Raw genomic sequence first — 54,842 nt, forward strand, 5'->3', positions numbered from 1 at the left:
CCAGTCCAGGCAATAGTAGGCATCCATTCATTGTCTCCAGTCTACAGATTCCTAGATGCATGGCATTCATTACCATCTAATGCAGAATTTTCATCAAAAACTATATATATATCATTCCAATCTGAATCAAGAAAATCGGAAATATCTCCAAATCCAAAGAGTGGATCCCCATTGTGATGCTACCAGTGGAAAATTCCACAGCTGACCTCATGGGATGGTTCACAGTCAAAACACAGCTGCATGAAAAATATTACATGACATGACCTTCCTGCTATGTGAAAAGTGGCATGTGAAGTACACATGCATGTCTTCCTCAGACATGGGTTCATTTGCAAGATACCTTGTGCAATTGAAAATACCCCAAAATGGGAGAAATCAGAACCACGTCTCCAAAGTATTTCAGCAGGGACCAACTCCATCTGTCTATCTATCTCTCAGTGAGTGTGTGCGCTCTTGTGTGTGTTTGTGTGTCTTTGTTTGTGTTTGTACCATGATACTTGATACTTCATTGCCCCCATTGGAAAACTAACTCAGATAATGCCATCTGCCAAACTCCTAAATACCGAAGTTCTTGCTGATAGAATGAAACATTCCTTCCTGTTGGTTTGGATGTGTCCGTTAGGAAACACTGCTACATTTAGTATACTCAAATCATCAGAGTAGATCAGGTAACAAAAACATATATATTTTAAAATAATAATATATTAATGGAAACAAAAAATATAGGATAGAGTAACAACTGTGTTACTAACAAGGTCAAAGACAATGGCAAACTATAGATTCAAACTTTGAAGCAAATAGTAATCAATGTAAATATTCCTGGGCTGCCTCAGCCCCGCCCAGGCACACAGCAGCAGATTTTTGCAAGCATCCTCAGGAGGGCTGGAACCTTCTTTGCAGGACGAGAGGGAGGTTGAGGCTGGATCCACTCATCATTCTTTTGGGAGAGGCTCCTTTTCCTTAGCACGAAGTTGGATTTTTTGTGAGGGTTCTTTGCGTAAAATACGTTGGCCTGCGCTGGAATCCTCAGCTCTGGGGAGAGAGGGGTGTACAAAAAGAAGGTGCCACTCAGGAGGTGCTCCCTAGGACACCCCAACATCTGAGAGCCTGTGCCAGAAAAGGCCAGAGCCACACACCTGAGAGCTCTCCAATTCAGCACCAATACCAACAAGACAGCCTCCACAGTCCTCCCTGAGGAAGAACTAAGCAGAGCACTTCAACACACCTAATGTCTGTCCTACCAAAGGCTTTGGAATCCAGAACATCTCAGGTCCTCTTGCATCTGCCAAAGCACACCACTAGATTTACATCTGAAATCTCCCACAAAAGGCTCCTGTGCCGAAGATTCAGTCCCCACATGAGCCATCTTCATAGGTGGGTTTGGAGGGAAGCATTGGATGGTGAGTGCTCTGATGTCAACATGAAATTCTCATTCAAGATGAATACACTACTGGGAGGTGGGAGGGACTGGAAGAAAGGTTGAGCATGGTTGGAGGAAGACCTAAACAGGGTTGCGCCCTGGGCAACAGTACCTTGTTCCTGTTGGCTCCACTGAATCCTCATTCTCCAAGTAGAGATCCTCCTCCTCCTCTCCATCTTACTCTCTCTCCCTCTCTGCCACCCTCGTTCTCTCTCTCCCAGTCTATGCCTGTGTGGCAAGGGCTGAGGAGCTCTCCACTGCCACACACTAGAGCTTTATGGACAGCCTCAGTGCACAACCAAAGAGAAAGCTATGAAACCCAGAGAAAAGACCTAGGATTCCTCCTCTGAGTTATTTTCCTCAAGTATGGCCACAGTGAGGACAGGCTGACCAGCACGGATACCACATTAGAGCCATGCTTCTGTGTTGGTGGAGCCTGCCTCCATGTGAACCAGGCTTCTGAGAATGGAGGCCACATTCCAAATGCTGCCCTACTGAGAACAATGGTTCCAACGACCAGCAAAGGGACTGCTTCCCTCCAACATGGTGTATGGCCCAGTGGTGCCATGACCCCGAGTGGGGGAATACAACAGCCCGCTTCTCCTTCCTCTTAACACCTGTTTCCTGTCACCCTCCTCTAACCTAGAGCCTGTTCTCCATCCCTTATGGGTTGGATGTGGGGATCTCTGCCATGAATTTCTTAGGCTACCAAGGCCCCACACAGACTTCCTCTTCCATAGACTCTACTAACCTAACAGAAGGTTAAGATAGGAGACAAGTGATCCTAGAACTCATTGGGATGGTGGTCTTCAGTGTACATAGGCTGGGATAATGGATGCTGTGGTGTTTGGCTCACAAAAACCAACCAACCAACCAACAAAAAAGCACTGGCATTATTATCAGATGAGCTCTGTGGCTACGTGCTCAGGAAGCCCTCATCTGACTTTAGTTAGGGATCACAACCCGGCTATTGTGATCACTCCTTGGCAAGTGGACTCAGGTGCGGAAGACCATGGAATTTATGCAAAAACAAATGATTCAGGCTGTCTCCCAGGCTGTGTTTTCTTCCCAATTTCATCCTGTTACTGCTTGTTAGAATCTTGGCAATGCTCTGCCCAGGCAGTGGATTTCTGGTCACACAAAAGGCTTTCAATAGTACTGCTTCAGTCCACAAAATGCCAGTTCCATCGTTAGCCCATGCATTCCCACGTTTCTTTGAAACCACTCCTATCCCAGACCATGAAAGCATACTGCTCCTGGAAAGAGGCTTTCCTCCTCACTCCTCAATGATGTCAGCTTTGTATGCCTGTTCATGTCCTGGGCAGGTCACCTGGTGGGGAGCCACAATATCCACTGGGGTACACTATTAGACCTCAAGAACTTCCACCAGCAGAAGTGCAGTTGTCTTTGTGCAAGAACCCAACACACCCTGTTGGAGTGTTCTTGGGGGTCAGAGACTACTCTTTGGTGCTAAGAGTTGACCTGAGTCCACATCCTGACCCTTGCTCTCTGCCATCTGATTGTCTCACTTACTCTGACGGTGAGAGATGATTTGGCCCAGCTCATAATCCTCCGGTTTCTCCTGAGTAAGCAAGTGTAGGTCGAGGGCGCTGCGGATGACGACAGGAGCCCTATCCTGGCAGGTCACCTGGAGCAGCATGGGAGACAGGCCTTCAGGAAATGGGCCTTGAAGTGACTACTCAAGGGCAGTGGGCAGGGGCATTCTGGAGGCACCTCCACTCTAAATACAAGGGCAACATCCATGACCCTACTACCTGAGGGTGACCTCCTGCGCATCGTGTAGGCTCTTCCCATAGGCTACTAGCCCAATCCTTGTACATAGGACTTCTTGGGCTTGCCATTGCTCTTTGTGGAGCTGCACTCCTCTCGAAGTGAAAGGACTCAACTACTTGCATACAGATGCAATCTCATCCCACAAGTTGGGAGGAATTGGACAATAGCCTCCAAGATCCCAGGTCTGCCCGAGGATGCAGGCGGCATTGGGAATGGCCTAGGCACAAAACCTAGAGGCTTTGGTCTGGATTGCCAGGGCCAAAAACAGACCCAGGAACATGACCACACACAGGAGTGCTGAAACATAGCCACAAGAGCTCCTGGCCTCCAGAGGCTCAGTGCTGGCTGGGATGTAGGAGGGCACCTCATCCGGCAAGCGTGGTCATTGGGTTACCTGGACATTTAGTGTGCTTGCTCCAAATCCATATCGACTCTGCAGAGAGACTCTCTCAGCTCCTTGTTCAAGGAACATGCAGAACCTCACACTGCTGTCCTCCTCCATAGACGTCAGCATCCCATACAAGGGAACTGCAACGTAGGTCCTATCCTATTCTCATCTGTCACCCATACCTGCCCCTGCCCTTCTGGACTGCATGCTGCCACCTGACACACAGACTCCCTCAGATATGGCAGTGGACAAGCTGCTGCTCTCCCTCATCTCAGCTCCAGCCCTTCACACTGACCTCTCCCTTCTTGATTCCCCTCTATCCTCCTGATCATCCAGAAGCTCCAAATTCAAGAGGGCATGAGTAGTCCATGGTATTGGACCAGTGTCTGTTCCCCACCCAGGTGTAAGCACCAGGGGACACCCCTGCTCCCAGGCTTACCAAAACAGTCTTGGCCATCTTTGGACTTTGTGTTTCTAAGTGGACACGAATTAAGCAGGTGTCTCCCACCTGCTTGTGGGAAAGCGGCCTGGAGGACTTGCAGGTTGATTCTGAGAACTGTGGGGGATGGAACATCAGCAAACCCAGAAACAGAAAGCCACCCCAGCCTGTCAGTTGGCTCTATGGGCTTCTAGCACATATGTCCAGGTGCTCAGGCTTCTTATTTCCCCAGGTGGGAGTGGAATGGCAGCACAAGTACAGCTTGAATAAGGTAGGTGTTTACCTCCTTTCCCTTGACCTGGGGGCGTTTCCTCACGATAAAATATTTTATTCCCGGATTCATGGACAGACACACCAGTGAGTGGTCAGAGACCTTGATTTCTGCAGAGCGAAGTGGAGAGAATTGTTAGGTGGCACTCAAGGATTATACCACAAAACACCCACAACCCCTGAGAGTCTCTGCCAGGCCCACCACACTTTGGTATTTTGGGGACAAGGCCCACTTTCTCTTAGCTGTGAGTTATCCTGAGCCCACTGTGCATCATGTCTCCCCACTGTCTGATTGTCCTACTTACTCTCATCCTCAGACATCATACTCAGCAGCTCAAAGTTGTCCACATCCTCATGCTGCAACAAATTTTGGTCCAAGGCCCTGCGGATGAGGCTTGTCACCGTCTCCTTACAGGTCACCTGGATCAGGGTGGGACAAATGTCATCAGAGAATGGCTTTTAGAGGAGCTACCCAGAAGACTGTGGTCAAACATTCAGGAGAAAAAGAGGCAGATGCACTGAAAATTTTGGTCCTGACTGCCACTACACAAAACAGACTCAGATACAAGAGTGTGCACTTGTGTGCTTCATGACAGCTTTGAGAGGCCCTGGCCTCTGGAAGCTCGGTGCAGGTCTGGTTGTAATGATGTACTGGACTCAGCACTGGCAGTCACTGAACATGTCTCCTCTGCAGCTGGACACCTGCAGCATTAGTGTGTCTACTGCACATCCATAGAAATTCTGCCCAGAACCCCTTTAGCTCCATATTTACATACATGCAAAGGCTAACATTCCGAAGCTTTGGCATGACCCCCCAGGTGATCCCGACCCCAAATTCCTACACCTAGTCATGCTAAGGAGGTTCTCTTCCCTGCCACCAGGAACACATCCCCTCCTACACATTTGACAAATCACTGCCACCTCCTCTGCTCCAACCTCACTCATTGAGAATACCAAGTTCTAGGCACTGCAGCCTGCACCCTAGACATATCTGTGCCTTCATCTGTCCACAGCACTTCCGTCTGCACTTCTGGCCTGCAAATGCAAAACCCACAATACACAGGCCCACTCACCACTGGAGCTGGGCATGCTGAGGCTCTACCTCCTCAGGTCAAGCCCTTAAGACAGACCTCTCTCTTCTTTATTTCCCACCATAGCCCCAGGGTTGGCTGTGTCTCCTGCCTTCCGTTGTGTGGACACCCAGAGGCAGCCCTGCTGTCGGGCTTACCAGGATGCACTTTGTCTCCCTCAGGCTCTGTCCCTCTAGGAGGACGTGAACAAAGTGGCTGTCTTCCACCTGCTCGCTGGAGTGAAGCAGTGAGGAGCTGCTACTGGTGACTTTTCTCATGCAGCACTCATTGCTTTGGGTGGCCTGGGGCAATGGTCCTGCAGCCACCGCAGAGCTGCTGCTCACAGCTGCTGGGGTCCTGGATGCCACTGCCACAGAAGGCTCCAAGAACTGTGGGGGATGACAACATCAACAAAGCCCAGCAACTGCACCCCACCCAGCCTGGCAGTTGGTTCTGTGGGCATTCTACAACATCCATCCAGAACCTGAGGTTCTTGTCCCCTTGAAGGATGTGGAGTGGCACCAGGAATAAAGACTGAAGAAGGTGGCTGTTTACCTCATTTGGCTTGACCGTCAACGACTTGCTGGCAGCTGTTTCCCGAAGAATAAAATTATAATCCACTCCTCCATCCAGGTCGTAATATACTCTCCCATCAGCAGGGATCCTCAGCTCTGGAGAGGCAGGGGCAGAGGCGTGGTAGGTGACAATCAAGGAATATACTACCCAACATCCCCCACAACTGAGAACCTCTGCCAGCTCAGGTCTCACACACAGACCTGAGAGCCCCCGAATCCAGCTACTGTTCCACCAAAGACTCCCCACTGATTCCTCCCTGAGGACCCTCTATGCACAGGAGGTCCACTACAGGAACACCTTTCAAAGAAATAGCCCCTTGTACCCCAGACCCTCTTAGTTCATGTTGGACCCACCAAAGACAAACAGCTAGACTTTGTATCTGGATTGGTCGCCAAAGACTCATGTGTTCAAGGTTTTCTCCCCACTGCAGCAATGATCACAGGTGGGTTTGGGGAAAAGCACTTGATGGTGGGTGCCTCCACCTTGCCAGTGGATTCATCCACTCATACAAAGCTACACTAATTTGAGGGTGTGGTTTGCAGGTGTGTTGAGCGTGGGTGGAGGATGTCCACAGCAGGGCTGTGCCATCCAGAGCAATATATTTCTCTTGAGTTCCCCACATCTGCATTTCCTCCTCATGAGTATAATTCTCATTCACATTTTTAATCAATTTATTGTTATACTTCTTGTTTGGCTTGTGTTACTCCTTCTTATTCTTGTTCTTCTTCATCTTCTCCTCATGCTTCTTCTTATAGTCATCTTGACCTTCTTATTCATGGTCTCTTCCTTCAACTTATTTTCATTTTTCTATTCCTCCTTCTCCTCCTCCTCGTCCTCCTCCTCTTCCTCCTCCTCGTCCTCCTCTTCCTCCCCCTCCTCATCCTCCTCCTCCTCCTTCTTCTTTCCTCCCTCCCTCCCCCCCCCTCTCCAAGAAGGGTTTACAAGCTGTGAAGGGTTCTATTATACCACACACTTCTCTCTAGAAATGGCCTCTGGTCCTAAGTGCACTCAGTTTGCAAGGAATAGAAAGATTGGAAGCCAGAAATGATTGTTCATTGAACTGCTTTTCTCATGTACTCGTCTAGGTCAGGAAAGGCTGCCAAAGTAGGCATCCTGTGGTTGTCTGTCTTCTTTAACACAAGACAAAGAAGCCTGTGTTCTTGGCCCCTTGTGGATAATAGCTTTGCAATGCCTCCTCAGGCCAAGGAAAGAACACATGATAGGCAGGTCCACAGCCCCTGGAGAACATGAAGAACCTGCAGATTTATGCCCCATCATTACACTTTGTTTTGTGCACAAGTCCCACCATACTCTTCCTGGGCACTGGGTTAATGCACACTGTGTTTTGGCTCCCAGTTATCGTGAGCCCACTGTGACTCACTGCTCCCTACCCTCTGATGGTTCCACTTACTCTGATGGTTCGAGACAATTTGCAGAAGTTCATAGTTTTCTGGATCCTCCTGCTGGAGCAAGTGTGCATCTAAGGCCCTGCGGATGATGACTTGAGTGCTGTCCTGGCAGGTCACCTGAGCAGGGTTGGAGAAGGCTCATCAGAGAGGGAATTTGGGAGTAGCTACCCAGAGGACAGTGCTCAAGGACAATCAGAGACAAGAGAGCTCTCAACACAAGGGCACCATCTTGTTACCCTGCTACCTGAGGCCTTCATGTGATCATGTGGGGTCTTCCTATGAGCCTCTAGTCCAATCTTGGTACAAGAGTTTGCTTCAACTTGCTATGCCCTACAGGGACAAGGGAATAAGGACCAAAAGGCTTTGTACAGACACACTCTACTCCCATCAAGATGGGAGGAATGGTCCAGTGGACTTCCATATCCCTGCTCTGGTCTGGGATGCAGCTGCATTTTTGTGTGGACCAGGCACAAACCCTAGGTGTTTTGGTCCTGACAGCCAGGGCACAACACACACTAGGACTCTTTAATGATAGGCATGGAAGCTGCTGGGCTCGAGAGTGTCAGTGCTTGCTGGGGTGTCAGAAGGTTTGGACTCAGCAGGTGCCGTGGTTCAACATGGCTCCCCTGGAGGTGGACACCAGAGTCTCATGATGGATACTCCACACCCAGGAAAATTCTGCAGAGAGAGCCGCTAAATCTCTATTCACATACATGCAAACTAGGACACTAATGGGCCCCTCCAAGGCCCCCAGTTGTCTGTGACCCACACCTATCCACCCTAATCATTCTACAATGGCTCCCTTCCCTTCCACCAGCAACATATCCCCTCCCACACACAAGAAAATGACTGCCAACTCCTGTGCTTCAACCTCCACGGTTCAATATACTCCTCCTCAATACCGAGGTCAGTAGAGGATGGCCTGTACCCTCGATATTTCTCTGACCTCCTCTGAACCCAGCACTCACTCCTGCACTTCTGACCTGCACACCCCAAAACACGCAGGCCCACTCGCACCCAGACCTGGCATGCTGCTGCTCTCCCGCCTCCCTCTTCCTCATTTTATGCTCTCCTTCCTGACCTTCCAGAAGCTCTAGTTCAAGAAGACAGGCCTAGTCCAAGGTGTTTGCTGTGGACTCGGTCTTCCCCACTGTGGGCTCCCAGGAGACTCCCCTGCTCGAAGACTCACCAGGATGCTCCTATACTGTGTTGTCATTTCATTTTCCAGGTAGACGTGAATGAGGCACCTGCCTCTCACCCGCCTGTTGTACTGGGGCCGTGGGGAGTACCGAGTGGAGACCCCTGATGTCCTGGACTCTGGCTCTGCCCCTTCCCAGGGAGAAGGCTCTGGCTCTGGGGTTGGCTGAGGAGCTGATAAAGGAACTGAGCTTGTAGCTAGAGGAGAAAAGATGCCAACATGACTGCCTTGCCCTGACCTTCCCACAGACAGACAATACCCCTGCTGCCAGGAAGAACTCAGGCCCTTAGCCCACACAGGACCTCTTTGCAGACTGGGGTCACTTCCTGAATGGACAAAGGCTTATCCTAATTTCCAGCCCAACACCATGCATACAGACTCCCTGCAGTGGGACAAGAGTCAGACCTCTCCTCATATACCCTTAGGTACTCACCCCGGTCCGCCCTCTCAGGCGCTGCCTGGCTTGATATGCCATCTTCAGTTGTGGCCAGGAGGTGGTATGTTTGATGCTCCAGGTACAAACCAACCAGCAAGAGCCCCATATATGGCAGCAGCTGCTGCAGACTCAGAGAGCCTGGAGGCTGATGGGAAGCCTCGGTGTAGAAGTTAATCCAGGTCCCCAGGAAGGAAGGTGAGGCACTGTGGGGAGGCAGGTGTGGAGTCAGCAAAACCCTGGCCTTGCCTTTGCCATGGCCTCCAGAGAAAACCTCTGACCCTACACTTCTGAACTGTCCCTGGTTCTGAACACACCAGTCCACCTCAGACCAGACACAGTGGCTGTACAGGCAGGGACAGGACAGGTTGCCACAGGCAAAGAACCTTCAAGGAAGGAGCGTTAGATCCATGATATGACCAGCTCTCCCCTCCTCTGGGCAGGCCTGACACTCTTCTTCCTCTTGGCTACGTGCTCTCCAACCTGGAATGCACCTTCCAGGAGTGTCTGTCCTCCTGCCCACTCTTCTCAGGGCTCAAGAGACACCTCCTCCCCTGGCGTGGGCTGCAATGCTACCTCATTCTCTGTGAGCTCTCACTGAGTCCCCCTGAGTAGCGGTGGACCTCTCTTTTCCCATGAGTGCAGACCACATCTCTGTGGCCCTGGGGGAGAACAGGGAGGTGTGGTGTGGGGGGATCCATTGTCCCAGGGGCTTCCCCAGTGGACCATGACTACCTACAACTCCCCGCCTTACCCCTCCTACTATTGAAGCCCCACACCTTACACTGCAGGCAGAACACAGAATTGGGGAGAGCAGTCTTTCCTCAGCCTTCCCAAGTCAAATCACCTTGCAGGTCCCTATTCTGGAAACAGGAGCCCACCCTCTTGACCCCAAGCCCATTCTATGTTGAAGTTGTTCCAGGGGTCTACCATAGTCACTGAAGAGGACAACGTGCAGTTATGCCCCATGGAGTCAGGGATGCAGTCACATGTAGGATATGTACTCATGGCACCTGCGGTTTGAGGCTGACCCCCATGGAAAGGGACACAATGGCGGTCATTTGCACTCCATTTTTCACTGAATTATGAAATGTGACTGGAAACGTGTTTTCACACAGTGGGTGCTTTCTCCATGTTCATCAGTAAATGAGCCCAAACTGCTGATTCCCACATCTCTCTGGGTGTGGGAGCTGCCATGTCCAAAGCCCCTGTCCAGCTATGTCCCAGCTAGGACGCTCTGTCCCACTATGTATACTAACATGTCTTTATTAACCCAAAAGTGCTTTTCCCAAGGCCCGAGTTTTGAGACGCCTCTGGCACAGATCTACGTTCTTCAAGAAGCCAATATCACACCAGAAAGACCACCTGGCCTCGCTGAGTCCACCTGGGAATGAGCTCAGTGCACACCATTGAGCTGTGGTGCCAGGTGTGTGGGGACTGCTCCACAGACCTCTGTGGATCAGCTGGAGTCAGGATGGTTTCTCTGCCTAAGAGGGAAAGTTCACTCCCCTTGCAAGGCTGTGGCAGGCACCTCCAGGACTCGTCCCATTCGGGGCTGAAATTCCACTATGAGTGTGGTCCTCTATCTCATTAGGTATCACAAACCTTTGGGTCCCTGAGAGGTACATGGCAGCCCCAAGACCCAGGCCTGAGGGGGCTACACACTTGGGCTTGGTGGTCTGGTGCTTACCTTGAGAACAAGAGATCCAGCACCTGCTGGGTGGGGATGGAATCCCAGGAGATTAACCCCATGTTGCTGCTGAAATGTAGGTTCCTCCCACAAATGACAGGCAGGAGCTCATTCCTAAGCTGGTCCTGCCTGTAAGGTTCAAGGCTCTGTACCCTGAAAGGCTCCTCCGTGTTCTCATCATTTTCACCCTGGGTTGGGACCAAGAATGGTGGGTTCAAAATGGAAATGGTGACAAACAGAAAAATGACTTGTGCCAATACACTAGAGTCAAAGCACAATGAGACAGTTCCCATCAGTACACACACACACACACACACACACACACACACACACAGTCAGAATAGGAGTCCTGGGCCATTCATCAGGGATCAGACTAGAGGGCCTGCTGGGCTCACCTGCCCTGTGCTACTCACTGTTACTCTTGAGCTCCTCTGCGACAATTGCCAGAGGATCTGGCGTCTAAGTTGAAGCCTCATCCAGTGCATCCACAAAAGGGCTAGTTGGCCCCCCTGAGATTCCTGGGAGCCTGAGGCTCGGCATTGTTTGCAAGGACAGGGGAACATCCTTCTCACTCCAGTTTCTCCAACCAAATGAGCTTGGTCAGTTAAGTGGGTGCCTGGATACCAGGGTTCTATGTTCTGTTTGATCCATTGTCAAGGCAATGATGTCATTTCCTGTGCCTATACCTGAGCCTCTTTTCACATAAGATCACTCTCAAAAGCCCTATGGGCTGCTGATTTCTCCTCCATGCCTACCCATCTCAGGTGCGCATGTGTTCACCAACAAGTACCCAAATACCCCCACCAGCATCTGCCCTGCTTGGTGCCTCTAGAGTTCCAGCTTGGAGCCTTCAAAAATGCATTCACAACCAGTCCTTCCCTCTCAGCAGCCTTTGGACCCTGGTCCCATCATTGTGCAACTCATGGTGTGCCCAGTCTTTTCTGGAAAGTAGGGTAGCATCTAATCAGGGATTGGTGTCTCTGATTCATACATAGCATATGGTTTCTATGAAATCCAGTGAGGGAGCAGGAGTAACGAAGCTGATTGCACAGATGACCTCAGGGAATACTGACAGGCCAAATGAAAAATAAGTTCCAGCTAACCATTGGTATTTGGGCTTCTCAGCCCAGTCCTGTTTTTAAAAAAGGTGCAGACGGGCAGTGTTCATTAAAAAAATGTCTACCATTTAAAAGTGGGTAATTTAAATGGCATCTAGTTACACATCTGCTAGAATGGTCTGGCAACATATGAATTTCATTCTAACAACAACAACAAAACATAGAAAAAAACATAGACATAAAGATAAAACCTTGTCTTCACCAGGATGCCTAGAAATAGGTTTTATTTGGCTCATGCAAATATCTTTCAATAGAACTTCTAATTTCTGAATGAACTCATTCAATTTTATAATGTCTGAAACCCTCTGTGAGCATGGGAAGCACTGCTGACAAGACACCAGAGGGCCAGAGCACTTGTGCCCCCTACAGGGGTGTCTCTTGGCTATCACCAAAGACCGTTCCCCTCCCGGGGCAGCTGAGAGCAAGCTGGGCCTTGGAGCAAGGATTAGTGTTTAGGTATAGACTATGCAAGCAAAGGACAATGTCTTTAATAAAACTAAAATTAAAAAGTCACATTGAAAAATTTTAAAAAAAGAAGAAGAAAATAAGGTCAAGTAGAGGAACGGGCAGAGGCATCCAGAGGAAGCCCATTTTCACAGGAGAAAATCCCCCAGTGAAAAGCATCAGAATAGATACCAAGAAAAATACCAACAAAAACAGTGTGCTCCCACTATGTATCTACTCCACATGCAAAAGTTAGAAAGCTAGATAATAGAATCCTGGCCACAGGTAGAGCTATTCAGAAGAGCCACCTGGCAGTGCTTAGTCAAAGAAGTAAACATGCACACTTTGATCTAAAAATGCCACCTGTGTGTAAACCAGGTGGTGCTTAAGCAGTTTCACAAGGGGACATGCACAGGGAAATTTATCCTCAGGTTCCTTATAGAGTTGTCTGTGCTTACAGAAGGTTGAGGGCTGTCAGGATGCCCACAATTGGGAAAGTGAAATGCTTAAAAGGTAATGGATGCCAACCTGGATATATTAATAGAAATCAATGAAAAACAATAGATTTACATGACAGTAAATTCCCTGAGTTCAAGTTCTTGCTAGCCTACCTACCAACAATCATGCTTGGTTAAGACACTGACATACTTCAAGGCAAAAAAAGGAGAAAATATAATGTCATTATTACTTTTCTTAAAAGCAAATAAGGAAATGGTAATATTTACCCAGCCATGACCTGTTATGCATAATATGTGAGATTATTGTGGACATGTTGGTAAATGATGATCTACTCAGATACGTTCCGTGACTCACCAAATGCAAAGGTCCATGAAGAATTACCGTCTCCACACATGAATTCATCGTCAAAAGCCTTGAGACAACAGGGGCTTCACAAAATGGCTTCTTGGCCAACTTGATGAGTGCGTCCTCGGACAATGCTTCCACCTGAAAGATGTCACCAACTTGTTCTCATTCACATTTCCACAGTGCCACAAAAAAGAAACAAAGTCTGATACTCTATTGAGTGAATCCTCAAGTGGACCAAACACCATACTTCCTTCCATATTTTAGAATTAACAAATGCAACTTCAACTCAATAACTTGCATTAGGCAACATGCAACCACAACCTTCCCCTGAGCCAGGGAAGCTGACCCCTCTCTGAATTCAGGAGATCCTGGCCCCACCAGCATAAACACGAAGTTGACACAAACCTGGCACTTTGATTCTGTGAATTATGGTCAGGACTGATGAGTCAGCTTTGTTGGGATAACTGCTAAAGGAGGACTGTGTATCCCTTAATTTTCTAGCCGATGGCCTCTGGAAAGAGCCATTTATCCTGGTTTAAGGCCTTACTTTTAACGTGTGCGGCCTATTCTCAGCCATAGTGGCCTCTTGTTTTCTTTACATTTAATGTTTCATAAAAGCAAATGGCTCGGAAGCCCCTGAGACAGGTGAATGTCCCTGTTAGCTGCCTGCATTTGGAATTTATCAAAGATCTTTACACGGAGACTCTTTTCTGTTAATTCCAATCTTGAATCACAGAAGTGCTCCTCACAGGGGAGGACACTAGGGTGGCCTCTCCATGCTTTCCCCTACCTGTGCGTATGGCAGGCTCCCTGGGGCACCTGAACACCTGGGGCAGCTGTGCAGGAGTTGGGAGGGGGAGCTGAAGCGGGGCTGGCAGGCTGGCTTGTTCACCCACTTTGTCTCCAAACTTAGGAAACTAGACCTGGACGGTGTGCATGGGGAGTAGGTTTTCTGAAGCTCTCTTATTTAAGGCTGCGATTTTTCCTGGGGACATCCTGGACCGAACCCTAACCACCTCCCTGCCCCCTGATTCTGCCTCAGCTTTCATCTGACCCAGGTGCTGCCCCCAAGGGGAGCCTGGGGAAGCTGCACCTCTCTCCCTCCTTGGTTCCTCTTGGGAAAGGAAGGCTGCACCAGGGTAGCAGAGGCAGATGAATTCCAGCTCTGCTAGAACCTTCCTGGGTGAGGAGTGGTGTGTGTTGGGGATGCTGAGAAATAAAGTCTCTCCGGTAGGGCCCTAAAGAGGATCGCACTCGTTTCGCTGAAATGCGGGTGACAGGGTCTCTCTCTCCCCCCAAGGCAGGATCTTTGTCTGGGTTTATGATGTCGTCATTCTAATCAACGCCATGTTAATTTCCCTGGATGAGAAGAACCCCTTCATCTCCTAGCCGAGTGGCTTTTCCTTTCTCTGTAGTTCTTGAGATCCTCCTGAAGTTGTACACGCATGAGCCCAGAGCCTATTTTGAAAGGAAGCAGTTCTGGAACTGGTGAGTGTGTGTCCTAGGGAGGGGACAGGGGACTTCCTGTTACAGTTCAGAGACATGGATGCAGGTCTCCAAGCTCCACCTGTGTAGAGGCATCTTATAACGAGCTCTTGGAGGGGAACCCTCTGTGTGGGTAAAGCCCGAACTTCCCAAAGTCAATTTGAACTGTCTAATTAAAATGAGAACCACAGACCTTGACATCCTGGAGTTGGGAAGGATCTTTAAAAGAAGGAAGCCCAATGTTTTTCTCTACTTTCTCACAATACTTCTTTTTTTAAAAAAATGTTTGTTCTTTTTAGTTATAAATGACAGTACAGTGTATTTGGACCTATACATACATGGAGTATAATCTCCCATTCTTGTGGTTGAACTTGGTGGTATGGAGTTCCACTGGTCATGTATGCATATATGAACTTAGGAAAGTTACGTCCGATTCCTTCTACTGTCTTTCCCATTCCCAGCCCCTCCCTTCCCCCCACTCTGCCCTGTCCAACCTGGTGATCCACCCCTATCCCACCTATGGTCACTCACAATACTTCTGACACCAAGTGTGTGTTATTTTTTCTCACACCTACCAACTGTCCAACTCTCTGGTCGTCAATTTTGTGTCCTGCAATTCAATTAAATTTGGACACAATTTGTCCACAGTTAGCATCAAATACCACAGGTTGAGGGCTGAGCCAAGACTGAGGACAGTCCCCAAGACTGTCCTCTCTCCAGACACCAACTGCATGTCCACATTAACACCTGTGCTGCTGACTTATCGCCTATAAATCAGAGGTGACCAGAAAAACACTTCGGTTACTAGATTTCTGGTTGTTGTACAAGGGTACAGCTCAGGTCAACCAGACTGAGAGGTACAGGGTGCAGGAAAAGGGGTGTGCAACTCCCATACCCTCTCCAGGTGCGCCCTTCCATGCCCCTCAGTAACCCAGAAGCTCCCCCAACACTATTGTTTTTTTGTGGAGGCTTCGTTATGTGTGCATGACGGATTACACATTGGCCATTGGTCATCGACCCAATCTTCAGCCCCTCTGCCCTCCCCAGAGGTAGGGGGCAAGGATGAGGGTGGGGCTGGAAGTTCTAGCTCTCTGATCCCCTGGTAGGTTCCCCTGTGGATTCACATCCCCATCCTGAGGGGCTTTCCCAGGGCGACCTCATTAAGCTCAGGTGGGGTTGAAAAAGGGCTTGTGATGAATAGCAAAGGATGCTCCTTCCACCTCTGTCACTTATCACTGGAGGGACAGGGCTCTTAGGCGTTCAGGTCATGAGACTAGGGATGAAGGCCAGGCATCCTAGAACATCATGGCCAAGGAGGCATTTCCTTTGGCAGCTTCCTTGGCCCGCTCCCTAACCTCACTGTCAGAAACTAAGCCTGTGTGGCTGGCCAGCGGGCTGTTGGCTAGCCCTCCCCTGGGCGGTGGACATGTCTCCCACGAGTCTTCCCTTCTCCAGGCCGCTGGTCTCCACCCTCAGCCCTGGTGCTATGTGCCAGCCGGTGCGTCTTGAGCTGCTGTGTGTCGAGCTCTGCAGGGCACAGAGATGCAAGCCGCAGGCTGACTTTGGTGGTGCACAGCTAGGCGGGGTCTGACCCCAGTGACCACTGCTCTTAGTGCCAGGAAACTTTTCCCGAAGTGCACGTGGCTGGGGGGGGGACCTGGTCGGTGTTTTCTTCTCCTTTAGCACCACTGTCAGGAAAGTCATGGCACGATGAATTCTACTTCCATTAAGTCGTAATGCACATAGTAAAATTAATACCAGGAAAGACCTACTGTGCATTCTGCAAGTATTCTTCACCGGATGGGCACAGTAGTGCACGCCTGTGGTCCCAGTGTCTTGGGAAGCCGAGGCAGGAGGATGGTGAGTTCAAAGCCAACCTCAGCAACTTAGCAAGGCCCTAAGAAACTCAGCGAGACCCTGTCTCTAAATAAAATATGGAGAAAAAAAAAGAGGCTGAGGATGTGGCTCAGTGGTAAAGCACCCCTGGTTTAATTTCTGGTGCCCAAAAAATAGAAAAATAAAAATGTTCTTCACGAGTATAGACTTTTGTGGAAGGCGAAGTGATGTGGGTTAGTGATTCCTGCATCTCTGCAGGTGACTCAGAGCAGCCAATGGATGATCATGGGATGGTTCAAGCCTAGTGTTTCTTGCTTCCCATGCAGTGACCTAAAAGTTCCAGAAATGAATTTTAGCACTGGCTAGTTATCTCACATAAGCTGTTGGTTCAGTTTTCTGGGGACCCATCAGAGCCTGAGCTTGACATGCCTCTCACTTGATTCTTAATGGACTTTGCTTTTGCCATTAGGTTTGACACGCTGATCATAATCGCAGCCTGATGGCCACAGTGGCTGATGCCACCATTCAGTCAGGTCAGTGCCCCCAGCTCTAGGCTTCACGGAGGATCAGGTGCTTACTCAGTTCTCTGTTGAAAATCCACCCTGCACTGTGGAGATTTGGGGGCCAGGAAGGGGGACACCAGAAAATTATTAAAAGTGTTCTGTATTCAGGTTGGAGATGTGGTTCAGTGATAGAGCACTAATCTGGGGTTGAGTCGCTCATAAAATAGTGGTAATTTGCAGATGGCCGTGCATGGCCTCCCGATGCTTTGAACCTTCTCTGGATTCTTTACAAGCCCCAATGTGTGTAAACGCTACGTAAATAGTCCCTGCCCCGGGTTCTGCTTAGGGAGAGACAAGATGTTTTTCTGAGTACTTTCCGTCTGCAGTTTTGAAGTCCATGGAAGAGGACCTGCAGAGGTGGAGAGGGGCTGCCAGGGACCACGGGCATCCCTCTCAGGGAGCTGGTTGGTTAGGGGCACACCCACTGACCACACCCTCTCCTTTCCCCTGGGTTCTCCCACCATCATGGAGCACCCCACCACCAGAGCAGGAGGAGGAAAAGGTGCCTACGGCCTCTCCCCGCCTGCCCCGCGAGGAGCCCGAGCAGGGAGCGGCAGGGACTCTCTTGGGCTTTGTGCATGGACAGGCGTTCATTCCCAGTGGGCAGAAGCAGGCAAGGGTCACCCACTCTCACTGGAAGACTGGAGAGGGGCAGGAGCCCAGGGATGGGGCTGCCCGAGCGGGAGGCGAGAAGGAGCTCCGAGCAGAGACAGCGTGTGCGGGTGCTGCCCCCTGCTCCTGCCCCTAGCCTCCCACCTTCATCCTTGGAGTTGAGGTGTCTCCCGTGGCAGAGGCAAGGAAGGGAGCAGGAAACCCGAGTCACCCATCTTGGTGTCACGCCTGCTGTGTCCCCAAACTGAGCAGAGAAGGAATGAGACGCTGGGGAGGGGCGGATGGGGCACCCCAAGGGCTCCATCACCACCTGGTGCTAGGTGCTCCCCCTGGCCCAGTTCTGACTGCCCCAGAGGCCCAGGAGAGCTCTCCTGCCTGTTGGACAAGGAGGCCAGCGTTGGGCCTGAGAGGACAGACATCCCATCCTCTGGATGTCAGACCCTGGACACGGAGGACGGGGGGAGCTGTCACAAAGGCCAGGGCTGCTGGAGGCCCACCACCAGGGTGGGACCTGCAATGTCCTCCACCCCCAGCCCACCAGGACGCGGGGACTCCCAGCATGAGATGTCATGACCCCCGACCCCTGCAACCCCACGTTACCTGTGTTGGTGGCAGACTGGGTGGCCCCAGGCACCGGCCGGGCTGCCTCTGTGGGGCATTCTGTGGCCATCCTCAACAAGCCAGCAGACCACCATGCAGAGGGCATCGAGGGCAGCAAATGCCACCAACTGGCATTGGAACAAACCTGTACAGGAACACGACCCCTGGTCAGTGGTCACAGGGCACTGGGTCCCCTCCCACCAGCATGAGGCCTGAGCCCCCTACCCCACCCACAGGAGCCCACACCCCAGGGACACTTCCAGGCTCCAAGCAGACCCTCCCCTTGAGCCCTGGTCTGGGTGCCCAGCGCCGTCCTGTGCTTTCTTGTCCACCTCTGCCCGCTGCCCGGGCCCCTTCCCAGCTGCCTGTGTGGGTCTCATCTTGGTCAGAAACCACCTCCCTGGACGTGGGAGGGGGACCTCCGTTCAGACGGTCCCAGGAGGAATCAGCACATTGCCGTGCCACAGAGAGGGCCACTTCCAGGGTGAGCCTTAGCAGGGACTGGACCAGCAAATCAAGGTGACAGCAGTGTGCCAGCCGGTCCCCAGGAAAAGCTGGTGGGCAGTTCCCCTCCTGGGGCTCTGGCTGGGGCTGATGCTGTAGGAAGGAGGCGAGCCTGAGAGAGCGCAGCCGAGAAACGCTCACTCTACAGAAATGCTCTCAGGGCCTCCCACAGAGGGGCAGGCAGTGGACCAAGAGGACACTGACACAGGACTGGTGCAGCCCTTGATGAAAATAGTTCAGGAGAGAGGCCAGGGGACCTGTCACAATGGGGAAGGAGAGGGTGAGGCCACAGAAAAGAGAGAAGCAATATAGAGGAGGAGGGGAGGGGCCTAGGATCCGGGCAAGGGGTGCCTGGGCTGGAGCTGCTGGCCGTCCTGGACAGAGTGGGCCGATAGCTCCACCTCACACCTCAGAATGGGCCTCATTGGGAAATAGGTTCTTTGCAGGTGGATTAGTCAAAATGGAGTCATCTTTGATATCGGGGGACGCAGCTGTTCTCACTGCCGTCCTATGAGAAAAGGAGGGACACACAGGGAGGAGGTGGCCTGTGGAGACCGACACAGAGACTGGGGTGAGGTGGCCACAAGCCCAGGGCTACCTGGGCCACGGGGAGCTGCGGGGAGGATGAGCTCTCTCAGCCAGGGTGACCTGTGGCCGCAGAGCTGGGAGGGGACAAACGTGTCTATATGAAGCCACCTGGTGTCTGGTCATGTTTATACAGATGACCCTGCGGGAGGTGTGTGTGGAATGGAAGGTGCGGGGAGGAGCGGGAAACGTGGAGGGGGAGGTGAGGCAGAGGGACCGTTTTGCAGATGAGTCTTGACTGTCAGGGAGACAGAGGGAGAGAGACAGGCCGCGGGGCCCCCAAACATGACCAGGTGAAGGGGACACTGATGCTTTACAGACAGAAAGACTCTCATTCATTCATTCAACAAACAAAGTGCACCTACTAAGTGCCAGAAACTGATCCGGGCTACAGGGGTCAATAAGAACACAAGCCCTGGCCGCCTGGCGTTTATTTTTTGCATTACAGATAGATAATAAATACAAACAAATTCAAAAAGTTAAAACAAGTTAAAGACCAAGGAGCGTTGGGCAGAGGGGAGGAGGGATGGGATGCTGGTGAACTCATGGACTTCGACACAGCACGTCCCAAGGCCCCTTGTCAGCTGCGGCTCCATGGCCCCTGGCCCAGGGTCGGCCTGGTCTCTGAGGTTCTTCCACTTGACACAACATGCCTTGGCCACAGGGACTCCTGGTCCTCCCAGGGTCTTGCTGGGCTCTGCTTCCTCCCCACTGAGGACACCAGGGGTCGGGGACCACCAAGCTGTCCACTGGCCTTGCCGAGGCCCTCAGCCTTCCTCAGCCAGCCTGCATCTGCCTCCTGGCTCCGTGCTGCACCTCTGAGGCCAAGTGACCACCTGCTCTGGCACCTGGTTCTCCCTGTTCCCTGAGCCAGGAGCATGGCCCCAGGCTGGCCCCCCAGAGGCCGCAGCAGACAGCACCTGGGCACGTGAACATGGGTGAGGACCCAGGCAGCCAAGGTTCCAAGGCCACGGCCCAGGAGTCCCCGAGGTCTTCACCCAACACAGAGCCAGGGTGATTCCCGCGCCCCAGCACCCACAGGCAAGAGAACCTGCGCCTCACGCCCCACCCAGCAGCTACCATGTCCCCAGCTGGCCTGGGGACCCCTCGTCCTGCCTTGTCCTGCCTCGTCCTGCTGCCTGTGCCCAGAAAGGAGGCGGGAGAGCTCCTGGCAGCCACACGCGCTGGGCACTGGACCCCTCCAGCTCGCTGCTGTGCTCCCGTGACCCCTGGGTATGAGGAGCTGGGTGAGGACACAGAGGGAGGAGGTCTGAGGGCCACCTGGCTGCTCCTGCCCCGTCCTGGCAGCTGCTGGAAGGATCAGTGGATGCGACATGACCTTGAGTGCTGAAGGACACCAGAGGTGTCAGGGGCATCCTCGGCTGGGGTGAGCGCTCGGTGGCCCTGGTCCTCACCCACATGAGCCCGTGAGGGTGGACCCCAGCTCCAGGGGCCACATCTCCTGGACAGCCTGCGTTGCCACCAGGCCTTGCCCACTTTGTGTGCCCAGGGGGCTGGGGCAGAGGTGGCCTTGGGAAAAGACCCCACACACAGATGTGTTGGGGGGACAGGAGTGTCGCAGGGCAGGGTCAGTCCAAGGCTCCTGCAGCTCCAGGTCCTCCTACTGAGACCTTCTCCCTGCCTGTCCCCAGGGACCCAAAGCTGGTCCTTCACCCCGGGGACCCCAGCATCATCCTCCCTCCATCCACACGGAGTCCAGTGGACATCCCCCTAGGGCTCTCAGACCTGCCCCATTGCACTGGGTGCTGGGTGGCATCCCTGTGCCCGCTCTCCTGTGATGCCCTCGGCAGCGTCCCCCGCCTCCATGCTGGCCCATTCCTGACCCCACAGCTCCCTACCATGCGGTCCCTCCTCCTGCACCCCAAAGCTCCCCACTGTGCACCCCTCCTGCACCCTACAGCTCCCCACTGTGCACCCCCTCCTGCACCCCACAGCTCCCCACTTGCACCCCCCTCCTGCACCACACAGCTTCCCACTGTGCAGCTCCCCGCCTGCACCCCACAGCACCCCACTTACACCCCCCTCCTGCACCACACAACTCCCCACTGTGGGAACAGGGACTGCAGAGGTCCCCACACCTGGCCCATAGCCCTGCTCAGAGGCTGGCAGGAGCAACTGTAAGTTCCCATTTGAGTCCAGGCCAAGACCCCGTCCCCTCACTGTCCTTGAGCCTGCCTGGTGCTGCCGTGGGTAAGGGTCCCCCACCAGCCATTGACCAGTTGCACACGTGCAGATCCGTGTGGTCTGAGCTCTCTGCAGGGTGACCTCTGCCTCCCAGCACCTCCCTCGCCGCCTGGGCTGACCCCCTCTGGAGACGCAGGGCCATGTGTTGCCATAACAACCCTCCTGCTCCAGGAGGTCCCTGTGCAGCCCTCCTCTGGGGACTCTGCGGAGTGGCTTCCGTGAAGGAGACTGGAGGCCAGACCCTGCCCTCTGTTCTTGGGGTGTGGAGCCCCTGTTCACCCGAGAGAGGGCCAGCAGTGCCCTGGGCCTTCTGGGCACTGGTCAGCACTCAGCTGGGCCACTGGCGCTGGGCTCAGGCATCTGCACGTCCACTCAGGATGTTGCGCCATAAAGCCTGGGGGAGAGAAGCGAGCCCAGGGCCCTTTCTCCTGGGAGCCCAAAGTTCCCCAGGGTGGGGTCGTGGCCCTGGGGTGTGGACCCAGGCCTGCTCTTGGTGGTGGTCCTCGGATCTTGGGTGGGCACCCTGCCCGTGGATTAGATGTGACTTGAGCATGTCCCCAAGGGCTCATGTGTCAGGAGTGGCCCTCAGCATGGGGATGTTGGGAGGTGGGATCTGTGGGGGACAAACCAAGGACAATGACAGGAAGAAGCAAGGCCGCTGTCCAGTGACCCCTGGTGGTAGGGCAGCCAGTCCCCTGAAGGTCCTCTGACCCCGTCTCAGGAGGCAGCCTCTTCCTCCCTTACATGGCCCCTGTCGTGCCACCATCTGCCACCGGCTCCTCCCCAGAGGCCCAACTGGTGCCCCCCACTCCATCTCGGATGCGGAACCTCCAGATCCAGGAGCGAAATGAAGCTTGATTCGTCGCGACCTCCGCCTGCCAGGGTGACTCACCCAGGAAACGGTGATGACCAGCTCAGCTCTCCAGGGGCCACAGCCATCCAGCTCCCAGAACCCGGGATCACTGGGAGAAGCTCACATGTCCGCCATATGCCGGGGGAGGCTCAGGGTGTGAGAAAGACTGGGCCTAGGTCAGGAGGGGCCCCAGAGGACCCTCCCCTGCCGCAGCTCAAAGCCCCAGAAAACAGGGGACGACGCTCGGGCTTCCTTGTCCTGCAGAATCCTGTGGACAGGACGCATAACTCTGGACAATCCCAGGGACACAGAAGTCTCTCTCCACGCACGTAGCCTTCCTGCCCCAGGGATAAGGCCCCGGAAATACATTTACTCTGGGAAACCCTCTTTCGGCAGCTGGGTCTAGTCAACCCTGACTTTCAAACAGGGGCTGTTAAATGCCAATAGCTTTGATTTTACATTTAAACCCAGTTGAAAGCTTTCCAGGCTCCTAAGAGAAAACGCTGGTCAGAGGACTTGGCTTTTCAACCGGTTTCTTTCAGAAACTCTTTTAAAACCGTAACCGCCACTTATAAATTATAGATTCTGTCCCTGGCCTCTCATGTTCGGTTACATAACCTTGTTAACATAAAAATTAAGCACGAGAGATGAATCAGCTAAATTGGATTCACTTATATAGATCAAACGCTGAGCCCAACCAGGAGCCAGAGGCCCTAAATGCAGCCAGGGAGGAATTGGTTCTTGGGTGGGTCTTGATTGGGTGGAGAAGGAGGGGAGGTCTGAGGACTAAGCGCCAGCCTTCAGGGTCGGCCGGTTCTGACCATGCAGCCTGACAAGTTCTCACAAAGTGAGGAAGGGGCTGCCGGGGTCGACGGGGAGACCTGGGGAGTGTGCCAGGCACCTGGGCAGTTCTGGGTGCCCTCCCTCCCCGCTAGGCCATTTCCAAGCCTCTTTTCGTATATTATCTCCTCTGATGCTCCTCGAGCAGAGCGGGGTGGGGGGAAGCAAGTTCCGTCGTCCCAGTTCTGCTAATTGAAGTGCAGAGGCTGAAAGGCTTCCAGGCCCTCTGTAAACAGGGGCCTCCTCCAACGGAAGAGAATTCAATCAAGCCACCCGATTGTTACTAGTCTAGACGTGGCTTGGCCTGAGTGTCCAAGTCCTGGTCTAGCCCACCGTCCGGATGCCAGTCCCCACACCCATCCACCCCACACTCGGAGCTCCAGCGCCCTGGAGCCATCCCTCGTCCATTCCAGGACTCCCTGCTCCTCAGCCCTGTCCTCAGCCTTTGGGGCTCAGGTTGGACACTGCCCCAGAGCCCTGGGTTCAGGGTTCTCCTCTGTGCTCAACAAGTCCTTGTCCTCTGCCCCTCGTAGCTCCATCGTTCCATTTGAGCAGCCTGTCTCCCTGCCTGCGACCCCTGGACTCCAGCCCTGGAGGCAGGCGCCTCCGTCTGGGCATCTGCAGGCGGCTGCACAGCAGGCTGTCAGGGTTTTCTCACAGGCCCCAGTGGAGTGTGGGACTGGTTTCCCGCTCCTACCCTCCTGCTGAGATGAGAGGGCAAGAGCTTCCAGGGAGACACAGACACAGCACCCCCACAGGGGAAGGTTGGGGACAGCGGGGACGCAGGCCAAGCAGGGCCACTGCACTGCCGGAGCCTTAAAGCCAGCATCACGGTCCCCTGGAAGAGCCCAGACCTCTGAAGAGGTCCCTGCAGCGGCTGCCTGTGGACCCTGGTCCTCGGCTGGAAACAGAGGGTCCTGAAGGGAGAGGAGGTGCCCTGCCACCGCAGAGGGAGCCTTGGGATGGGAGAAGACTGGCTTCCTGTGTCGGCCCGTTCCTCCCCAAACCCCGGGGGCTGATCTAACTGTAAAATGAGCCTGTCAGGCTGCCTGCCCTTGTCACTGTGCTTTTGACGTCACCACCATCACCTTGAATTCAGTTTCTAAGTTACGCGTAGAGTCAGTTGGGGCTTTCGTGGCCAGACAACCCTAGAAGGCAGGTCACAAGACAGACATTGAGGGCACTCGGCCTGGGGTCCCTTCCGCAGTTGACTCCAAATCCAGCTGGCCCTGAACCTCACAGGCACTGTTCCCCGGCCCAGTGCTTCCAAGGACGCTTCACCTGGACTGAGAGCGGGGGTCCTCTCTTCCTGGAGCAGGTAACAACACCCAGGTTTGAGTTGAACCCCGTTTCCCACTTGTCCCCAACGACCTCCCTCCTGGGTAGTCATCTGGCCTCTTGGCTTTGGGTCTTCTCTCTAAGAGGGAAGAGTGAATGGTCCCCACACTTCACAGGGACTGTGGGAGGTGACGGGGGTCTGAGGAGGGTGCTGCCATCTGGGAGGTCTTGATTTTGGAGGAGGAAAGGGACTGTGTGTGGCTGGATCTAGACTGTCCCCAGAGGCTCATGTGTCAGGTGACACAGCAAGGTTCAGGTGGAATGACTCACCTCATAAGTGGATTAATCCAGTGCATGAGTTAATAGTCTGAATGGACCCCTGGGTTATAACTGTGGGTGGTGGGTGTGGATGGAAGATAGGTCACTGGGGGCCAGGCCTCCCTTGAGGGTCATGTCTTGTTCCCTGGTGCGCTCTCTCTCTCTCCTTCCAGCTGCCTGGAGTTGAGCGCGCCCTCCACCAGGCCCCTCCACCATGCTGGTCTGCTCCCCTCAGACCCTGGGCAAGGGAGCCAGCTGACCATGGACTCCGAAGACGTGAGCCCAAGTTAACTTTTCCTGCTCTCGGCTCTTCTTACAGTGACTTGGTCACAGTGGGGACCAGCTGACTAACAGGCTTCCTCAACAAAGCGTCCTGAGCTGAAGCTTGGCAGCTGGCATTTATCTCTCCCTGTAGGAGGCCAGGAGTCCAAGGTCGAGCTGTCAGCGGGGCCATGCTCTGTTCAAGGCTCTGGGGAGGGGTCTTCCTGGTCTCTGCCGGCTCCTGGTGGCTCTGCCATCCCGTGTTCCTGGGGTTGGCTGCCTTCCTCTCATCTCTGCTCTGTCTTATCACAGCCTCCTCCCTCCCTGTGTCCTCTCCTCCTTTTACAAGGACAGGATTTGGGGTGCTCCCTGGTCCAGGATGACCCCATCTTCACTTCGTCACATCTGCGGAGACCCTAAGTGAAACCACATTCATGGACTCGGCAGTTACAGCTGAACCACAGCAGCAAGGTGGCCTCGCCAGCACCCTGGAGCAAGAGCTCACCTGGCTGCAGGTGTGCCAGTCACTGGGTCTCAGCACCGGGTCTGCAACACCTGGAGCCTCAGAATTAAGGGACCCGGACCCGTGCCTCCCCTGACCCCACAGGCCCTTCCTGCACTTGAAACACAGCTCCAATTAGGTGACACGAGTGTGTAGCGGGAGGCTGTCCCCAGGGACAGCTGGTCTAAGGAGCAGATGAGAATGATGTGCAATAAGTACAGGGATCATGAGCGAGCACGCGGTCTCCCCAGGCTGGAGGAAGTTTCCCCCGCTGACCTGGCCTGCTGCACGCCTTGGCTTGGGCGGGCTTTTGCTGCCGACGGAGTCCGGCGGGTCTCAGGACAGACCCTCTCCACGAGGGAGCTACAGAGGCACACCCTTCCCAGCACGGACCCTCTGTCCACCACATCCATCTCCTTGATGCACAGGCAGGCCCTCGACCCCCCGCAGACCCCCTTAGCACCCCATAAAGCATCACGCTTTCCTTGGAAGCCTGCGTGCATTTTCACACCACGTTGTGGACCCTGAGGGTCGTGAATGGAGGCACCCCTGCCCCCGGGCCTGGCTGGGTGAAGGTGGTGGGCTGTGCCCTCCTGTGCCCCCTGCACCCTCCTACGCGGCTCTAGCCTGGTTTGGGTGTGAATGACTCCACCTGCACCGCCTGAGGAGGCCGAGGGGGAGGTCGTGGGCTGCATGTTTAATTCACAGTGCGAGCGCGAGCAGTCGATTCATAATTCAGACGCTGCTGCCCTAAATTAGGTGCACCTTCTGAGCTGAGTGAGATGGGAGATGGGAGCCCTTTAAAGAAAACCCATAAAGTCCCCGTTTCCCTCCCTCCGACAGAGTTCTGCTCTCCTGGGCGACTCTTCAGCTCCTAGAGAATAGCATCTTGTGAGTAAAAGGAGGCAGTAAAAATGGAAGAAGAAATCTAAATATGAAACTTTAATTAAATCCCTCTTTGATCATTCTCCCCAGAACCAGCCGAGGGGCTGCTCCGTTCAGCCATGAATCCCATCACCCCTCGGGCTAATTAGGGAAGGGATGGCCTGCCGGCTGGGGGCGGGGAGCCTCCTGACCCCACAACAGCTCAGGGGAGCCCTTCTGACGGGGGCGAGGCCAGCCTCCGCCATCTGCCCGTCCTTGCGAGTCTCACAGATGAAGTGCTCTTTGTGCCCCCTCAGGTCTCCCAGCCCAGGGACTCCCCAGAGAGGGCCAGGCATCCAGGGGTGAAGGTCCCCAATAGCTCTGGTCCTGATTTTGCAGGGCCAGAAGGGTTCCTTTTACAATTTTTAAAAGTGCTTCTCATTGACATGCACTAATTGTGCGTGTGTCTGAGGCTCGGTGTGATAATGTCATTCGCATGTTTGATGCCTAAAGGTCAGATCAGGGTAATTAAGGATTTTCCTATTTTAAATCAGCTCCCTGTATCCTGTTGCAGACACCTGCATTCCTGGGGGGATGACACAGTGGACAACCAACAGGTCACAAACGGCCCCACAGCCACACCATCTGGTCTGGGACATTAGCCCAGCCCCCATGCTATGTCACCTCATTGGTCTGAGCCTGCTGCCCAACAGACAGAGCTCAGGCTGTTTAGAGGGAGCACACACATGGGACACACATACACACGTACACATGGGACATGCATATACATGGGACAGGCATACACACGTACACTTGGGACATGCATACACACGTACACTTGGGACATGCATATGTACTGCGCGCGCGCACACACACACACAGACACGTGTACGTGGATATTTGCACAGAGGTACACACACACCCAGTGACACACGTATACAGACGCCCCACACACATGTGCACCCACCATGGATTAGGTGCCAGCAGCATCTTCAGGAAGTGCCACCAACCCCCCTCATTTGGGTGTCGTGGTCAACCTCGTCGGACGTGACCCTGGGAAGTGTGTGGCTCTGCCTCGGAGAGGGCGGGTCCCCACAGGGGAAGGGAGCTCTGCAGGGCAGGAGCAGTGGGGGAATTGGTGATGTTACCAATTTGTGGGAGACCAAAGACTTTCCTTAAATGATTTAAGAGAAAGTATTTTGCTAAGTAAACCATGTTGCAAAGAATTTCAGGAGCATTGTTTAAATTATTAAAAGAATCGATTGTTTCCCAGCCCTGGAAGCACCATTTGGATATGATTAATAAGACATCACAAATTATTCCACACCATTACTGCAGGGGCCCGTTTTCCTGAGCAATTTTGTTGGACGATGTCTTTGTTCCATTAGTTTGGGGATAAAAAGAATATAACTAGAATTTTTTATTTGAATCCTGGAAGTTCAACTTTCCTCAGGTTGAGGTCTGCTCTCCGTCTTCATCGACTGACTGGAAGAGCTCCTGCCTCCGTCAGCTCTCCGCTGCTGGGACAAAGAGCCTGAGAGAGCAAAGTGAAAGGAGGAAAGGTTTACTTACTGTCTCGACCCCTTGCCCGCAAGGAAGACGCAACTCGGGAATCTTCTTTCAGGGGTTTATTCAGGCCCTTGATATTTCTTCTACTGATCCCTCGGATGCCCCTCTCAGCCTTAATATAGCATCTCAAGCCCCAATGCGAAGCTGCCACGTGGAACTTTCTCATAGGGTGCTGAAAAGCCATGCGCCAACTTTCCCAAATAAGGAGTTGTTTGTCACAAACCATAGCGGAGCCAGCGCCATCTTGTAATGGCGACCATAATCTGCCTAAGCGGCAGAGGCGGCTCACCACAACTTACCACGGCTCCTGGCTTCCGAGTTTCCGCTGTGGCCGGTTGGGCCTGCGGGTTTCTGCTGCGTGGGGCAGAACATCGTGGCTGGAGCGTGCCGTGGAGCAAGGCTGCTGGCCTCACAGGGGCCAGGAAGCCAAGAGACAGAGGGAGCGGCTGGGGCCCCCAAGCCCCCAGAGAGGCGCACCCCAGAGCCTCGCTCCTCCCTCCTGCCGGTCCCCACCTCCTTGGACCAGCCACCAGCTGGGACTCCGGCCTCCACACATGGGCCTGGGGGGACGTCTGTGGATCCACTGTAGCCATCTGTGTGCACACCAGCCCCAGGGAGTGGCGTGAAGCTGTGGTGGCTGTATGTCCCTGGGACGCTCTGGGCTGACCAGGCATCCTGGGCTGGCCTTGCTGGCCTCCTGCGGGGTGGCTCCTCCAGGGTCAGCAGGGCTGGGCTGGGCTGGGCAGCACCACCTGGGCTTCTTTCTCCAGTCCTCCTGGGCAAGGTGGTCTCAGGAAGCACTCAGGGCGAAGGCCGAGGCTCCTTCCTCGTGGTCACGTCACTGGTCAGCGGGGCTGGGCCGCGGTGGCCAGGGGTCTGGCTAAGCCTTCTTTCTGGGTGAACCTGTGGGTGTTTCCAGATGACCTGCCCTGAGCGGGGGAAGGCGCCATCGCTCTCTCGAGGGCTGGAGCTGGACATCAGTCTTCTCCTGGCCTTGGACTGCCAAGACCCAGACTGCAGCTGCCCCCCTAGACCCGGGCACCAGCTCGCAGACAGAGGGGCTCTATCCCCATGGCTCATGTCCACGGCTCCAGGGCTGCAGGGACCGTGACCTCTGCATGCGCATGTGTGTATGTACGTGTGCGTGTGTGTACGTGTACGTGTACGTGTGTGTACGTGTGCGTGTGTACGTGTGTGTATGTGTGTGTACATGTGCGTGTGTGTACGTGTGTATGTGTGTGTACGTGTGTGTACGTGTGTGTGCGCGTGTGCGTGTATGTGTGCGCATGTCCTGTGGATTGTTTTTCTGTGGATCCCCGACTTAGGTAGCTCCTAAATCCACTTGTCATTTCCCCACACCCCCCAAGTTCAAGGTGAGGGGAAAGGAACTGCACCTCTTAAAGGGGACTGGTGGTCATATTTAATCCCCCACAAGCATTAGCCCACACCTGCGGTTCCTTGGTGAGCAGAGAGCGCTGTGGTCTCTCCAGACCTTGATACTGCACAAGCTCCTCTTGGAAACCACCACAGAGGAGTCTTTGGATAAGTCCCCCCAGCAGTCCAGAATGTGCAGGTTTGGAAGAAAACTTCAAGGAAAATTACTTTTTTTTTTTTTTTTTTTTAAAGGATCCTTTTTGCATGAAATGAGGCTTTGGTCAGGTTTTGCTCAGAACTCCTTCCCCGGGTGCTGTCAGGTGAGCCCAGAGGACAGAGGAGCTGAGCCCTTACCACAGCATCTCCTGGCTGTGCCTGGCCGGCTGACCTCGAGCCCCAGGCTCACCATCTCAGAGCACCGCAGAGGGCCAGGTGGGCTCCCCCGCGGCCTTTGTTAGCACGGCAGCCAGATGTGGTGGTTGGAGCAGCAGAGACTTAGGGCCTCACAGTTCCAGAGGCTGAACCTCAGGATCACAGGCTGGTTCTCCCGCGGCTCCTGTCTGTTGTGGGGTCCCCATCCTGTGAGTGCAGGAACATTCAGAGGCAAAGTGACGGGACTGTGCGGGCTGCACTCTGATCTGTCCACCCAGTCTGAAGGGCCTGACTGGGGCAGGTGGGAGGGGCTGGAGGAGGAGGCTCCCGGGGGCTGCCTTGGAATTGTCCTCCGCCCCTTCCCCTCTCTGCTTCCCAGTCGCCCTGAGCAGAGAAGAGCTCCTCAGCCTGGCATCCCCCATGATGGGCTGCCTCACCGAGCCCAGGGCAATGGGGCTGCCCTGCTACTAACTGGATCTCTGAAACCTTGACGCAGAACAAACTTCTCTGAGTCACCCTCGTCCGGACCTGTGGTCCCAGGGACAGACCACGGCTAACACAGCAGCGTCTTCTCCCTGTGTCCTGACTCTGCCGACTACTTTTCTTTTCTTTTACATTTTACACACCTTACTGGGGTGCAACCCCCACAGCCCAACACCCCCACGTGCACACACCGCAGAGTAATTCAACCATCTCCCCATCTTGAACGCTCACTCCCAAACCAGCCTGGCACCCTGGTGGCCACTTCTCCATCCCATCCCCGGCCCCAGCCCAGGCAGCCTCCGGTCCATTTCTGGCCGAGTAGACCTGCCTATTCCGGCCACTTCACGTACACACAGCCGCACACCAGGCTGCCGTCCAGGCCCCTGTTTCCTCTAGCTTCCCCCCTGCACTGGGCCAGGACTCCTTCTCTGGATGGCCAAGTGACAGTCCACAGTGCACACTGGGCACAAGGACTCGCAAGCTCCCTGCCCTTTCTGTCACCAACGGGTTCTCCCCTAGCTCCCTCCTTCCCTGCAGGCTGGGACAGTAGCGTCATGGCAGACCCCGCATTCCTCCCTGTTCATCATTCTGTCCTCACAGGCCCCGGGCTAGGGTCAAGGACACAGCTATGAACAGCCCAGTCCCTCCTCCAAGCCTGGTTGCCCAGTGGGCAGGAGAAGCCGTGAAGGGCTGTCACAGTGGGCTTGGGAACGCGGGCTTGTGTCCTTGGATCCCATGGGCGAGCTGGGTCCCTCACCCTGGCCTTCCTCACTGTCCTGGAGGACAGCTGGTGGGCACAGGCTTGCTGTCCATCTCCTTCCTGTCCTGGACAGACTCTCTTCCTGTGCAACGGATCTGACCACCGCCTCCACTCCAAGCTGTTGGTGGGGGCAGGACTCCCACCTGATGCTGGAGTGGCAGTGGGATCAGCAGCTTGTGAGTCACCAGACTCACAGCCAGGGAGGAGCACGGGCTGGCCATGCAGAGCCACACGGGGTGCAGTTGGGGCAGAGTGCCCAGGCAGGGCATGGGAGGCAGGCCTCGCAGTGACAGGGAGGTAGGATGTCCCTGGTCCTGGGGGAGCATGTGATTGGCTTGTTGATCAACTTTGAGGGCTCGAGGGGAGGGGAAAGCTCCCTGGCTGAGGACCAGGGAGGTGTAGCTGGTCAGCTGACCAGGGGACCAGCCGGGTGGGAGGGGATCTCAGGTCAGGCCATGGGCTCAGCCTACCAGGCACCTACTGGGGACAGTCCAGCCCCCACCCCAGCCTGCCAGGGAGGGCCTGATTGATGTGGCCGATGGGTGGGACACAGGACCAAGGAGACCCAAAACCTGGAGATCTCACTCCCTGCAGGTACACCAGAGCTCCGGGCAGCTGGTGGTGGGCATTCCATCCAGCCCTCGAGTCCCCCTTGCTTGGACATTGGTTTTGCAGCCTCTGCGTTCGGCTTGCTGTGGGCTTCGCCCACGGTGCTCATGTGCACCTCCGAAATCCCCAGCTGGCCTCTTCCACCCTGAGGTCAGCACCAAGCCCCAGATCTGGCTGTCCCACCCACGGGGCTGGCTCGGCCTTTCTGATCCCCACCCAACATGGCCCTAGTAGCCCTGGATGTGCAGGAGGTGCCCAGCTGAGTCACAGCAGGGACCTGGGCTAGAAGGGGAGAACCGGGTGCAAGAAGAGGGCTCCCCTTCCCACTAGGCCAGGGCGCAGTCCCCAGAGCCGTCCTGAGTCTGCCTGCTGCCCAGTGCAAGCTCTGGGTCACCCATGGGCTCCTACACACGGTCACTCATCAGGAAAAGGGGCCCCTGCGTCCCTTCCTGCACAAACCCGCCAAGTTCGGGCCAAGTTGCTTGAGGCTGAGGCTCGGGCTTTTCCAGAGAGCTCAGGTCAACCAGCTCCAGATTCCACCTTTCCAAGGCGCCATCTGGGAGCTGGGGGTGGGTCCCTGAGAGGCAGGTGGGTGTGGGAACCCAGGACACAGGGGAGCAAGCGCTCACGTTGTGGTCATCCTGCACCTACCAAAGGTGAAGAAGAGCAAGGTTAGTGTTGGGAGCGCAAGTCCCAGGGCGTTCAGGACTCTGGGGTAGTTTCTCTCAGCACCTAGTGTGTGCCAGGCACGGTCCTAGGTCCCGGGAAGAAAGAGTTCACGGAAAGACAGGGAGGGGAGGGGAACTGCTGTTCACTCAGAGCTGACATTTTGTCAGGGAGACAGACCACAGCAGAGTAAATGGCTAGAGAATGTCATGTTTAAAAGGTGCTAGGGACAAAGGTGAGGGAGGTGGGGTGGGCGCTGCCATCCTGGAGGCCAGCCCAGGCAGAACCCCAGGAGGGGCTTCTCACAGGAGCCCTGGAGGCCGAAGGAGCAGAGCCCTGTGGTCCTGCCCGCCACAGGACGGTGAGTCCTCTGCCCTTTGCAGTTGGGCTCAGGAGAGGTGGTGCCCCAGCCACCAAAGACACCCTTTCCAGAGACTTCCAGGAGAAGATGGAGGTGGCTGGACTGTGCCCTGTGGCAGGAATGTGTAGGGGACCCTGGCGCTCTCCCTGGCCATAGGAGAAAAAGGGTGCTGGGGGCCAGAGAGTTAAAATACCCAGTATGTCCCGCTCCTGCGCTCATGAGCCCTGTCCCGTGCCTGCCCCCAGGGGGACTGTAGGCTGGGCCACTCCTGCTGTCCCAGGCTGTGGTCACTGTTGCCGAGTCTATGACAAACACACGTCTCCCGTACATCTGGGTTGTTTTTCCCCTTCTTGGGGAAAAGAAATTTCTTATTTCTTTTAAAAGTCTATTAATATCGATTTGGTAGTTTTCTCTGTCCCATGTGGAGCGAGGCATTTTCTCCCAGGTGTCAACGTGCAATCCCTCGCTCGCCGTGTGTCTGTGGTCTCAGCCTGGCTGACCCACAGTCTCCTCCTGCCTCCCCCTCCTTCCTCCTTCAGGCCGGCTGACTGCAGAGGGCTGGCTCTCAGCAACAGAACTTCCCGGCATCTGGTGCCTGCCCTCGGGAACATTCTGCCCTTCCTGGGAACAGGCCTCTGTGCTTGCCTCAGTCTGCTTTGCCTCCCACACGCCCCGAGGCTCCCCCAGGCTCAGCAGGGTGAGGGCCACAGGCTAAGTGGGGCGGCAGCACCTGCCCCTGGCTCCCCAAGTCTGGAAGAGACTTCCCCTGCATGCAGGATGCAGAGACGGCGGACCACACCAGTGAGGGCCGCTCTCCTTGGGAGAGGAAGGTAATTCCTGCCCCTCAGTCAGGTTCACCACCTGTCCTTCCCCTGGTTTCATTTTTCTGAAGCGCTCAATCACATTAAGCTACTAGCTGCAAGCACATTTTAATTTTCCTGCTTTACACTCCGTAATAAATAGTGACAGGGTGATCGTGTGGCCTTGCCCTCGGCCTTCTCCTCCTCCTCGCCTCATTTCTCTTCATCGTGTTGCCAAGTGTCCTGAGGACTTCAATGCAAGCACAAGGCCAGGCGGCAGACTGGAGGGACCTTGCTGCACCCACTTTGCTGGCCACAGTGTCCCCAGGCAGGGGCGTGGTGGGTGAGAACCCAGGACAGCGACGTCTCCCTGCTGATCTGTGTGCAGGGGCTTACTTGGCCCTGGCTCCTGAGCTCTGCACACCCACGCCTCTTCTCAGGCCAGCTCAGGCCAGCTCAGGCCGCCCACAGGGCCAGCTCCCGCCCAGTGCAAGCCAGTGGGGGCCCAGGGCCAGGCGCCAAGACCCACCCTGGGAGGTATGGGGAGCACCCAGGGCTTAGCTGTGGGGAGCACCAGGCTGGGTGTCTGCTTGATGGAAAAGTGTCCCCAGGCCCCGCCTGTGTGGCTTCACCCAACTTGAATCCAACACATTGTGGAAACGTAGCATCGGCAGTGAACACGCATGTCACCCAGACCAGGAGGCCCTGCAGCTGTCGACCCTGCCATCACTTTGAATCAACTCTGGGAGGTTTTGAAATGCACAGCAGGGGGTCTGTCTGCAGGTGCCATGCAAACATGGCTAACGAGGGGCCAGAGCTCAGTGGACGTGGTGTCCTTGGGGGTCCTGCAGTCTGATCCCCCAGGGATACCGAGGGTGAAGGTCTCACAAAATTAAAATGTCCATTGGAGAACCATTTCTGTATCTCAGGTTTTGCTCCAAACCTCGGAGCTGTCTTCCGTGTTCACCCTCCATAGAGAGGAGACTGAGATGTACACGTTGTCACCTTTTCAAAGGGGCCACATTTGGTGATGCCCTGAGGATCCCCCCAGTGTCCCTGGCAGGTGATGGCAACAGAACTCAGGCACAGGCTTGTGGCATCTGGGTCCTGCTTCCCTCCCCAAGGAGTATTCCAGAAGGACTGTTCTAAAGTGGCCAGGGTTTGGCCAGCCTTCGCATCTGTTTCTCTCTGAAGTTCTGGGCATGAGGCTGGGGGTGAGCAAGCCCCTCCAGGAGTCTGGAGGGGCTCTGCCCGCCCCTGCTTGGTCACGGGCTCTTGGCCTCAGTTACTGGTCTTGGAGGTACATTGTTTTGCTCGGCGAGACCCAAAACTGCACCGAGATGAATGCTTGCCTCTTCTCACCTAACCACACACAGGCAGGTGGCCTCATTCTGTGAGCTCAATGAGACCAGGGTTTCTCCCATGCTGATTTTTGTAGTGTCCCATCACCGGGAACTGTCCCCTCTGCATGGTGGAGGCCAGCCCGCCATGTCCTCCTCACAATCCAGAGAATGGAGGGCAAGGGGGGGAGTAGAGGGTCTCGAGAACTCACATCCCCTTTCCAGAAGGGTTGGTGACCACTTAGTCCAGCAGCCACTTCCACCAGCAAGGGAGACTGGGACAAGGGTCTCTGACCAGCACAGGCACTGTCCACACACAACAAGGCTGGGCTCTGCTGGGCAAGGCAGGCAGAAGGGACAGGCGGTCTGTGTTGAAGGCCATTCTGCCACCCCCCTGCTTCCTGGGAGGAGCAAATGAGGAGCACAGTAAAGTGCTGAGCGTGTCAGGCTGCCTTACTGTCCACACAGATGTACTGCCATCACCACCACCTTCGTCATCGTCACCATCTTACTCTCAGATAATCCCCTCTGGACTCTGGCTAACCTGTGAGTCCTGCCGCTGGTTTGTTTTACGTCCTGCCGTACCCTCCATTTGTGTTCAGAATTCCAGTGTGAATAGAACCTAACTCCTTGTTCCACGGGGGTTGGCAAATGGTATTTTGATACATTAATTCTCACAGGTTTTAAAAACAGTTTTGATCATCGAAATTCACAAATTCACATTTGCAAATGTGTGTATAGTTTTAAAATGGCAAACTCTGTGGTCCAACCACGTTGCTTTTGAGATTTTTCTGCAGAGGAAATAACCACAGAGAAGGAAGGAGATTTATCTGTGAGGGTGCTTCTCGCAGTGATATTTATAACCATTGAAAAAGTGGAAACAACCTAAATGTTGAAGAATGGAGACCTGGTAAGATGAATTACACTCCATCCGTGCCATGAAATACTATATGGCTTAAAAATTATGTTGTCGAAGAATATTCAAATATATGGAAAAGTAGTCGTGATGTATCTGTTAAATGAAAACGCAAATTTCAGAACCGTGTGTGAAATTGTAACCGTGGTCTGTGGGGGGATCACCACTGTCGGTGAAGAACGTGGCTCTGAAGCCAAGATTCCACCCCTGCTCAGCCTGGCTCCCCGCCTAGGGCCCTGGCCACAGGACTTCCTGCCTCCGTTTGTGCCTTTGTAGAGCATGGACTCTGACACTGCCCTCCTCAGGGGCTCCAGGCCAAACCCCGCCCCCTGCTCACACATGGCACAACTGCAGGGGTGCAGGACCTCCACCCCGACACCTCCTGCATGGGGCCTGGGCGCCTCCTGTGGCTCTCCATGAGGGGGCGCCTCTGAGGCACACCGGGCTTTAAGTGCACTGAGCCCTTTGGGATGAGCAGAGCAGGGGCGGTGGTGATGGGGCCCGTGTGCGGTGGTGGCGGACTGGGTTTCTTGTCTGGATTTCTAGAAGATTCCTGTTCATTGTTTGTGGAGCCCTGCAGGATGCAGGTGTCTGTCCCAGGATGCAGGGGGCTGGGGGAAATGGGCTCTGCTCGTGCAACAGGTGATCTCTGAGCACCTACTGCAGCTGCTGGGCTGACTCCACGCTGCACACTGGGGCTTCAGAGGGGAGGAGAGTCACCTGAGGCCAGGTGTAGCCAAACTGCAGAATGAGGTCATCCCAGAGCCACTTCCTGGGGATCCCTGAGCAGAGCTGGGGCGTCCCTGAGGGGCGGGCTTCCCACAGGGCTACCTGCCAGGCTGCCACTTGAAGGAGGGCAGAGCCCTCGCCGCCCACCTCGTCCAAGTCATCCACACCAAGACATGAGGGGAAGGGCCCCTTGTCCTTCCCTAGCCCTCAATTCACATGTGGGTGAAGGCCCTGAGCTGGAGAGTGGACACTGGGGAGCCGGAAGCCAGCACTGGAGCTCTCGCAGGTCTATGCCACCAGCTGGAGTGCTCCAGGAGACCAGTGAGGAGTGGAGCCCGCAGGCCAGGCCAGCCTCTGCCCCCAGCCGCCATGTCCCTGCTGCATGCCATGGGCCTTTCAAGAGGAGCCAAGGTGCCACCAGGGAGACAGGGCAGTCACCTGACCAGGTTGTGCTTCAGGGGGATCCCCCACCCACTTGGGTGACAAGTCTGGAGAGGAGGGGTCTGGGCAGGGAGAGCAGCAGCCCCAGAAAGGTGATTTGGGTTTCTGAACAGTGAGAGGCAGGGGCAAGGGGCTGTGGTTAGGAGATACTTGGGAGGAGGGGTCAGCAGGGCCCGGGGTTGGATGGCCTGGCTGGGGGAGGCCTGGGAGGGAGGAAGGGGACTTGCCCTGGGCAGGGGACAGGTGGCAAGCCTCTTACTGCGCCGTGGACTCCGAGGCTCAGCAGTGTGGCTGAAGGTGCAAAGACCAGTCCGCTCGTGGAGGGAGAGTTCCGACCCACTCAGTGCCCAGGTCACCAGCTGCACCCTCTGCGGCAAGCAGCCTCCAGCAGCCGGGACGTCCTCATCGCTGACACCTGCCCCTTTGTTCCTGCTTCCAACTCAGGAACCCCAGAGACAGTCATGCTCCCAGCCAGACCCTCAAGACACCCTGTCTCCCTGTGTCACCTCCAGTGGCCCAGGGCAGCAGTCTCCCACGGGGCTCCTCCCCTGCCACCCCTGGGTGTCTCCAAATGCCAGTGAGGCCACTGGCCCCTCCCTGCAAGCTCTGAGCAAATGGCCTCTGCCTCACTCAGTCTGTCAACGTCCACACGGGGCCGTGTCCGAGGTAGGACTGAAGCCTGGGAGTGGTGGGGGCCATGGGCAGCGTGTCATGGAGAATCCTGTAGGTCAGAGCCCCAGGCTGGAACTCCGGGGACCCCTGACCCTGAGCAGGTGGTGAAGGTCCAAAGGAAGGAAGATCAGACTCTGGGGGGAGGCCTGGGCCATGGAGGGCGTGTGGCTGGGGCCCTCCCACTCTGCACCTCGGAGGCCTTGTCAAGCCACATGGCAGCTGGTGGAGGTTGCTGGCAGCTCCAGGGTCAGTGCCCAGCTGGGCACTGACCTGAGGGAGCCCCCATTCTCTGCCCACACCCGTCCCCACTGCACACTGATGATGTGAACCTAATTTAATAATCGCCCTGCAAGCATGTTCTTGGTGCCCAGATAGACAGGGTCCAGGCACAAACACAGGACTAAAGACCATGTCCTCCCCTCACCAAGGGCCAGTGGCCTCTCTCTGTACTCTGGACAGCTGGGAACAATGAGAGTCTTTCTTGATTGAAACAAACGTGCCCAGGGAGCATCCATTTCAGTCTTTGGAGGGTTCAGAGTCAGGGCCGCCTGTGCCAGTTGAGGTTGGAGGGTGGTGGGGAGTGTGGGTCATTGTAGTTAGAAGAGCAGGTTCAACAGCATGTGGGGACCACAATGTGTTCTTAACTGAAGCCTCAGATGCAGAGTCAACGCTGCTCACCACCATGCACCTGGTCATCAGCTCACTGGGCCGTCCCTCATATTTCAAACTCGGTTCCACGTACCATAAACATATATAATTTTTATTTGTCACTTTACAAAAGAAATTTAGAAAAGAGAAATAATGCCACTTGGATTCACAGGAACCAACCAGTGCCTCTCAAAGCCACTTTGATCCCGTGGAGACGTAGGATAAAAGCAAATAACCAGAAGGCCAATAGGGTGGCCGGCCCAATAGCGGCACTGCAAGGTCATCACCGAGCTTCCTGAAGGCCTGCGGGGGCGAGGCTCAGGGCTCCAGGGACCCAGGCTGCAGGGCGCCCCCCCGCCCCCCACACCCTCTCATGTTGTGCGAGGGAGGGAACAGCCTGGTAGCTTTGTGAGTTACCAGGGCAGCTGGTAACTCACAAAGCTCTCGTTACCAGGAAGTGGGTTCAAGTCCATGTCGGGCACCCCTAGTCGGGCACCCCTAGTCGGGCACACTGGTTCACCCATGGCGCTGGCCCTCGGGGGCCGTGGGAGGGAAGTGTAGTCCACGGGCTTCAAAGAACCTGTCGAGGAGGAGCCGCAAGACCCGGCTGAAGGGAGGCGATGTTCTGTGTGGCTCCACTCTGCAAGTGATCGAGGACCCCCACAGCTGCTCCTGGGCAGGAACCATGGCTGCCGTGCGGACAGGGGTCCAGGCCTCAGCGACAGTGCAGGACCCCGGGTGCCCCAGCAGGACTACCGGGATCAGCATCCGAGCAGGGCTCCCGGCCACCCACCGGAGCAGGAATCCCGGCACGACTCCCACACTGGACACCCGCCACTGCCCCTGTGCAGGAACCCTGGCTGCCACCCCCATGTGGACCCCCATCCACCAAAGTGAGGCTCCTCCGGTCACCTCCATCTAGGGACTCTGCAGCCACTACCATAGTCCCCTACACGCTATAGGTTGCCTGCAACTGAGGACATCGCACAGGCACCCACATCTGGAGACAGCCGACAGTCACAACACTGCATGCCACAGAGCCACGTCTATGACACATTGCCCAACACCATGTCCACCACAACCCTCTCCTCATTGCTGAAAGCAGCCACCTCCATCTTGGGACACCTTCATCACCATCTTTAGTTGGGACAACTCCCAGCTTGGAACTCTGGCTGGGCAGGTCCTGACAGTATCCAGCCTCCCAGTCTGCCCGGCACCTGCCACCTGGCACAGTGACTGCCCGATACAAAACAGCTCTCCGGTGACAGGTGCGCAGTCCCCAGGGCTCATCCCACAAGACCTCTAGGAGAGAAAGGTCCCCAGTTAGGAAGTAGAGAGGGAGGGGTGAGTGGGATAGAGATTAGAGACTAAACTAGAGACCGGGAACCGTGAGGTCTACAGGTGATATAAGGAGAAAGACCAGGCGCCCACATCAGACCAGCGGGCCCCAGAGGAGATCCTTGGGGTGCCGTCTCCCATCAGGAAGGGCAAGTGCCATCCCCCACCTCCAGGAGCCCCGCACCTGAGACCGGCTCTCCCACCCGAATAACCTGCACCATCCTGAGGGTGGAGAAACCAGCTAAGGACAGACAACCCCCCTGTCGGATGAGAAGGGAAGTAGGAGAGATACTGATTTCCAACAAAAATAATCCTGGTTTCCTCATTCGAGGTTTTTCCTCTTGCTCTTTCTTCTCCTGCCCTCAGGTCCCCAACATTTGTGAAACCAACTGCTTTTCATGAACCAGGCTACCGAGGACTGGGAGGTCTGAATAGTGCATTCCGGTGGTGTTGTCTCTTCTTTTATCTCCTATTTTTACATTTTTATTCTTCTTGATATTGGTGTGTGTTTGTTTCATGTGCTCTACTATCCTCCTGCTCACTTGTCTACCCCAATCACTTCCGCTCTCTTCTCCTGCTACAAACCAACTCCCTTAGATTCCTTTTTCAGGCTTTCTAACATGTAATAACTCTATCCTCACCTCCTTCCCCCTCAACATCTCATCCTAACCCCCACCCCCAGTTCTTTGTTCACATCAGAAACTGTAGACCCTTTTGCAAACCTACTGTTTATATTGAAGATAATAATTGAACTATTTCCGAACATTGTGACCAAACTGTATACGTCTTCATAGCAGCTATTTGGTTTCAGGTTGTACTGGTTGTATTGGGGTCTGTTAAGATTGTCCTCCCCCTCAAAGGACAGGTTTTAAACCCTGCAAGGACACTATAAGCCTATAGGGTGAAAACGATAAACCCTCAGATTGCAGTACTAGAAGGGAAGGCACACAAACAACATAAAAAAAAACAAGGGAAGAAAGTGTCCCCAAACCAACCAAGGTTCTACATTATTAGACTCCAGGCCACTACAGCAGAAGGAATTACAGAGAAGAAGTGCAGGGTTATGTGATTAAAATGTTCTGTGAATTAAAGGATGACCTAAGAGAGCGAATCCAGGCAGCAAAAGACCATTTTAATAAAGAGCTACATAAGCAAATACAGGAAGCAAAAGATTACTTCAATAAGGAGACAAAGGTTCTGAAAAAACAAAAAACAGACAAATCCTTGAAATGAAAGAAACAATAAACCAAATTAAAAGCTCAATAGACAACACCACCAACAGGTTAGATCACTTGGAAGACAGGAGCTCAGACAATTCTTATCAAAATATACCATCTTGACAAGAACGTTGACCACACAGAGAGGATGGTAAGAAACCATGAGCAGAACACTCAAGAATTGTGGGGTAACATGAAAAGACCAAAGTTAAGAATCATTGGGATAGAGGAAGGCATAGAGATCCAAACCAAAGGAAGGAGCCATCTTTTCGATGAAATAATATTAGAAAATTTCCAAATATGAAGAATAAATTGGAAAATCCAATACAAGACGCTTATAGGATGCCAAAAGTACAAAATCACAACAGATCTCTCCTCATACTGTATGTCTTGCATTTTCATTATGATATGCCTTGGGGTGGATCTGTTAGTTCCAAAAACAGCATGGTATTGGCACCAAAATAGACTTATAGACCAGGGGTACAGAATAGAGGACACAGAGACTAACCAATATAATTACAGTTATCTTACATTAGACAAAGGAGCCAAAAACATACATTGGGGAAAAGACAACCTCTTCAACAAATGGTGCTGGGAAAACTGGAAATCCACATGCAATAAAATGAAATTAAACCCCTGTCTCTCACCATGCACAAAACTCAACTCAAAGTGGATCAAGGACCTAGGAATTAGACCAGAGACCCTGCACCTAACAAAGGAAAAGTAGGCCCAAGTCTCCATTAGGTAGGATTAGACCCTGACTTCCTTAATAAGACTCCTATAGCTCAAGAATTAAAAACAAAAATCAATAAATGGGATGGATTCAAACTTAAAATCTTCTTCTCAGCTAAAGAAACCACCAGTGAGGTGAATAGAGAGCCTAAGGATGGGAGCAAAGTTTTACCAACACACATCACACAGAGCACCAATCTCCAGGGTCTATAAAGAACTCAAAAATCTTAATGCCACAAAAACAAACAACCCAATCAACAAATGGACCAAGGACCTGAACAGACACTTCTCAGAAGAGGATATACAATCAACCAACAAATACATGAAAAGATGTTCATCATCTGTGGCAATTAGAGAAATGCAAATCAAAACTACTCTAAAACATCATCTCACTCCAGTCAGAACGGCAGCTATTGTGAGGACAAACAAGAGTAAGTGTTGGCGAGGGTGTGGTGGGACTGCAAATTGGTGCAGCCAATATGGAAAGCAGTAAGGAGATTCCTTGGAAAACTGGGAATGGAACCATCATCTGACCCAGCTATCCCTCTCCTCGGTTTATACCCAAAGGACTTAAGAACAGCATCCTACAGGGACACAGCCACATCAATGTTTATAGCAGCACCATTCACAATAGCTAACCTGTGGAACCAACCTAGATACACCTCAATAGTTGAATGCATAAAGAAAATGTGGTACATATACACAATGGAAAATTACTCAGCATTTAAAGAGAATAAAATCCAGGCATTCGCAGGTAAATGGATGGAGTTGGAGAATATTATGCTAAGAGAAGAAAGTCAATCCCCAAAAAACCAAAGGATGCTGATCCATTAAGGGGATGGGTGGAGAGCATGGGGGGATGGAGGAGCTTCAGATAGGGCAAAGGGTAGGGAGAGTAAGGGAGAGGACAGGGTGGTAGGAAAGATGGTGGAATGAGATGGCCATCATTACCCCGAGTACACGCATGAAGACATGGATGGTGACTCTGCGATGAAAGAATCATGAGAATGTTTTTGTTCAAAGAACCATGGGGATTTGTTTTTATTATAACAATACTTTACATAAAAATGAGAGGTTTTTCAAGTTCCTGTTTCACACTCTAGGAATACTCCTTTGTATGTTTGAAGTTCTTTTTTGTTTTGTTGGATCTAATTCCCATAGTGTGCATGCTACCTTGAGAGAAAGAAAATACTTTCTGAGCTCCATTCCCTCCCTCCTTTCTCCAGAAGTATTTTGAAATCACAGCACACCACAGAATTCCCCAGTGGCCTGCTATAGGAACATAGTCCCCACAGTGCATAATGACTCCCAAGTGGCAGCTTAAACAGTAGGAAGTTAGAATGAATTATGGAGAATAAAAATATCCCTGGATCCTTTTCTTCTTTTTATTTTATTTTATTTTGGGGGTGGGGTAGGGGAGTGCAGAGCTGGCTCTTTAATGGTAATGAACATGATCCATACAACATTAGCATCAGACATATTCCCTACAGCTTCCCAGCATGGAAACAGTTCCCAGAGAAGACTGAATAAGCCAAAGCAATTTTATTGGTTCACATTCTTTGTGCTTGATTTGCAGATATCATTATTCTGGCAATGCCTTTGTCATAAACCGAAGTCACAGAAGTGCTTTAAAAATGAAAAACACTTTTGAAATGTCTCCAAAGTTTCAGTGTTTTAAAGGCCCAAATTTTCTCACTTAGCAAACAATGAAATCATCTATTTATTATATTGGCATGGTTTTGTTTCTAAAACTACGGTCAAAATCACTCTGGCAATAAGAGCCATGTCAGGAAACTAGTATTTAGAGATGCTAAATAGATGCACAACTATGAGATCTCTCAAGTGTAGACACTGGGAATTCACCAATGTTCCCAGCAGCGTTGTCAAATAATGTCAATAGTTGTTATATAAAATCCTGATGTATAACTTAGAAAAAAAAAAGCTTTCTGGAAATGATTAATAAAATGTCACTGTGGGCAAGGTAAATAATGGTTGGGTTTAAGAGGTGAAAATAGAGTTTGCATGATGAGACCACAGTATTTTCTAGCACAGAGTACTGCAATAATCCACCGTTTCTCTTTGGCCATTCCCAGGCTCATTGTACCCCCTATCATCCTCTCAACACTCACCTGGCTTCAAAATATATACTGTTTCTTGACTGCAGGTGTCTACCCATTTCTAGTGTTTTAATATAAACCAAACATCCAACAACATACTAACTGTTCATCACCCCTGACCCTTGTATCTTTCTTTTCTATCTGCTCTCTTCTATTGTGCTGTTTTTTTAAGTCATTTTGGCCTGCACATTTCTTGTTAATGCATTACCTTTTCTGCTTTGATAGTCTATAAAATTTTATTGTGTATTAAACATTCTTATTTTTTTAGCATTTAAAATATTTTATTACAATTTTGAAATAAATAATTGCTAGGGTTTACATATTCCTACCAAAACTCATGTTGTGATTTGAGTGTCATTGAAAGATATTAAAAGGTGATACTTTTAATAGCTGATTTAAGTCATGAGGATTCATGGATTAGTGAGGGAGTGGTTTTGTTATTAAAAAAAATAAGCTTTTCTTTTTTCTTTTTTGTACCAGCAGTTGAACCCAGATATGCTTAACCCTGAACCACATCCCCAACCCTTTTTATGTATTTCTTTTGAGACAGGGTCTCACTAAGTTGCTGAGGCTGGCTTTGAACTTGCAATACTTCTGCCTTAGGCTCCGGAACCATTGGGATTACAGGCATGTGCCAATATGCCCAGCTTAAAAATGAGCTCTCTTAGGGTAGCTTTCTCTGTTTCTTGCCATGTTATGACCCTGCAGTAAACCCCCCACCAGATGCTAAGCAGATGCTGGTGCCATGTTTTTGGACTTTTAGAGCTAAATAAAGCTATATACTTAGAATTTATCCAATCTGGTAGTCATAGCCATATTAAAGGAATTAAAAAATAGTACACTAATAGTAAAAATGTTACCTCCTACATGCTCTTTCCAATCATATCCCATATTCCAATTGCCATACTACATGATTACTGTTATTTTTTATTTGTATGTGAACAAATGCAAATCTAATTTGTTTTTTCTACCTTTTACACTATTCATGCTATTTTTCATCTTGTTCTTTTTTCACTTAATATATTTTGGAGATTTTGCATTTCAATAAATAATGAATTTCTTTATTCTACTTTAAATTTTATAATATTCCATGGAACAGATTGGCCATCATTTATTTACACAGCATCTTATGGATGAACTTCTAGCTTGGTTTAAATATCACACTTATAAGCAATGCAATAACAAGAAGCCTAATCTAAATCAATTTGCATGTGTGCACATTTGTGCAAGAAATGTTTTATTAGTCTTCTATTGCCATATAAAAATGGTCAAAAGTTTAGAAGCTTAAAAAAATCACTATTTATTATCTCATAGTTTCTGTGAATCAGGAATCCAGCATGGAAGAGTCTGGCCCTCTATTCAGGTGCACACAAAGACTTAATCCATCTAGCTGTTTTGCATCTTGAGCCTGGAGTCCTTTTATAAGCTTGGTTGTTAGCAGAATTCAGAGCCTTGTAGTAGTAAAATTCATGGTTGCTTACTTAAGCATAGTAAAAGAGAGTCTCTGACCCCTTCTCTGTCTTACTTCCTCTAGATCCTCTTTTAAAGAGTTCGCTTGACTAGATCAGTTCCTCCCAGGACAACTTCACATTAGATTAGTTTAAAATTAGTTTCACCTTAGATTAACTTAATATTGACTAATTCCAAGCTGTAATTACGTCTGTATATTCCTTTACCATTGAATTCCAACTGAATATAATCACAGAAGATATATCTCATAATTTTTTATCATATTTTTATTAGTTAAAGAGCAAATTGTAGCTGGATATGATGGTGTACACCTGTAATCTCAGAGGCTCCTGAGGATGAGAAAGGAGGATTGTGAGTTCAAAGGTAGCCTCAGCAATTTAGCAAGGCCCTAAGCAACTTAGTGAGACTCTATCTCAAAATAAAATATAAAAAGGGCTGGATATGAGGCTCAGTGGTTGAGTGACCCAAAGTTCAATCCTCTGTACAAAAAAAAAAAAAGAAAAGAAAGAAAGAAAGAAATTATATATTCTATCTGTACCCAAGAATCCTGGATTATAGAAAGACATGAGCCATTGGAGATCTTCTTAGAGTCTTATCTACCACAAATATATTCCCTGAGGAAAAAGAGTGGAGTCAATTACAATTTTTAAATAAATTGTCCAAAGACTCTTCCTAGGAAATTACATATTCAAAAGCAACATATTCCTTTTTCTCCATAGGACTCACCAGCACTACATGCCAATAAATTTTCAAACGAAACCAGTCTTACAAGTCAACTGGGGGTTCTCAATATAGTTTTAATGTTCTTTCTCATTATATATAAAATTAAATAGCTTTCCATATGTATAAGCAATATTTTCACTGATACTTTTTAAATTTCTTCTCTCATATTCTTCCATTGGTTATTAATCTTATGATTTTAGAGGATCAGAAATGTAAGACTTCTGCCCCTGACAGGAATTGCAAACATATTTCATAATGCTGCCATTATTTGCATTTATCTTTCATTATCCTTAACAACTATAAAAAAATTTATTTTTGTTATCAGACTCATTGAGATTTTTAAATAGCATTTGAGTAGTAATTGGCATTGAAAAGGAGTGCTCATCATTTTCCTGTAGTAATATATAACTATATAATTTTATATTTACACAGTCCATATTCTGTAAATTTCCTGGCATATTATTGTTAAACATGGATATATATTTCCCAATAAGCTCCCCAAACCATTTATGGCATAATTTGTCTTTTTCCATTTGATTTGAAATAATCTCTTGTAGAAGACTGCAATTTCCAAAATTAGCTGCACAATATTCTTAAGAGGAGATGTTGATACTATTTTTTTGAGAACAAGGGTCTATGTTCTCTCCCCTGCACCAAGGCAGACCAGCAATACTTATCTCAACCAATAGAATAAGAGGGATGTGCTGCTCTGTAACTTAGGAAATGAAAGGCAACATGGCTTCCTCCTGGCTTCCTATCTAAGGAAATGTGCATTTGGGGCTTTGAGCAACCAAGTAAGAAGTCTGACTACTCTGACACTGCAGGAAACCAACTGAAGAGATAGAAGATCATGTGAATTTCTGACTTGTCCATTGACAAAGCTGTCAACTCAGGTACCAGCATATGCATGAAGACACCTTTGAGATGATCCTAGGACTAGCCAGAGGCAGAACTATACAGCTAAGATGCTCCCAAATTTCTATCCCACAGAAATTGTCAGTGATGATAATTATAATTTTTAAGTTGTTAATTTGGGGGATGTAAAAAAAGAAAAAAGAAAAAAAATTGGGGAGATATTTTGCTATACAGTAATAGTAATCAGATTATCCCTCCAGCATGTACCAAATTTACATCTGAATTTGTGTGTGTGTGTGTGTGTGTGTATAATGTTAAATGTATGTATATATATATATGTATATATACATATATATGTATATATATGTATATATATATATGTATATATATATATATACATACATTTAACATTATGCTCCATTGTCTGAGCTGACAATTCATGCATCACTGCTGCAAAGTTTTAAATCCTGGAAATTTGAAATATTGGATTTCATTACCAAATTGTATTAGTCTTCCTCAGTAATTTCTAGCTTGAGAGTATTTCTATACATTTCTTGATTTTTCTTAGGAACTTTATTTTCATATTTGTTCAAATTTTCCTCAATAACTTTCAATATGAAGAAAATCTGAAATTTTTATTAATATATTTCTTGAAATTTTTTGTGTGATGCTATGGTTTGAATATGTTCTCTCTAAAATTTAGATACTCCAATGTAATAATATTAAGAGGTAGGCCCTTTGAGAGTTGACGAGGGCAAGAGGACCCCTTCTGATGAATGGGATGAAGACTCTTATTGAAGAGGCTTCACTTGGCTTTTGACAAATTTGCTCTGTTGTCCTTTTTCCTTATCCATGTGAGAATGCGGAAAGAATACCCTTGACAGACACCAAACATTGGTATCTTGACTTTGAACTTCCTAGCCTCCAGAATCATGAGAAAATACTTTCCTTTTCTTTATAAATTACTGACTCAGACACTTGTTATAACAACACAAAATGAACTGATATTTTAGTGTTGTGCTTGCTACTTCTAAAAATGGAATATTTTCTTCTGTTATTGTCTAATTCAAGTAAGTTGCATATATAAATACTATTTAATCTTGTTCAGTATTTGTGCAATCAACTAGTATATGAATAAATAAGAATATTTTGTGGTTTGTGGGGTTTTAAAAACTAATATTCCTAGCACCACTACTATTCAAAATTTCCAACTTCTATTTATTCAAACTTCTGTTTATCTCCTTATACTGCATAATAGCAACAAAGTAAACAATGATGATAGAAGGCATCTTTCTTTTGGCCATGTCTCTAGCAGAAAACTCTTTTCAGGGTTTCCCTATTAATTGTGATGTCTTTGGAGCCAAAAAAAAAAAAAAACAACTTTTAAATGCTATCAAAGGGCCTATGTATTTCAATATATTAACTGCGTTTTAATGATATAATGATTTTAATTTCATTAAACTATATTTTAATGATGTCTCGTTTAAAAAAGCATTAAAATATATTTTAATGATGTCTCATTTAAAAAAAATATGACTGTCCCCAAATCTCTGGTGATTTTCATTTTAAATGATCAGGACATCTAGTCCACTGACCAAATCCAGAGGCAAGGACTATATTCAGATTTTCTTGCTTGATGGTTATAGCATTTGACTCCATTCAATGTTATAGAACACTGGATTATTTATGTACTTTCATTTAGTACTGTTTTCTATTCAAATGTTACCACATATGCAAAAGAAGTCCTTGTGTGTAATAAATATATACATCTTTAAGGTGTGCCTTTAAGGGAGACTTAAAGCCTACAGCTAGCTGGCGGCTCTCAAAGTATGCTGTTCGATATGCAAACATTATATGTAAATGTAGAGGAGACCATAGCTCTTTTCCTCTCTTCCAGAACTTAAAATGTATTTTTTGAGAAATGCTGTATTTGTTTAAAGTATTAAATGAGTGGCATATCGAAAATATTTAAAATTCATGAGTTCTCTACATCAGGAACAATATTTTTATATTTCAATATATTTTATGTTCCAATCTACAAAAGCAAAAAGACTATTTATGAAAGTTAGCATTGCATATCATGATCTTACTTTGGGGAATTATCTCTTTCACCTAAATTTTAACATTTTATAAATAGAGATGTCAAAGAAGATAAAAGAAAGGTTTAGATGCAAAGAGCTACATGTATTTAATGAGGACATTAGGCCCAATGTTAAGTGTCATGAGAAGCAACCTGCCCTCACATAAGACTATTCTAATTCTATACAAGCAATAATTTCCACATTGTTTTCTTAAAATGTTTATAGAAACAAGGTTTCATAATTCCTTTAGGAATAGATCCAAATTATGCACAGTTTTTGCTTTCATCCATTAAAAAAGCAAAATGTAGTCTTTTCATTACAGAATATTTTAAACTAATAAATGTCAGTATCATCTTTCTACAACAATTTTTCCATCTATTACATGATAGTAATTGTCTCATTTTTTTTCCTAAATACAACTTTATTTTTCTATGTAAATGTTTCCCTTAGGTCACTTCATTAAATAATCAGATAAAGCTCAATAAATATCTGCATACTTGTAGGGAAGACTCAAAATGGCTACAGATAGGCTCCATCACTGAGGCTTCTGGCAGGCTATGATTTAACGTGTCGTCAAGGTCATAAACACTGTGATTCAACATGTGTACTCAAGATCATAAACATTTTCTTGTGAACATGTGCGCACAGTTATAACCTGTTTGTAGTGGACCTTCTTTGTCTGGCCTGTATATAAGAAAGGCCTATAGAAATGGTTCAGGGGGCAAAATAGAACTGGCTGGGGGCCAAGTTGAAGCTGGAGACTGGCTAGGGGCTATTGTCACCTCCAAATAAATCATTTCTACTATCCCAACCATGTCTTGCATCTTATTCTACATGCCAGAATCATAAATCTATTTCCTGGGTCTGAACCCAGGCTGACAATATCTATTAAATACCATGAGCTGTTTATCTTTGCCATATGGTAATTATTGATTTAGGGAAGATCCCCAAATCTCACAACATTTGTGGACTAAAGAAAGGAGTAAATGGATGTATGGGTGTTATTATTGTTCTGTTGAAGTCAAGGATCATTTCTTTCTAACAATTTCACCTTTGTTTCCTAAGTTTGTCTCTGGTGTTTAATGAATATAAATTTGATCAATGAGTATAAAATTTGATCCATGAGTATATGATAAAATACGATCTAAAAAGAAATGTTTGATAATCAGAAACTGTATACATTTTATAACTGTTTTATCCAGGTAATGAAATGGAAAAGAAGGTAGCAGAAGTTTTGTTAGTGGTGTAAGAAAGAGAGAGGTGGCAGAGAAAATGAGAAAGAAAACAAGAACATCACAGTAGCCTCACGTGAATCGAAAGCTGAGCAGAGTGGAGAAATGGAGATAAAGAGGAGGGAACAAAAGAAAGTGAGAGTCAATAATGGGAAACTTATAATCTTTCAGGGAAGTAGAGAAAATTGTGTGACATCATGAAGCTAAACATTGGTGAAGAGAGCTGGAGAAGTAATCTTCACAATTTCTAGGATGTAGCAGGTTACATTGAGAGCTCTGATTTTTAATAGTTAATCTGTACAAGATTTGTCCTCCCCACAAGTCAGAAACACCTTTCACAAGGACAGAGACCACATTTTGATTTTCCTCAAAAGCTTTACATTTGCTAGTGCACACAATAGACAGGCAGGATTTGCTTTTGAAGACATGCTGACTTAGCTCCATTGTGAGTCACATCACTTCATTTTCTTCTACAGCAACTGACTTTTCTCATTTCATAAATTTATATTTATATATAAAATTTCCAGGATAATTGTATGTACTAAATATTCTGTTCAGCTTTTCTATTTTATATTTATATATTTTTTACCTTTCATCATCTTAATCCTTATGAAGATTAACAATCAGATGGCTTCCTCTCATTATCTAAAGTTAGAACTACATAAAACAGGCAAGAAAGTAGAAAATTAGTTGGCATCTCCAACATATATACAATAGGTTAAAATATATTTTTAGTAGTTTACCAATGACTATTTAATAATATGTCAAAGTTTATCTACTAAAATGGCATCCTGTAATGTCCTTGCTTTTAAATAAAAGTTTAAATGTTTTAGGAAGCAGGAATGTGCATCATAGATACCCAGGCAATCCTTCATTCTGCCACCCAATCTGGGCATTGAGAATCAAGACCTGCTTCTGGTTCTATACCATTATTAAATTGGTCTCCATTGTAATATTAAAAATTTTCTTTGTTCCTGAAAATTTTCTTCTGGGTACTTTGATTTGAAAACAAATTTGAGATATGTATCAAACAAGAAATTACTGATAATCTTTGTGAATGTATTTTAGCAGAATCTTTTAGGCAAAATCTAGAATATTAAAATGAGTTATAAAGCTAAACTAATACAAAATCATGAGATTAGCTAAAAAAAAATAGTAAACACAAAGATCTGAGTAAAATCCTTAAAGGGAGAATATCTATATAAATTTAGCTCATCATGTGTTGACACTTAATGTAAGTTAAAAAATTATGGATTATTAAATATACAATTTCAATACCAATATCAATTATATACATATATACCTATATATATATATATATGTGTGTGTGTATGTGTGTGTGTGTGTGTGTGTGTGTGTGTATCTATACCAATCACAGGTGTATGTATATATATACACATGTATATTCAGGTGTGTGTGTATTTGTTTATGTTTGTCTGTGTTTGAGTATGTTTAAATTGACTCAGATATTTATTTGACACTTTGGGTTATAATTCAATACTATCTAGAAAGATATATATATAATTATATATATATAATTGTATATAATTATATATACAAAATCTTTCTACTTCACATAAAACACAATTTTTATAATGAATATATTTAAAACAATTAGCTAAAACAAAGCCATACTTTCAGGATGGCAGCATATAAATTGAGTATAGGAGACAACTAAAGGAGTCCCCATGGTCAAATCTAAAGCAATTTGACCAGCAGAATAAAGCAAAAATAGCATTGGATTATAACCCAAAGTATAAAATGAATAATTATCAGACAAGACACACACACACACACACACACACACACACACACACACACACACACAGAGACAACTCACCATGTAGAAGAATCATAATTTATGTACATACTTTACCTTCCAGAAGCATAACTCTTCACTCCGTAGGTAAGAGGCTTGTTTAGTGATTTACTTCCCAATAGTATGAAAAGAACAAAAAAAGTAATTTCACAATAGGGTAACTTGACAAATGTCACCTTAGTAGAAGATCAAGGTTAATTCCAACCCTGATAGATCATATTTATAGACAGTACCATTGATACGATATGATGAAAATGGTTCTTACCTCCCCAAAATACTTTATTGCAAAGGAATCATGAGGACAATAACACAAAAATAAAAATTAGGGGACATTTTTACAAAATATTGACCACCATCATCAAAACTATGATTGTCATCAAAAGAGAGAGAAAGAGAGAGAGAATAACAATTAAATAAATGTCATGTCTTGGATGGAATCTTGCAAAAAAAAAACAGCAAGTAGATTTAAAAAAATAAGAAAAAGTGAATGAAATATGAACTTTATTTAATAATCATTCATCAACATTGGTTCATTGATTGTGATATATGATGAATAGTATGGGATATATGTAAAAGCTATTTTAAAAATGAAATTTTCATTAAAAAAACTCTGGGATGTATGATGTGCAGTCATAATATGCATCAGTTTCTGAGTAGAATGAAGACACTGACAATAATGTGTACTTGGATTTTACTGCAATGAATAATCAGTTAATATGCTGGTATCCAACAGAGGGCTGAGTTCCCAGGGTAAGCAACCAACCAAATTTTTAACCAATTTAATGATAGGTTTCCAATGAGAATCAGAACCTTTGGCTACTTGTTTCTGTCCAAGTACACCTGGAAACTGGTAAGAAAAACTCAGCTAAAATAATTGTTTTAGCCAGCTTTTTTTGCTGCTGTGACTAAAGGAACTGTAAGGGAAGAAAAGTTTATTCCAAGACTCACAGTTTCAGAGGTCTTAGTCCAGAGAAGGCTGGCTCCATTCCTCAGGGCTGGAGGTGAGGCTGAACATCATGGTGGGAGAGGGTGGCAGAAGAAAGTGGCTCACATCATGGTGATCAAGAAGCAGAGAGAGATCCAGCTCTAGATTTTAAGAAGTATATACCATAGCCACGCCCCCAATTAACCACTTTCGTGAGCCTCACCCCACCTGCCTCTAGTTGCCAGTCAGTTAATCCCATCAGGGATTAATTTACAGATTGGTTTCAGACTCTCACAGTCCAGTCATTTCTCCTCTGAAACTTCTTGCATTGTCTCACATGTGAGTTTTTTGGGGGTTACCGCATATCCAAACCATGACAATAATGAATTACTACAAAGTGCATGTAGGTTTCCAAGAGAGCATGGAACACATAGAGTCTACAGATGTAATCTGTACCTACTGATGGGCTATTCTTCACAAGCATCAATGGTGTAAGAAAGATAGACATGCCCCCAATGAACCACTTCCTCCAGCCACACCCCACCTGCCTCCAGTTACCACTTGGTTAATTCCATGAGGGATTAATTCATAGATTAGGTTAAGGCCAATCAATTCTCCTCCAAACCTTCTTACATGGTCTTACTTTTGGGGGACACCACATCCAAATCATAACATCGAGCAACATGCAACAGAATCTACTGTTGAGGGGGGACAAGAGTTGGGTGTATTGTTAAAGTGTAATGTGTGTAATGGTGTGCAGCTGCTCAATTTGGCAGGTCAGATCCAATAGATAACAAAGACACTCTCTTTATACAAGATACTGTTTATTTTATGGAAGGCAGAGGAAAAGCAAAAGTAATAGGCAAGAGAAAAAGAAAATATATTAGCAAATCAGGGAAATACCAACACTTGAAGCCATGTAGCTGGGGAATCCAGGGTAGCTTTTCAGGGTCCTGACTGGGACACAGGTGGGATTCCAAAATCTGATTCCCAGGGGAGTCCCTAATTACAAGTTAGATCAAAGACACCTCTATTCTAACAACTGGCTTGACCTATCTATCCCTCAAGGACACTTCATCCCCCAAGGACTGGCCGGACCCCAGAGGGAGGAAGCGATATCCCTGAAATGAGAGAATGAGTCTGAGTTCTTCTGAGACAAACCCACCAAGAAGTTAGCATTCTTTAGATATTCCACCCATGATAAGCAAAGTCATGGCAGGCACATGACCAGGGAAGAAGTTTAATGTTTTCCTTAGCCCTTTACATAGCAAGAGGGTTTCTAAGCTCAAAGTACCAAGAGAAACACTGAAATTGAGAGTAAAGCAGACAACTGACAAGCTAGTTGTTTTTTTAACTTACACAGAATTTACACTAGAGGACTTCAACACTTCTGTTAGACTGAAGGTGACAATAGTGAAGACAAAGCCTAAGCTCAGTACAACACCTTTTTTGATTGACTTAAACCTGCCCCCTAAAATAAGTCTACAAAAAAACAGAAGTGTCCCATTTTAGAAAGAATATTATTTATCGCAGTCTCTGCTGGCCTCACACAAGATGTTTGGTTTTTAATCCACTTTTGAACTTTTGAGGGACACCACATCTAAACCATAACATTGTTCATGAAAACATGAGCAAGAAAATAAGAAACAAAAGAACACAGAGAAAGAAAACAATTCCCCAAACCACTTAGGGATGTGGTCCAGATGTTGGAACATCTGTATAGAAACTTAAGAGAACCACGATTAATTTGTTAAAGATTCCCTTGGAAAATTAAACATCATGCATGAACAAATTGTATAAGGAAAAGAGGGGGAGAACAGGTCAAAACATTTATATTTTAAGAGCGATGACTGAAAAAAATAAGGGGTGCTGGATAAATTTTTTTTTTAATTCAATGGAATTCAATGGCTTAGCTATTTAAGCCATAGGAAAAATACCATAAACTGATTAGTTTTTAAGCACCAGAAATGCATTTTGTATAGTTCTAGAGCCTGGGAATTCTAAGATAAAATTGCCGACAGCCTCAGTGTCTGGTGAGGGCCCGTTTCCTGGTCCACAGACAGTGCCATCTTGCTGTTTCCTCAATGGTGGAAAGATAGAAGGCATGACTCAGTTCCCTTGGGACTCCTATAAAGATACTAATGCCATTCGTGAGAGTTCTGCCTTCAATACCTCATTTCCTTTCCCAAACCCCATCTTCTAACACCATCATCACCTTGGGCATCAGGATT

The 54,842-nt window shown here is 49.5% G+C and overlaps 2 protein-coding genes across 5 annotated transcripts; both read right to left on the reverse strand.

Moving 5' to 3' along the window:
- Positions 1-669: 669 nt before the first annotated feature.
- LOC144369153 (ral guanine nucleotide dissociation stimulator-like) lies at positions 670-5,012 on the reverse strand. The gene is made up of 5 exons (XM_078028252.1): positions 4,617-5,012; positions 4,325-4,422; positions 4,042-4,158; positions 2,954-3,068; positions 670-1,032 (listed from the first exon to the last, which is right to left on the reverse strand). Exons 1-5 carry the CDS (start codon positions 4,633-4,635, stop codon positions 830-832), a joined length of 552 nt encoding a protein of 183 aa, XP_077884378.1. The 5' UTR covers positions 4,636-5,012; the 3' UTR covers positions 670-829.
- A 46-nt stretch (positions 5,013-5,058) lies between these two features.
- LOC144369152 (uncharacterized) lies at positions 5,059-29,251 on the reverse strand. Of its 4 annotated transcripts, XM_078028250.1 has the most exons (10): positions 28,231-29,251; positions 22,339-27,896; positions 18,153-18,297; positions 13,063-13,194; positions 10,688-10,875; positions 8,998-9,203; positions 8,556-8,761; positions 7,369-7,483; positions 5,937-6,052; positions 5,059-5,770 (listed from the first exon to the last, which is right to left on the reverse strand). In XM_078028250.1, the coding sequence occupies exons 4-10, from the start codon at positions 13,108-13,110 to the stop codon at positions 5,453-5,455; spliced, it is 1,197 nt and encodes a 398-aa protein (XP_077884376.1). In that variant the 5' UTR covers positions 13,111-13,194; positions 18,153-18,297; positions 22,339-27,896; positions 28,231-29,251; the 3' UTR covers positions 5,059-5,452. The 4 variants fall into 4 exon arrangements, 3 of the variants coding, with proteins under 3 accessions (XP_077884376.1, XP_077884377.1, XP_077884375.1); XM_078028251.1 differs by lacking the exons at positions 22,339-27,896; positions 28,231-29,251 and adding an exon at positions 27,935-28,223; XM_078028249.1 differs by lacking the exon at positions 28,231-29,251 and having other exon boundaries at positions 22,339-28,223.
- Positions 29,252-54,842: the final 25,591 nt, after the last annotated feature.

Source organism: Ictidomys tridecemlineatus, chromosome 12, assembly GCF_052094955.1.
Source record: "Ictidomys tridecemlineatus isolate mIctTri1 chromosome 12, mIctTri1.hap1, whole genome shotgun sequence".
NCBI classification, from domain to species: domain Eukaryota; kingdom Metazoa; phylum Chordata; class Mammalia; order Rodentia; family Sciuridae; genus Ictidomys; species Ictidomys tridecemlineatus.

What these genes read in the sequence shown, in the direction of transcription:
- LOC144369153 (XM_078028252.1), bottom strand. An exon ending in AGATGGCCAAGACTGTTTTG is followed by an intron (nt 3,069 to 4,041) that starts GTAAGCCTGGGA and finishes ATGCTGCTCCAG; the next exon opens with GTGACCTGCCAGGATAGGGC. An exon ending in AATCATCTCTCACCGTCAGA is followed by an intron (nt 1,033 to 2,953) that starts GTAAGTGAGACA and finishes CTCTCTCCCCAG; the next exon opens with AGCTGAGGATTCCAGCGCAG.
- LOC144369152 (XM_078028250.1), bottom strand. Translation starts at nt 13,110, where the DNA reads ATGAATTCATGTGTGGAGACGGTAATTCTTCATGGACCTTTGCATTTG. An exon ending in TTCATGGACCTTTGCATTTG is followed by an intron (nt 10,876 to 13,062) that starts GTGAGTCACGGA and finishes GTCCCAACCCAG; the next exon opens with GGTGAAAATGATGAGAACAC. An exon ending in CTGGATCTCTTGTTCTCAAG is followed by an intron (nt 9,204 to 10,687) that starts GTAAGCACCAGA and finishes GCCTCCCCACAG; the next exon opens with TGCCTCACCTTCCTTCCTGG.